Source organism: Balaenoptera borealis, assembly GCF_965194805.1.
Source record: "Balaenoptera borealis genome assembly, contig: HAP1_SCAFFOLD_1971, whole genome shotgun sequence".
Taxonomy (NCBI): domain Eukaryota; kingdom Metazoa; phylum Chordata; class Mammalia; order Artiodactyla; family Balaenopteridae; genus Balaenoptera; species Balaenoptera borealis.
The window spans coordinates 1-68,736 of NW_028122290.1; the positions used below are offsets into that span (position 1 = coordinate 1).

Sequence of the window (68,736 nt, forward strand, 5' to 3'; positions counted from 1 at the left end):
CCCCTGTCGTCAGAGTCCTCCATGATACCTTTCATTACAATTCTACATGACCACTGTCATCACAATGCCCCATGACACCTGTCATCACAATTCGCCATGGCACTTGTCATCACAATGCTCCATGAACCATGTCATCACAATGTTCATGGACACTTGTCATCACAATGCTCCATGACAACTTACATCACAATGCTCCTTGACCCCTGTCATTTCATTGCTCCATGGCCTATGCATTCACAATGCTCCATGGCTCCTGTAATCACATTGCTCCATGATCCCTTTCATCACAATGCTCCAAGACCGCTGTCATCACAATGCCCCATGACGCCTATCATCATAATGCTCTAAGGCGCCTCTCATCACAATGCTCCATGATCCCTGTCATCACAATGTTCCATGACACTAGTCATCACAGTGCTCCATGACCCCTGTCATCACAATATTCACTGCTCATGTAATCACAATGCTCCTGGTCCCCTGTAATCACAATGCTCCATACCCTTGTCATTACAATGTTCCAAAACTCTTGTCATCACAATGCTCCATTAGCCCTGTCATCACAATGTTCCATGACTCTTGTCATCAAAATGCCTCATGATCCATTTAATCACAATGCTCCATGACTCCTTTCATCACATCCTCCATGATACTTGTCATTACACTGCCCCATGACCTTTTTCAGAACAACGCTTCATGATACCAGTCATCACAATGCTCCATGACCATTGTCGTCACAATGCTCCATGCCCCTTTCAACACAATGCTCCATGACAACTGTCATCACAATGCTCCATGGCCTTTGTCATCACAATTATACATGGCCCCTGTGATCACAGTGCTCCATGACCCCTTTCATCACAATGCTCCATGACCACTGTCATCACAATGCCCCATGACCCCTGTCATCACAATGTTCCATGGCCCCTGTCATTACAATGCTCCATGACCACTGTCATCACAATGTTCCATGATCGCTGTAATCACAATGACCCATGACACCTTTCCTCAGAAGTCTCCAGTACGCCTGTCATCACAATGCTCCAATGACCGTCTCATCACAATGCTCCATGATCCCTGTCAGCACAACGTTCCATGACAATTGTCATCACAATGCTCCATGACACCTGTCATCACAATGTTGCCTGCCCATGTCATCAAAATGCTCCATGTCCCCTGTAATCACAATGTTCCATTACACCTGTCTTCACAATGTTCCCTGCCCATGTCATCACAATGCTCCATTACCAATGTAATCAAAATGTTCGCCTGCCCTTGTCATCAAAATGCTCCATGGCCCCTTTAATCACAATGCTCCATGAACCCTGTCATCCCAATGTTCCATGACAGTTGTCATCACAATGCTCCATGACCCTGTAATCACAATGCTCCATGCCCTTGTCATCACAATGCTCCAGAACTCTTGTCATCATAATGATGAATGCTCGTGTCATCACAAAGCTCCATGATACTTGTCATCACAATGTTCCATGGCCTTGTCATTACAATACTCCATGGCCCCTGTCATCACCGTGCTCCATGATACCTTTTATCACAATTCTAGATGACCACTGTCATCACAATGCCCCAAGACACATGTCATCACAATTCGCCATGGCCCTTGCCATCACAATGCTCCATGACCCGTGTCATCACAATGGTCCAAGACACTTGTCATCACAATGATCCATGACCACTTACATCACAATGCTCCTTGACTCCTGTCATCACAATGCTCCATAGCCTATGCATTCGCAATGCTACATGGTCCCTGTAATCACATTGCTCCATGATCCATTTCATCACAATGCTCTATGACCACTGTCATTACAATGCCACATTATACCTGTCATCACAATGCTCCATGGCCCCTGTCAGCCCAATATTCCATGACAGATGTCATCACTCTCCTCCATGGTCCCTGTAATCACAATGCTCCATTCCCTTGTCAACGCAATGCTCCAGAACTCTTGTCATCATAATGCTCCATGCCCGTCTCATCACAATTCTCCATGACACTTTTCATTAAAATGCTCCATGGTCTTTATCATCACAATGCTCCATGGCCCCTGTTATCACAGTGATCCATGGTACCTTTCATCACAATGCTAGATAACCTCTGTCATCACAATGCCCGATGACACCTGTCATCAGAATTGGCCATGGCCCTTGTCATCACAATGCTGCATGCCCTTGTCACCACAATGCTCCAGACCTCTTGGCATCATAATGCTCCATGCCCGTCTCATCACAATGCTCCATGACACTTGTCATCAAAATGATCCATGGCCTTTGTCATCACAATGCTCCATGGCCCCTGTTATCATAGTGCTCCATGTTACCTTTCATCACAATTCTAGATGACCACTGTCATCACAATGCCCCATGACACCTGTCATCACAATTCGCCATGGCCCTTCTGATCACAATACTCCATGATCCATGTCATCACAATGTTCCTGGACACTTATCATCACAATGAACTATGACCACATTCATCACAATGCTCCATGACCCCTGTCATCACACTGCTCCATGGCCTATGCATTCAAAATGCTCCATGGCCCCTGTAATCACATTGCTCCATGATCCCTTTCATCACAATGTTCTATGACCACTCTCATCACAATACCCCATGACGCCTATCATCATAATACTCCAAGGCCCCTCTCATCACAATGCTCCATGAACCCTGTCATCACAATATTCACTGCGCATGTAATCACATCTCTCCTGGTCCCCTGTAATCACAGTGCTCCATACCCTTTTCATCACAATGCTCCAGAACTCTTGTCATCATAATGCTCCATGCTCGTGTCATCACAATGCTTGAAGAACCTTGTCATCACAATGCTCCATGAACCGTGTCATCACAAGGTTCCAGGACCCTTGTCATCACAATGATCCATGACCCCTGTCATCTCAATGCTCCATGATCTTTGTATTCACAATGCTCCATGGCCCCTATAATTGCGGTGATCCATGACCCCTGTCATCACAATGCTCCCTGGTATATTTCATCACAATTCTAGATGACCACTGTCATCACAGTGCACCACGGCCCCTGTCGTCAGAGTCCTCCATGATACCTTTCATTACAATTCTACATGACCACTGTCATCACAATGCCCCATGACACCTGTCATCACAATTCGCCATGGCACTTGTCATCACAATGCTCCATGAACCATGTCATCACAATGTTCATGGACACTTGTCATCACAATGCTCCATGACAACTTACATCACAATGCTCCTTGACCCCTGTCATTTCATTGCTCCATGGCCTATGCATTCACAATGCTCCATGGCTCCTGTAATCACATTGCTCCATGATCCCTTTCATCACAATGCTCCAAGACCGCTGTCATCACAATGCCCCATGACGCCTATCATCATAATGCTCTAAGGCGCCTCTCATCACAATGCTCCATGATCCCTGTCATCACAATGTTCCATGACACTAGTCATCACAGTGCTCCATGACCCCTGTCATCACAATATTCACTGCTCATGTAATCACAATGCTCCTGGTCCCCTGTAATCACAATGCTCCATACCCTTGTCATTACAATGTTCCAAAACTCTTGTCATCACAATGCTCCATTAGCCCTGTCATCACAATGTTCCATGACTCTTGTCATCAAAATGCCTCATGATCCATTTAATCACAATGCTCCATGACTCCTTTCATCACATCCTCCATGATACTTGTCATTACACTGCCCCATGACCTTTTTCAGAACAACGCTTCATGATACCAGTCATCACAATGCTCCATGACCATTGTCGTCACAATGCTCCATGCCCCTTTCAACACAATGCTCCATGACAACTGTCATCACAATGCTCCATGGCCTTTGTCATCACAATTATACATGGCCCCTGTGATCACAGTGCTCCATGACCCCTTTCATCACAATGCTCCATGACCACTGTCATCACAATGCCCCATGACCCCTGTCATCACAATGTTCCATGGCCCCTGTCATTACAATGCTCCATGACCACTGTCATCACAATGCCCCATGACCCCTGTCATCACAATGTTCCATGGCCCCTGTCATTACAATGCTCCATGACCACTGTCATCACAATGTTCCATGATCGCTGTAATCACAATGACCCATGACACCTTTCCTCAGAAGGCTCCAGTACGCCTGTCATCACAATGCTCCAATGACCGTCTCATCACAATGCTCCATGATCCCTGTCAGCACAACGTTCCATGACAATTGTCATCACAATGCTCCATGACACCTGTCATCACAATGTTGCCTGCCCATGTCATCAAAATGCTCCATGTCCCCTGTAATCACAATGTTCCATTACACCTGTCTTCACAATGTTCCCTGCCCATGTCATCACAATGCTCCATTACCAATGTAATCAAAATGTTCGCCTGCCCTTGTCATCAAAATGCTCCATGGCCCCTTTAATCACAATGCTCCATGAACCCTGTCATCCCAATGTTCCATGACAGTTGTCATCACAATGCTCCATGACCCTGTAATCACAATGCTCCATGCCCTTGTCATCACAATGCTCCAGAACTCTTGTCATCATAATGATGAATGCTCGTGTCATCACAAAGCTCCATGATACTTGTCATCACAATGTTCCATGGCCTTGTCATTACAATACTCCATGGCCCCTGTCATCACCGTGCTCCATGATACCTTTTATCACAATTCTAGATGACCACTGTCATCACAATGCCCCAAGACACATGTCATCACAATTCGCCATGGCCCTTGCCATCACAATGCTCCATGACCCGTGTCATCACAATGGTCCAGGACACTTGTCATCACAATGATCCATGACCACTTACATCACAATGCTCCTTGACTCCTGTCATCACAATGCTCCATAGCCTATGCATTCGCAATGCTACATGGTCCCTGTAATCACATTGCTCCATGATCCATTTCATCACAATGCTCTATGACCACTGTCATTACAATGCCACATTATACCTGTCATCACAATGCTCCATGGCCCCTGTCAGCCCAATATTCCATGACAGATGTCATCACTCTCCTCCATGGTCCCTGTAATCACAATGCTCCATTCCCTTGTCAACGCAATGCTCCAGAACTCTTGTCATCATAATGCTCCATGCCCGTCTCATCACAATTCTCCATGACACTTTTCATTAAAATGCTCCATGGTCTTTATCATCACAATGCTCCATGGCCCCTGTTATCACATTGATCCATGGTACCTTTCATCACAATGCTAGATAACCTCTGTCATCACAATGCCCGATGACACCTGTCATCAGAATTGGCCATGGCCCTTGTCATCACAATGCTGCATGCCCTTGTCACCACAATGCTCCAGAACTCTGGGCATCATAATGCTCCATGTCCGTCTCATCACAATGCTCCATGACACTTGTCATCAAAATGCTCCATGGCCTTTGTCATCACAATGCTCCATGGCCCTTGTTATCACAGTGCTCCATGTTACCTTTCATCACAATTCTAGATGACCACTGTCATCACAATGCCCCATGACACCTGTCATCACAATTCGCCATGGCCCTTGTCATCACAATGCTCCATGATCCATGTCATCACAATGTTCCTGGACACTTATCATCACAATGAACTATGACCACATTCATCACAATGCTCCATGACCCCTGTCATCACACTGCTCCATGGCCTATGCATTCAAAATGCTCCATGGCCCCTGTAATCACATTGCTCCATGATCCCTTTCATCACAATGTTCTATGACCACTCTCATCACAATACCCCATGACGCCTATCATCATAATGCTCCAAGGCCCGTCTCATCACAATGCTCCATGAACCCTGTCATCAAAATGTTCCATGACACTTGTCAGCACAGTGCTCCATGAACCCCTGTCATCACAATATTCACTGCCCATGTAATCACAATGCTCCTGGTCCCCTGTAATCACAGTGCTCCATACCCTTTTCATCACAATGCTCCAGAACTCTTGTCATCATAATGCTCCATGCCCGTGTCATCACAATGCTTGAAGAACCTTGTCATCACAATGCTCCATGAACCGTGTCATCACAAGGTTCCAGGACCCTTGTCATCACAATGATCCATGACCCCTGTCATCTCAATGCTCCATGATCTTTGTATTCACAATGCTCCCTGGCCCCTATAATTGCGGTGATCCATGACCCCTGTCATCACAATGCTCCCTGGTATATTTCATCACAATTCTAGATGACCACTGTCATCACAGTGCCTCACGGCCCCTGTCGTCAGAGTCCTCCATGATACCTTTCATTACAATTCTACATGACCACTGTCATCACAATGCCCCATGACACCTGTCATCACAATTCGCCATGGCACTTGTCATCACAATGCTCCATGAACCATGTCATCACAATGTTCATGGACACTTGTCATCACAATGCTCCATGACAACTTACATCACAATGCTCCTTGACCCCTGTCATTTCATTGCTCCATGGCCTATGCATTCACAATGCTCCATGGCTCCTGTAAGCACATTGCTCCATGATCCCTTTCATCACAATGCTCCAAGACCGCTGTCATCACAATGCCCCATGACGCCTATCATCATAATGCTCTAAGGCCCCTCTCATCACAATGCTCCATGATTCCTGTCATCACAATGTTCCATGACACTAGTCATCACAGTGCTCCATGACCCCTGTCATCACAATATTCACTGCCCATGTAATCACAATGCTCCTGGTCCCCTGTAATCATAGTGCTCCATACCCTTGTCATCACAATGCTCCAGAACTCTTGTCATCATAATGCTCCATGCCCGTGTCATCACAATGCTTGAAGAACCTTGTCATCACAATGCTCCATGAACCGTGTCATCACAAGGTTCCAGGACCCTTGTCATCACAATGATCCGTGACCCCTGTCATCTCAATGCTCCATGATCTTTGTATTCACAATGCTCCATGGCCTCTATAATTGCGGTGATCCATGACCCCTGTCATCACAATGCTCCCTGGTATATTTCATCACAATTCTAGATGACCACTGTCATCACAGTGCTCCACGGCCCCTGTCAGCAGAGTCCTCCCTGATACCTTTCCTCACAATTCTATATGACCGCTCTCATCACAATTCCACATGACACCTGTCATCACAATGCTCCATGAACCATGTCATCACAATGTTCATGGACAATAGTCATCACAATGCTCCATGACAACTTACATCACAATGCTCCTTGACCCCTGTCATTCCATTGCTCCATGGCCTATGCATTCAGAATGCTCCATGGCTCCTGTAATCACATTGCCCCATGATCCCTTTCATCACAATGCTCCAAGACCGCTGTCATCACGAGGCCCCATGACGCCTATCATCATAATGCTCCAAGGCCCCTCTCATCACAATGCTCCATGATCCCTGTCATCACAATGTTCCATAACACTAGTCATCACAGTGCTCCATGACCCCTGTCATCACAATATTCACTGCCCATGTAATCACAATGCTCCTGGTCCCCTGTAATCACAATGCTCCATACCCTTGTCATCACAATGCTCCAGAACTCTTGTCATCATAATGCTCCATTCCCGTGTCATCACAGTGCTCCATGACCACTTTCATCACAATGCTCCTTGACCCCTGTCATCACAATGCTCTATGACCACTGTCATCACAATGCCACATGACACCTGTCATCACAAAGCTCTATAGCCCCTGTCAGCACAATGTTCCATGACAGGTATCATCACAATGATCCATGACTGCTGTCATCACAATGTTCCCTGCCCTTGTCATTCTCAATGCTCCCTGGCCCCTGTCATCACAATGATCCATGCTCATATCATCACAATGCTCCATTACCCATGTCATCGTAGTGATCCATGACCCCTTTCATCACAATGCTCCATGACCCCAGTCATCACAATGCTCCATAGCCCTTGTCATCACAATGCTCCATTAGCCCTGTCATCACAATGTTCCATGACTCTTGTCATCAAAATGCCTCATGATCCATTTAATCACAATGCTCCATGACTCCTTTCAACACATCCTCCATGATACTTGTCATTACACTGCCCCATGACCTTTTTCAGAACAATGCTCCATGATACCAGTCATCACAATGCTCCATGACCATTGTCGTCACAATGCTCCATGCCCCTTTCAACACAATGCTCCATGACAACTGTCATCACAATGCTCCATGGCCTTTGTCATCACAATTATACATGGCCCCTGTGATCACAGTACTCCATGACCCCTTTCATCACAATGCTCCATGACCACTGTCATCACAATGCCCCATGACCCCTGTCATCACAATGCTCCATGGCCCCTGTCATTACAATGCTCCATGACCACTGTCATCACAATGTTCCATGATCGCTGTAATCACAATGACCCATGACACCTTTCCTCAGAAGGCTCCAGTACGCCTGTCATCACAATGCTCCAATGACCGTCTCATCACAATGCTCCATGATCCCTGTCAGCACAACGTTCCATGACAATTGTCATCACAATGCTCCATGACACCTGTCATCACAATGTTGCCTGCCCATGTCATCAAAATGCTCCATGTCCCCTGTAATCACAATGTTCCATTACACCTGTCTTCACAATGTTCCCTGCCCATGTCATCACAATGCTCCATTACCAATGTAATCAAAATGTTCGCCTGCCCTTGTCATCAAAATGCTCCATGGCCCCTTTAATCACAATGCTCCATGAACCCTGTCATCCCAATGTTCCATGACAGTTGTCATCACAATGCTCCATGACCCTGTAATCACAATGCTCCATGCCCTTGTCATCACAATGCTCCAGAACTCTTGTCATCATAATGATGAATGCTCGTGTCATCACAAAGCTCCATGATACTTGTCATCACAATGTTCCATGGCCTTGTCATTACAATACTCCATGGCCCCTGTCATCACCGTGCTCCATGATACCTTTTATCACAATTCTAGATGACCACTGTCATCACAATGCCCCAAGACACATGTCATCACAATTCGCCATGGCCCTTGCCATCACAATGCTCCATGACCCGTGTCATCACAATGGTCCAGGACACTTGTCATCACAATGATCCATGACCACTTACATCACAATGCTCCTTGACTCCTGTCATCACAATGCTCCATAGCCTATGCATTCGCAATGCTACATGGTCCCTGTAATCACATTGCTCCATGATCCATTTCATCACAATGCTCTATGACCACTGTCATTACAATGCCACATTATACCTGTCATCACAATGCTCCATGGCCCCTGTCAGCCCAATATTCCATGACAGATGTCATCACTCTCTTCCATGGTCCCTGTAATCACAATGCTCCATTCCCTTGTCAACGCAATGCTCCAGAACTCTTGTCATCATAATGCTCCATGCCCGTCTCATCACAATTCTCCATGACACTTTTCATTAAAATGCTCCATGGTCTTTATCATCACAATGCTCCATGGCCCCTGTTATCACATTGATCCATTGTACCTTTCATCACAATGCTAGATAACCTCTGTCATCACAATGCCCGATGACACCTGTCATCAGAATTGGCCCTGGCCCTTGTCATCACAATGCTCCATGCCCTTGTCACCACAATGCTCCAGAACTCTGGGCATCATAATGCTCCATGTCCGTCTCATCACAATGCTCCATGACACTTGTCATCATAATGCTCCATGGCCTTTGTCATCACAATGCTCCATGGCCCTTGTTATCACAGTGCTCCATGTTACCTTTCATCACAATTCTAGATGACCACTGTCATCACAATGCCCCATGACACCTGTCATCACAATTCGCCATGGCCCTTGTCATCACAATGCTCCATGATCCATGTCATCACAATGTTCCTGGACACTTATCATCACAATGAACTATGACCACATTCATCACAATGCTCCATGACCCCTGTCATCACACTGCTCCATGGCCTATGCATTCAAAATGCTCCATGGCCCCTGTAATCACATTGCTCCATGATCCCTTTCATCACAATGTTCTATGACCACTCTCATCACAATACCCCATGACGCCTATCATCATAATGCTCCAAGGCCCGTCTCATCACAATGCTCCATGAACCCTGTCATCAAAATGTTCCATGACACTTGTCAGCACAGTGCTCCATGAACCCCTGTCATCACAATATTCACTGCCCATGTAATCACAATGCTCCTGGTCCCCTGTAATCACAGTGCTCCATACCCTTTTCATCACAATGCTCCAGAACTCTTGTCATCATAATGCTCCATGCCCCTGTCATCACAATGCTTGAAGAACCTTGTCATCACAATGCTCCATGAACCGTGTCATCACAAGGTTCCAGGACCCTTGTCATCACAATGATCCATGACCCCTGTCATCTCAATGCTCCATGATCTTTGTATTCACAATGCTCCCTGGCCCCTATAATTGCGGTGATCCATGACCCCTGTCATCACAATGCTCCCTGGTATATTTCATCACAATTCTAGATGACCACTGTCATCACAGTGCCTCACGGCCCCTGTCGTCAAAGTCCTCCATGATACCTTTCATTACAATTCTACATGACCACTGTCATCACAATGCCCCATGACACCTGTCATCACAATTCGCCATGGCACTTGTCATCACAATGCTCCATGAACCATGTCATCACAATGTTCATGGACACTTGTCATCACAATGCTCCATGACAACTTACATCACAATGCTCCTTGACCCCTGTCCTTTCATTGCTCCATGGCCTATGCATTCACAATGCTCCATGGCTCCTGTAAGCACATTGCTCCATGATCCCTTTCATCACAATGCTCCAAGACCGCTGTCATCACAATGCCCCATGACGCCTATCATCATAATGCTCTAAGGCCCCTCTCATCACAATGCTCCATGATTCCTGTCATCACAATGTTCCATGACACTAGTCATCACAGTGCTCCATGACCCCTGTCATCACAATATTCACTGCCCATGTAATCACAATGCTCCTGGTCCCCTGTAATCATAGTGCTCCATACCCTTGTCATCACAATGCTCCAGAACTCTTGTCATCATAATGCTCCATGCCCGTCTCATCACAATTCTCCATGACACTTTTCATTAAAATGCTCCATGGCCTTTATCATCACAATGCTCCATGGCCCCTGTTATCACAGTGATCCATGGTACCTTTCATCACAATGCTAGATAACCTCTGTCATCACAATGCCCGAGGACACCTGTCATCAGAATTGGCCATGGCCCTTGTCATCATAATGCTCCATGCCCTTGTCACCACAATGCTCCAGAACTCTGGGCATCATAATGCTCCATGCCCGTCTCATCACAATGCTCCATGACACTTGTCATCAAAATGCTCCATGGCCTTTGTCATCACAATGCTCCATGGGCCCTGTTATCACAGTGCTCCATGTTACCTTTCATCACAATTCTAGATGACCACTGTCATCACAAGGCCCCATGACACCTGTCATCACAATTCGCCATGGCCCTTGTCATCACAATGCTCCATGATCCATGTCATCACAATGTTCCTGGACACTTATCATCACAATGAACTATGACCACATTCATCACAATGCTCCATGACCCCTGTCATCACACGGCGCCATGGCCTATGCATTCAAAATGCTCCATGGCCCCTGTAATCACATTGCTCCATGATCCCTTTCATCACAATGCTCCAAGACCGCTGTCATCACAAGGCCCCATAACGCGTATCATCATAATGCTCCAAGGCCCCTCTCATCACAATGCTCCATGAACCCTGTCATCACAATGTTCTATGACACTTGTCATCACAGTGCTACATGAACCCCTGTCATCACAATATTCACTGCCCATGTAATCACATTGCTCCTGGTCTCCTGTAATCACAGTGCTACATACCCTTTTCATCACAATGCTCCAGAACTCTTGTCATCATAATGCTCCATGCCCGTGTCATCACAATGCTTGAAGAACCTTGTCATCACAATGCTCCATGAACCGTGTCATCACAAGGTTCCAGGACCCTTGTCATCACAATGATCCATGACCCCTGTCATCTCAATGCTCCATGATCTTTGTATTCACAATGCTCCATGGCCTCTATAATTGCGGTGATCCATGACCCCTGTCATCACAATGCTCCCTGGTATATTTCATCACAATTCTAGATGACCACTGTCATCACAGTGCTCCACGGCGCATGTCATCAGAGTCCTCCCTGATACCTTTCATCACAATTCTATATGACCGCTCTCATCACAATTCCACATGACACCTGTCATCACAATGCTCCATGAACCATGTCATCACAATGTTCATGGACAATAGTCATCACAATGCTCCATGACAACTTACATCACAATGCTCCTTGACCCCTGTCATTCCATTGCTCCATGGCCTATGCATTCACAATGCTCCATGGCTCCTGTAATCACATTGCTCCATGATCCCTTTCATCACAATGCTCCAAGACCGCTGTCATCACAATGCCCCATGACGCCTATCATCATAATGCTCCAAGGCCCCTCTCATCACAATGCTCCATGATCCCTGTCATCACAATGTTCCATGACACTAGTCATCACAGTGCTCCATGACCCCTGTCATCACAATATTCACTGCCCATGTAATCACAATGCTCCTGGTCCCCTGTAATCACAATGCTCCATACCCTTGTCATCACAATGCTCCAGAACTCTTGTCATCATAATGCTCCATGCCCGTGTCATCACAGTGCTCCATGACCACTTTCATCACAATGCTCCTTGACCCCTGTCATCACAATGCTCTATGACCACTGTCATCACAATGCCACATGACACCTGTCATCACAATGCTCTATGACCACTGTCATCACAATGCCACATGACACCTGTCATCACAATGCTCTATAGCCCCTGTCAGCACAATGTTCCATGACAGGTATCATCACAATGATCCATGACTGCTGTCATCACAATGTTCCCTGCCCTTGTCATTCTCAATGCTCCCTGGCCCCTGTCATCACAATGCTCCATGCTCATATCATCACAATGCTCCATTACCCATGTCATCGTAGTGATCCATGACCCCTTTCATCACAATGCTCCATGACCCAAGTCATCACAATGCTCCATAGCCCTTGTCATCACAATGCTCCATTAGCCCTGTCATCACAATGTTCCATGACTCTTGTCATCAAAATGCCTTATGATCCATTTAATCACAATGCTCCATGACTCCTTTCATCACATCCTCCATGATACTTGTCATTGCACTGCCCCATGACATTTTTCAGAACAATGCTCCATGATACCAGTCATCACAATGCTCCATGACCATTGTCGTCACAATGCTCCATGCCCCTTTCAACACAATGCTCCATGACAACTGTCATCACAATGCTCCATGGTCTTTGTCATCACAATTATACATGGCCCGTGTGATCACAGTGCTCCATGACCCCTTTCATCACAATGCTCCATGACCACTGTCATCACAATGTTCCATGATCGCTGTAATCACAATGCTCCATGGCCCCTGTCATTACAATGCTCCATGACCACTGTCATCACAATGTTCCATGATCGCTGTAATCACAATGACCCATGACACCTTTCCTCAGAAGGCTCCAGTACGCCTGTCATCACAATGCTCCAATGACCGTCTCATCACAATGCTCCATGATCCCTGTCAGCACAACGTTCCATGACAATTGTCATCACAATGCTCCATGACACCTGTCATCACAATGTTGCCTGCCCATATCATCAAAATGCTCCATGTCCCCTGTAATCACAATGTTCCATTACACCTGTCTTCACAATGTTCCCTGCCCATGTCATCACAATGCTCCATTACCAATGTAATCAAAATGGTCGCCTGCCCTTGTCATCAAAATGCTCCATTTGCCCTTTAATTACAATGCTCCATGAACCCTGTCATCACAATGTTCCATGACAGTTGTCATCACAATGCTCCATGACCCTGTAATCACAATGCTCCATGCCCTTGTCATCACAATGCTCCAGAACTCTTGTCATCATAATGATGAATGCTCGTGTCATCACAAAGCTCCATGATACTTGTCATCACAATGTTCCATGGCCTTGTCATTACAATACTCCATGGCCCCTGTCATCACAGTGCTCCATGATACTTTTTATCACAGTTCTAGATGACCACTGTCATCACAATGCCCCAAGACACATGTCATCACAATTCGCCATGGCCCTTGCCATCACAATGCTCCATGACCCGTGTCATCACAATGGTCCAGGACACTTGTCATCACAATCATCCATGACCACTTACATCACAATGCTCCTTGACTCCTGTCATCACAATGCTCCATAGCCTATGCATTCGCAATGCTACATGGTCCCTGTAATCACATTGCTCCATGATCCATTTCATCACAATGCTCTATGACCACTGTCATTACAATGCCACATTATACCTGTCATCACAATGCTCCATGGCCCCTGTCAGCACAATGTTCCATGACAGATGTCATCACTCTCCTCCATGGTCCCTGTAATCACAATGCTCCATTCCCTTGTCAACGCAATGCTCCAGAACTCTTGTCATCATAATGCTCCATGCCCATCTCATCACAATTCTCCATGACACTTTTCATTAAAATGCTCCATGGCCTTTATCATCACAATGCTCCATGGCCCCTGTTATCACAGTGATCCATGGTACCTTTCATCACAATGCTAGATAACCTCTGTCATCACAATGCCCGAGGACACCTGTCATCAGAATTGGCCATGGCCCTTGTCATCACAATGCTCCATGCCCTTGTCACCACAATGCTCCAGAACTCTGGGCATCATAATGCTCCATGCCCGTCTCATCACAATGCTCCATGACACTTGTCATCAAAATGCTCCATGGCCTTTGTCATCACAATGCTCCATGGCCCCTGTTATCATAGTGCTCCATGTTACCTTTCATCACAATTCTATATGACCACTGTCATCACAAGGCCCCATGACACCTGTCATCACAATTCGCCATGGCCCTTGTCATCACAATGCTCCATGATCCATGTCATCACAATGTTCCTGGACACTTATCATCACAATGAACTATGACCACATTCATCACAATGCTCCATGACCCCTGTCATCACACTGCTCCATGGCCTATGCATTCAAAATGCTCCATGGCCCCTGTAATCACATTGCTCCATGATCCCTTTCATCACAATGTTCTATGACCACTCTCATCACAATACCCCATGACGCCTATCATCATAATGCTCCAAGGCCCCTCTCATCACAATGTTCCATGAACCCTGTCATCACAATATTCACTGCCCATGTAATCACAATTCTCCTGGTCCCCTGTAATCACAATGCTCCATACCCTTGTCATCACAATGCTCCAGAACTCTTGTCATCATAATGCTCCATGCCCGTGTCATCACAATGCTTGAAGAAACTTGTCATCACAATGCTCCATGAACCGTGTCATCACAAGGTTCCCGGACCCTTGTCATCACAATGATCCATGACCCCTGTCATCTCAATGCTTCATGATCTTTGTATTCACAATGCTCCATGGCCCCTGTAATTGCGGTGATCCATGACCCCTGTCATCACAATGCTCCCTGGTATATTTCATCACAATTCTAGATGACCACTGTCATCACAGTGCCCCACGACCCCTGTCATCAGAGTCCTCCCTGATACCTTTCATCACAATTCTATATGACCGCTCTCATCACAATTCCACATGACACCTGTCATCACAATGCTCCATGAACCATGTCATCACAATGTTCATGGACAATAGTCATCACAATGCTCCATGACAACTTACATCACAATGCTCCTTGACCCCTGTCATTTCATTGCTCCATGGCCTATGCATTCACAATGCTCCATGGCTCCTGTAATCACATTGCTCCATGATCCCTTTCATCACAATGCTCCAAGGGCGCTGTCATCACAATGCCCCATGACGCCTGTCATCATAATGCTCCAAGGCCCCTCTCATCACAATGCTCCATGATCCCTGTCATCACAATGTTCCATGACACTAGTCATCACAGTGCTCCATGACCCCTGTCATCACAATATTCACTGCCCATGTAATCACAATGCTCCTGGTCCCCTGTAATCACAATGTTCCATACCCTTGTCATCACAATGCTCCAGAACCCTTGTCATCATAATGCTCCATGCCCGTGTCATCACAATGCTCCATGACCACTTTCATCACAATGTTCCTTGACCCCTGTCATCACCATGCTCTATGACCACTGTCATCACAATGCCACATGACACCTGTCATCACAATGCTCTATAGCCCCTGTCAGCACAATATTCCGTGACAGGTATCATCACAATGATCCATGACTGCTGTCATCACAATTTTCCCTGCCCTTGTCATCTCAATGCTCCCTGGCCCCTGTCATCACAATGCTCCATGCTCATATCATCACAATGCTCCATTACCCATGTCATCGTAGTGATCCATGACCCCTTTCATCACAATGCTCCATGACCCCAGTCATCACAATGCTCCATAGCCCTTGTCATCACAATGCTCCATTAGCCCTGTCATCACAATGTTCCATGACTCTTGTCATCAAAATGCCTCATGATCCATTTAATCACAATGCTCCATGACTCCTTTCATCACATCCTCCATGATACTTGTCATTACACTGCCCCATGACCTTTTTCAGAACAATGCTCCATGATACCAGTCATCACAATGCTCCATGACCATTGTCGTCACAATGCTCCATGCCCCTTTCAACACAATGCTCCATGACAACTGTCATCACAATGCTCCATGGCCTTTGTCATCACAATTATACATGGCCCCTGTAATCACAGTGCTCCATGACCCCTTTCATCACAATGCTCCATGACCACTGTCATCACAATGCCCCATGACCCCTATCATCACAATGCTCCATGGCCCCTGTCATTACAATGCTCCATGACCCCTGTCATCACAATATTCACTGCCCATGTAATCACAATGCTCCTGGTCCCCTGTAATCACAATGCTCCATAACCTTGTCATCACAATGCTCCAGAACTCTTGTCATCATAATGCTCCATGCCCGTGTCATCACAATGCTTGAAGAACCTTGTCATCACAATGCTCCATGAACCGTGTCATCACAAGGTTCCAGGACCCTTGTCATCACAATGATCCATGACCCCTGTCATCTCAATGCTTCATGATCTTTGTATTCACAATGCTCCATGGTCCCTGGAATTGCGGTGATCCATGACCCCTGTCATCACAATGCTCCCTGGTATATTTCATCACAATTCTAGATGACCACTGTCATCACAGTGCCCCACGACCCCTGTCATCAGAGTCCTCCCTGATACCTTTCATCACAATTCTATATGACCGCTCTCATCACAATTCCACATGACACCTGTCATCACAATGCTCCATGAACCATGTCATCACAATGTTCATGGACACTTGTCATCACAATGCTCCATGACAACTTACATCACAATGCTCCTTGACCCCTGTCATTTCATTGCTCCATGGCCTATGCATTCACAATGCTCCATGGCTCCTGTAATCACATTGCTCCATGATCCCTTTCATCACAATGCTCCAAGGGCGCTGTCATCACAATGCCCCATGACGCCTGTCATCATAATGCTCCAAGGCCCCTCTCATCACAATGCTCCATGATCCCTGTCATCACAATGTTCCATGACACTAGTCATCACAGTGCTCCATGACCCCTGTCATCACAATATTCACTGCCCATGTAATCACAATGCTCCTGGTCCCCTGTAATCACAATGTTCCATACCCTTGTCATCACAATGCTCCAGAACACTTGTCATCATAGTGCTCCATGCCCGTGTCATCACAATGCTCCATGACCACTTTCATCACAATGTTCCTTGACCCCTGTCATCACCATGCTCTATGACCACTGTCATCACAATGCCACATGACACCTGTCATCACAATGCTCTATTGCCCCTGTCAGCACAATATTCCATGACAGGTATCATCACAATGATCCATGACTACTGTCATCACAATTTTCCCTGCCCTTCTCATCTCAATGCTCCCTGGCCCCTGTCATCACAATGCTCCATGCTCATATCATCACAATGCTCCATTACCCTTGTCATCGTAGTGATCCATGACTCCTTTCATCACAATGCTCCATGACCACTGTCATCACAATGCCCCATGACCCCTGTCATCACAATGCTCCATGGCCCCTGTCATTACAATGCTCCATGACCACTGTCATCACAATGTTCCATGATCGCTGTAATCACAATGACCCATAACACCTTTCCTCAGAAGGCTCCAGTACGCCTGTCATCACAATGCTCCAATGACCGTCTCATCACAATGCTCCATGATCCCTGTCAGCACAACGTTCCATGACAATTGTCATCACAATGCTCCATGACACCTGTCATCACAATGTTGCCTGCCCATGTCATCAAAATGCTCCATGTCCCCTGTAATCACAATGTTCCATTACACCTGTCTTCACAATGTTCCCTGCCCATGTCATCACAATGCTCCATTACCAATGTAATCAAAATGTTCGCCTGCCCTTGTCATCAAAATGCTCCATGGCCCCTTTAATCACAATGCTCCATGAACCCTGTCATCACAATGTTCCATGACAGTTGTCATCACAATGCTCCATGACCCTGTAATCACAATGCTCCATGCCCTTGTCATCACAATGCTCCAGAACTCTTGTCATCATAATGATGAATGCTCGTGTCATCACAAAGCTCCATGATACTTGTCATCACAATGTTCCATGGCCTTGTCATTACAATACTCCATGGCCCCTGTCATCACAGTGCTCCATGATACCTTTTATCACAATTCTAGATGACCACTGTCATCACAATGCCCCAAGACACATGTCATCACAATTCGCCATGGCCCTTGCCATCACAATGCTCCATGACCCGTGTCATCACTGTGGTCCAGGACACTTGTCATCACAATGATCCATGACCACTTACATCACAATGCTCCTTGACTCCTGTCATCACAATGCTCCATAGCCTATGCATTCGCAATGCTACATGGTCCCTGTAATCACATTGCTCCATGATCCATTTCATCACAATGCTCTATGACCACTGTCATTACAATGCCACATTATACCTGTCATCACAATGCTCCATGGCCCCTGTCAGCCCAATATTCCATGACAGATATCATCACTATCCTCCATGGTCCCTGTAATCACAATGCTCCATTCCCTTGTCAACGCAATGCTCCAGAACTCTTGTCATCATAATGCTCCATGCCCGTCTCATCACAATTCTCCATGACACTTTTCATTAAAATGCTCCATGGTCTTTATCATCACAATGCTCCATGGCCCCTGTTATCACATTGATCCATTGTATCTTTCATCACAATGCTAGATAACCTCTGTCATCACAATGCCCGATGACACCTGTCATCAGAATTGGCCATGGCCCTTGTCATCACAATGCTCCATGCCCTTGTCACCACAATGCTCCAGAACTCTTGGCATCATAATGCTCCATATCCGTCTCATCACAATGCTCCATGACACTTGTCATCAAAATGCTCCATGGCCTTTGTCATCACAATGCTCCATGGCCCCTGTTATCACAGTGCTCCATGTTACCTTTCATCACAATTCTAGATGACCACTGTCATCACAATGCCCCATGACACCTGTCATCACAATTCGCCATGGCCCTTGTCATCACAGTGCTCCATGATCCATGTCATCACAATGTTCCTGGACACTTATCATCACAATGAACTATGACCACATTCATCACAATGCTCCATGACCACTGTCATCACTCTGCTCCATGGCCTATGCATTCAAAATGCTCCATGGCCCCTGTAATCACATTGCTCCATGATCCCTTTCATCACAATGTTCTATGACCACTCTCATCACAATACCCCATGACGCCTATCATCATAATGCTCCAAGGCCCGTCTCATCACAATGCTCCTTGAACCCTGTCATCACAATGTTCCATGACACTTGTCAGCACAGTGCTCCATGAACCCCTGTCATCACAATATTCACTGCCCATGTAATCACAATGCTCCTGGTCCCCTGTAATCACAGTGCTCCATACCCTTTTCATCACAATGCTCCAGAACTCTTGTCATCATAATGCTCCATGCCCGTGTCATCACAATGCTTGAAGAACCTTGTCATCACAATGCTCCATGAACCGTGTCATCACAAGGTTCCAGGACCCTTGTCATCACAATGATCCATGACCCCTGTCATCTCAATGCTCCATGATCTTTGTATTCACAATGCTCCATGGCCCCTATAATTGCGGTGATCCATGACCCCTGTCATCACAATGCTCCCTGGTATATTTCATCACAATTCTAGATGACCACTGTCATCACAGTGCCTCACGGCCCCTGTCGTCAGAGTCCTCCATGATACCTTTCATTACAATTCTACATGACCACTGTCATCACAATGCCCCATGACACCTGTCATCACAATTCGCCATGGCACTTGTCATCACAATGCTCCATGAACCATGTCATCACAATGTTCATGGACACTTGTCATCACAATGCTCCATGACAACTTACATCACAATGCTCCTTGACCCCTGTCATTTCATTGCTCCATGGCCTATGCATTCACAATGCTCCATGGCTCCTGTATGCACATTGCTCCATGATCCCTTTCATCATAATGTTCTATGACCACTCTCATCACAATATCCCATGACGCCTATCATCATAATGCTCCAAGGCCCCTCTCATCACAATGCTCCATGAACCCTGTCATCACAATGTTCAATGACACTTGTCATCACAGTGCTCCATGAACGCCTGTCATCACAATATTCACTGCCCATGTAATCACAATGCTCCTGGTCCCCTGTAATCACAGTGCTCCATACCCTTTTCATCACAATGCTCCAGAACTTTTGTCATCACTATGCTCCATGCCCTTGTCACCACAATGCTCCAGAACGCTTGGCATCATAATGCTCCATGCCCGTCTCATCACAATGCTGCATGACACTTGTCATCAAAATGCTCCATGGCCCCTGTTATCACAGTGCTCCATGGTACCTTTCCTCACAATTCTCGATGACCACTGTCATCACAATGCCCCATGACACCTGTCATCACAATTCGCCATGGCCCTTGTCATCACAATGATCCATGATCCATGTCATCACAATGTTCATGGACAATTGTCATCACAATGCTCCATGACAACTTACATCACAATGCTCCTTGACCCCTGTCATTTCATTGCTCCATGGCCTATGCATTCACAATGCTCCATGGCTCCTGTAATCACATTGCTCCATGATCCCTTTCATCACAATGCTCCAAGACCGCTGTCATCACAATGCCCCATGATGCCTATCATCATAATGCTCCAAGGCCACTCTTATCACAATGCTCCATGATCCGTGTCCTCCCAATGTTCCATTACACTAGTAATCACAGTGCTCCATGACCCCTGTCATCACAATATTCACTGCCCATGTAATCACAATGCTCCTGGTCCCCTGTAATCACAGTGCTCCATACCCTTTTCATCACAATGCTCCAGAACTCTTGTCATCACTATGCTCCATGCCCTTGTCACCACAATGCTCCAGAACGCTTGGCATCATAATGCTCCATGCCCGTCTCATCACAATGCTCCATGACACTTGTCATCACAATGCTCTATGGCCCCTGTTATCACAGTGCTCCATGGTACCTTTCCCCACAATTCTCGATGACCACTGTCATCACAATGCCCCATGACACCTGTCATCACAATTCGCCATGGCCCTTGTCATCACAATGATCCATGATCCATGTCATCACAATGTTCATGGACACTTGTCATCACAATGCTCCATGAAAACTTACATCACAATGCTCCTTGACCCCTGTCATTTCATTGCTCCATGGCCTATGCATTCACAATGCTCCATGGCTCCTTTAATCACATTGCTCCATGATCCCTTTCATCACAATGCTCCAAGACCGCTGTCATCACAATGCCCCATAACGCCTATCATCATAATGCTCCAAGGCCACTCTTATCACAATGCTCCAGGATCCCTGTCCTCCCAATATTCCATGACACTAGTCATCACAGTGCTCCATGACCCCTGTCATCACAATATTCACTGCCCATGTAATCACAATGCTTCTGGTCCCCTATAATCACAGTGCTCCATACCCTATTCATCACAATGCTCCAGAACACTTGTCATCATAATGCTCCATGCCTGTGTCCTCACAATGCTTGAGGAACCTTGTCTTCACAATGATCCATGAACCGTGTCATCACAAGGTTCCAGGACCATTGTCTCCAAAAAGATCCATGACCCCTGTCATCTCAATGCTCCATGATCTTTGTATTCACAATGCTCCATGGCCCCTATAATTGCGGTGATCCATGACCCCTGTCATCACAATGCTCCCTGGTATATTTCATCACAATTCTAGATGACCACTGTCATCACAGTGCTCCACGGCCCCTGTCATCAGAGTCCTCCATGATACTTTTCATTACAATTCTACATGACCACTGTCATCACAATTCCCCATGACACCTGTCATCACAATGCTCCATGAACGATGTCATCACAATATTCATGGACACTTGTGATCACAATGCTCCATGACAACTTACATCACAATGCTCCTTGACCCCTGTCATTTCATTGCTCCATGGCCTATGCATTCACAATGCTCCATGGCCCCTGTAATCCCATTGCTCCATGATCCCTTTCTTCACAATGCTCCAAGACCGCTGTCATCACAATGCCCCATGACGCCTATCATCATAATGCTCCAAGGCCCCTCTCATCACAATGCTCCATGATCCCTGTCATCACAATGTTCCATGACACTAGTCATCACAGTGCTCCATGACCCCTGTCATCACAATATTCACTGCCCATGTAATCACAATGCTCCTGGTCCCCTGTAATCACAATGCTCCATACCCTTGTCATCACAATGCTCCAGAACTCTTGTCATCATAATGCTCCATGCCCGTGTCATCACAGTGCTCCATGACCACTTTCATCACAATGCTCCTTGACCCCTGTCATCACAATGCTCTATGACCACTGTCATCACAATGCCACATGACACCTGTCATCACAATGCTCTATAGCCCCTGTCAGCACAATGTTCCATGACAGGTATCATCACAATGATCCATGACTGCTGTCATCACAATGTTCCCTGCCCTTGTCATTCTCAATGCTCCCTGGCCCCTGTCATCACAATGCTCCATGCTCATATCATCACAATGCTCCATTACCCATGTCATCGTAGTGATCCATGACCCCTTTCATCACAATGCTCCATGACCCAAGTCATCACAATGCTCCATAGCCCTTGTCATCACAATGCTCCATTAGCCCTGTCATCACAATGTTCCATGACTCTTGTCATCAAAATGCCTTATGATCCATTTAATCACAATGCTCCATGACTCCTTTCATCACATCCTCCATGATACTTGTCATTGCACTGCCCCATGACATTTTTCAGAACAATGCTCCATGATACCAGTCATCACAATGCTCCATGACCATTGTCGTCACAATGCTCCATGCCCCTTTCAACACAATGCTCCATGACAACTGTCATCACAATGCTCCATGGTCTTTGTCATCACAATTATACATGGCCCGTGTGATCACAGTGCTCCATGACCCCTTTCATCACAATGCTCCATAACCACTGTCATCACAATGTTCCATGATCGCTGTAATCACAATGCTCCATGGCCCCTGTCATTACAATGCTCCATGACCACTGTCATCACAATGTTCCATGATCGCTGTAATCACAATGACCCATGACACCTTTCCTCAGAAGGCTCCAGTACGCCTGTCATCACAATGCTCCAATGACCGTCTCATCACAATGCTCCATGATCCCTGTCAGCACAACGTTCCATGACAATTGTCATCACAATGCTCCATGACACCTGTCATCACAATGTTGCCTGCCCATATCATCAAAATGCTCCATGTCCCCTGTAATCACAATGTTCCATTACACCTGTCTTCACAATGTTCCCTGCCCATGTCATCACAATGCTCCATTACCAATGTAATCAAAATGTTTGCCTGCCCTTGTCATCAAAATGCTACATTTGCCCTTTAATCACAATGCTCCATGAACCCTGTCATCACAATGTTCCATGACAGTTGTCATCACAATGCTCCATGACCCTGTAATCACAATGCTCCATGCCCTTGTCATCACAATGCTCCAGAACTCTTGTCATCATAATGATGAATGCTCGTGTCATCACAAAGCTCCATGATACTTGTCATCACAATGTTCCATGGCCTTGTCATTACAATACTCCATGGCCCCTGTCATCACAGTGCTCCATGATACCTTTTATCACAGTTCTAGATGACCACTGTCATCACAATGCCCCAAGACACATGTCATCACAATTCGCCATGGCCCTTGCCATCACAATGCTCCATGACCCGTGTCATCACAATGGTCCAGGACACTTGTCATCACAATCATCCATGACCACTTACATCACAATGCTCCTTGACTCCTGTCATCACAATGCTCCATAGCCTATGCATTCGCAATGCTACATGGTCCCTGTAATCACATTGCTCCATGATCCATTTCATCACAATGCTCTATGACCACTGTCATTACAATGCCACATTATACCTGTCATCACAATGCTCCATGGCCCCTGTCAGCACAATGTTCCATGACAGATGTCATCACTCTCCTCCATGGTCCCTGTAATCACAATGCTCCATTCCCTTGTCAACGCAATGCTCCAGAACTCTTGTCATCATAATGCTCCATGCCCATCTCATCACAATTCTCCATGACACTTTTCATTAAAATGCTCCATGGCCTTTATCATCACAATGCTCCATGGCCCCTGTTATCACAGTGATCCATGGTACCTTTCATCACAATGCTAGATAACCTCTGTCATCACAATGCCCGAGGACACCTGTCATCAGAATTGGCCATGGCCCTTGTCATCACAATGCTCCATGCCCTTGTCACCACAATGCTCCAGAACTCTGGGCATCATAATGCTCCATGCCCGTCTCATCACAATGCTCCATGACACTTGTCATCAAAATGCTCCATGGCCTTTGTCATCACAATGCTCCATGGCCCCTGTTATCATAGTGCTCCATGTTACCTTTCATCACAATTCTAGATGACCACTGTCATCACAAGGCCCCATGACACCTGTCATCACAATTCGCCATGGCCCTTGTCATCACAATGCTCCATGATCCATGTCATCACAATGTTCCTGGACACTTATCATCACAATGAACTATGACCACATTCATCACAATGCTCCATGACCCCTGTCATCACACTGCTCCATGGCCTATGCATTCAAAATGCTCCATGGCCCCTGTAATCACATTGCTCCATGATCCCTTTCATCACAATGTTCTATGACCACTCTCATCACAATACCCCATGACGCCTATCATCATAATGCTCCAAGGCCCCTCTCATCACAATGTTCCATGAACCCTGTCATCACAATATTCACTGCCCATGTAATCACAATTCTCCTGGTCCCCTGTAATCACAATGCTCCATACACTTGTCATCACAATGCTCCAGAACTCTTGTCATCATAATGCTCCATGCCCGTGTCATCACAATGCTTGAAGAAACTTGTCATCACAATGCTCCATGAACCGTGTCATCACAAGGTTCCCGGACCCTTGTCATCACAATGATCCATGACCCCTGTCATCTCAATGCTTCATGATCTTTGTATTCACAATGCTCCATGGCCCCTGTAATTGCGGTGATCCATGACCCCTGTCATCACAATGCTCCCTGGTATATTTCATCACAATTCTAGATGACCACTGTCATCACAGTGCCCCACGACCCCTGTCATCAGAGTCCTCCCTGATACCTTTCATCACAATTCTATATGACCGCTCTCATCACAATTCCACATGACACCTGTCATCACAATGCTCCATGAACCATGTCATCACAATGTTCATGGACAATAGTCATCACAATGCTCCATGACAACTTACATCACAATGCTCCTTGACCCCTGTCATTTCATTGCTCCATGGCCCATGCATTCACAATGCTCCATGGCTCCTGTAATCACATTGCTCCATGATCCCTTTCATCACAATGCTCCAAGGGCGCTGTCATCACAATGCCCCATGACGCCTGTCATCATAATGCTCCAAGGCCCCTCTCATCACAATGCTCCATGATCCCTGTCATCACAATGTTCCATGACACTAGTCATCACAGTGCTCCATGACCCCTGTCATCACAATATTCACTGCCCATGTAATCACAATGCTCCTGGTCCCCTGTAATCACAATGTTCCATACCCTTGTCATCACAATGCTCCAGAACACTTGTCATCATAATGCTCCATGCCCGTGTCATCACAATGCTCCATGACCACTTTCATCACAATGTTCCTTGACCCCTGTCATCACCATGCTCTATGACCACTGTCATCACAATGCCACATGACACCTGTCATCACAATGCTCTATAGCCCCTGTCAACACAATATTCCGTGACAGGTATCATCACAATGATCCATGACTGCTGTCATCACAATTTTCCCTGCCCTTGTCATCTCAATGCTCCCTGGCCCCTGTCATCACAATGCTCCATGCTCATATCATCACAATGCTCCATTACCCATGTCATCGTAGTGATCCATGACCACTTTCAGCACAATGCTCCATGACCCCAGTCATCACAATTCTCCATAGCCCTTGTCATCACAATGCTCCATTAGCCCTGTCATCACAATATTCCATGACTCTTGTCATCAAAATGCCTCATGATCCATTTAATCACAATGCTCCATGACTCCTTTCATCACATCCTCCATGATACTTGTCATTACACTGCCCCATGACCTTTTTCAGAACAATGCTCCATGATACCAGTCATCACAATGCTCCATGACCATTGTCGTCACAATGCTCCATGCCCCTTTCAACACAATGCTCCATGACAACTGTCATCACAATGCTCCATGGCCTTTGTCATCACAATTATACATGGCCCCTGTAATCACAGTGCTCCATGACCCCTTTCATCACAATGCTCCATGACCACTGTCATCACAATGCCCCATGACCCCTATCATCACAATGCTCCATGGCCCCTGTCATTACAATGCTCCATGACCCCTGTCATCACAATATTCACTGCCCATGTAATCACAATGCTCCTGGTCCCCTGTAATCACAATGCTCCATAACCTTGTCATCACAATGCTCCAGAACTCTTGTCATCATAATGCTCCATGCCCGTGTCATCACAATGCTTGAAGAACCTTGTCATCACAATGCTCCATGAACCGTGTCATCACAAGGTTCCAGGACCCTTGTCATCACAATGATCCATGACCCCTGTCATCTCAATGCTTCATGATCTTTGTATTCACAATGCTCCATGGTCCCTGTAATTGCGGTGATCCATGACCCCTGTCATCACAATGCTCCCTGGTATATTTCATCACAATTCTAGATGACCACTGTCATCACAGTGCCCCACGACCCCTGTCATCAGAGTCCTCCCTGATACCTTTCATCACAATTCTATATGACCGCTCTCATCACAATTCCACATGACACCTGTCATCACAATGCTCCATGAACCATGTCATCACAATGTTCATGGACACTTGTCATCACAATGCTCCATGACAACTTACATCACAATGCTCCTTGACCCCTGTCATTTCATTGCTCCATGGCCTATGCATTCACAATGCTCCATGGCTCCTGTAATCACATTGCTCCATGATCCCTTTCATCACAATGCTCCAAGACCGCTGTCATCACAATGCCCCATGACGCCTGTCATCATAATGCTCCAAGGCCCCTCTCATCACAATGCTCCATGATCCCTGTCATCACAATGTTCCATGACACTAGTCATCACAGTGCTCCATGACCCCTGTCATCACAATATTCACTGCCCATGTAATCACAATGCTCCTGGTCCCCTGTAATCACAATGTTCCATACCCTTGTCATCACAATGCTCCAGAACACTTGTCATCATAGTGCTCCATGCCCGTGTCATCACAATGCTCCATGACCACTTTCATCACAATGTTCCTTGACCCCTGTCATCACCATGCTCTATGACCACTGTCATCACAATGCCACATGACACCTGTCATCACAATGCTCTATTGCCCCTGTCAGCACAATATTCCATGACAGGTATCATCACAATGATCCATGACTACTGTCATCACAATTTTCCCTGCCCTTCTCATCTCAATGCTCCCTGGCCCCTGTCATCACAATGCTCCATGCTCATATCATCACAATGCTCCATTACCCTTGTCATCGTAGTGATCCATGACTCCTTTCATCACAATGCTCCATGACCACTGTCATCACAATGCCCCATGACCCCTGTCATCACAATGCTCCATGGCCCCTGTCATTACAATGCTCCATGACCACTGTCATCACAATGTTCCATGATCGCTGTAATCACAATGACCCATAACACCTTTCCTCAGAAGGCTCCAGTACGCCTGTCATCACAATGCTCCAATGACCGTCTCATCACAATGCTCCATGATCCCTGTCAGCACAACGTTCCATGACAATTGTCATCACAATGCTCCATGACACCTGTCATCACAATGTTGCCTGCCCATGTCATCAAAATGCTCCATGTCCCCTGTAATCACAATGTTCCATTACACCTGTCTTCACAATGTTCCCTGCCCATGTCATCACAATGCTCCATTACCAATGTAATCAAAATGTTCGCCTGCCCTTGTCATCAAAATGCTCCATGGCCCCTTTAATCACAATGCTCCATGAACCCTGTCATCACAATGTTCCATGACAGTTGTCATCACAATGCTCCATGACCCTGTAATCACAATGCTCCATGCCCTTGTCATCACAATGCTCCAGAACTCTTGTCATCATAATGATGAATGCTCGTGTCATCACAAAGCTCCATGATACTTGTCATCACAATGTTCCATGGCCTTGTCATTACAATACTCCATGGCCCCTGTCATCACAGTGCTCCATGATACCTTTTATCACAATTCTAGATGACCACTGTCATCACAATGCCCCAAGACACATGTCATCACAATTCGCCATGGCCCTTGCCATCACAATGCTCCATGACCCGTGTCATCACTGTGGTCCAGGACACTTGTCATCACAATGATCCATGACCACTTACATCACAATGCTCCTTGACTCCTGTCATCACAATGCTCCATAGCCTATGCATTCGCAATGCTACATGGTCCCTGTAATCACATTGCTCCATGATCCATTTCATCACAATGCTCTATGACCACTGTCATTACAATGCCACATTATACCTGTCATCACAATGCTCCATGGCCCCTGTCAGCCCAATATTCCATGACAGATATCATCACTATCCTCCATGGTCCCTGTAATCACAATGCTCCATTCCCTTGTCAACGCAATGCTCCAGAACTCTTGTCATCATAATGCTCCATGCCCGTCTCATCACAATTCTCCATGACACTTTTCATTAAAATGCTCCATGGTCTTTATCATCACAATGCTCCATGGCCCCTGTTATCACATTGATCCATTGTATCTTTCATCACAATGCTAGATAACCTCTGTCATCACAATGCCCGATGACACCTGTCATCAGAATTGGCCATGGCCCTTGTCATCACAATGCTCCATGCCCTTGTCACCACAATGCTCCAGAACTCTTGGCATCATAATGCTCCATATCCGTCTCATCACAATGCTCCATGACACTTGTCATCAAAATGCTCCATGGCCTTTGTCATCACAATGCTCCATGGCCCCTGTTATCACAGTGCTCCATGTTACCTTTCATCACAATTCTAGATGACCACTGTCATCACAATGCCCCATGACACCTGTCATCACAATTCGCCATGGCCCTTGTCATCACAGTGCTCCATGATCCATGTCATCACAATGTTCCTGGACACTTATCATCACAATGAACTATGACCACATTCATCACAATGCTCCATGACCACTGTCATCACTCTGCTCCATGGCCTATGCATTCAAAATGCTCCATGGCCCCTGTAATCACATTGCTCCATGATCCCTTTCATCACAATGTTCTATGACCACTCTCATCACAATACCCCATGACGCCTATCATCATAATGCTCCAAGGCCCGTCTCATCACAATGCTCCTTGAACCCTGTCATCACAATGTTCCATGACACTTGTCAGCACAGTGCTCCATGAACCCCTGTCATCACAATATTCACTGCCCATGTAATCACAATGCTCCTGGTCCCCTGTAATCACAGTGCTCCATACCCTTTTCATCACAATGCTCCAGAACTCTTGTCATCATAATGCTCCATGCCCGTGTCATCACAATGCTTGAAGAACCTTGTCATCACAATGCTCCATGAACCGTGTCATCACAAGGTTCCAGGACCCTTGTCATCACAATGATCCATGACCCCTGTCATCTCAATGCTCCATGATCTTTGTATTCACAATGCTCCATGGCCCCTATAATTGCGGTGATCCATGACCCCTGTCATCACAATGCTCCCTGGTATATTTCATCACAATTCTAGATGACCACTGTCATCACAGTGCCTCACGGCCCCTGTCGTCAGAGTCCTCCATGATACCTTTCATTACAATTCTACATGACCACTGTCATCACAATGCCCCATGACACCTGTCATCACAATTCGCCATGGCACTTGTCATCACAATGCTCCATGAACCATGTCATCACAATGTTCATGGACACTTGTCATCACAATGCTCCATGACAACTTACATCACAATGCTCCTTGACCCCTGTCATTTCATTGCTCCATGGCCTATGCATTCACAATGCTCCATGGCTCCTGTATGCACATTGCTCCATGATCCCTTTCATCATAATGTTCTATGACCACTCTCATCACAATATCCCATGACGCCTATCATCATAATGCTCCAAGGCCCCTCTCATCACAATGCTCCATGAACCCTGTCATCACAATGTTCAATGACACTTGTCATCACAGTGCTCCATGAACGCCTGTCATCACAATATTCACTGCCCATGTAATCACAATGCTCCTGGTCCCCTGTAATCACAGTGCTCCATACCCTTTTCATCACAATGCTCCAGAACTTTTGTCATCACTATGCTCCATGCCCTTGTCACCACAATGCTCCAGAACGCTTGGCATCATAATGCTCCATGCCCGTCTCATCACAATGCTGCATGACACTTGTCATCAAAATGCTCCATGGCCCCTGTTATCACAGTGCTCCATGGTACCTTTCCTCACAATTCTCGATGACCACTGTCATCACAATGCCCCATGACACCTGTCATCACAATTCGCCATGGCCCTTGTCATCACAATGATCCATGATCCATGTCATCACAATGTTCATGGACAATTGTCATCACAATGCTCCATGACAACTTACATCACAATGCTCCTTGACCCCTGTCATTTCATTGCTCCATGGCCTATGCATTCACAATGCTCCATGGCTCCTGTAATCACATTGCTCCATGATCCCTTTCATCACAATGCTCCAAGACCGCTGTCATCACAATGCCCCATGATGCCTATCATCATAATGCTCCAAGGCCACTCTTATCACAATGCTCCATGATCCGTGTCCTCCCAATGTTCCATTACACTAGTCATCACAGTGCTCCATGACCCCTGTCATCACAATATTCACTGCCCATGTAATCACAATGCTCCTGGTCCCCTGTAATCACAGTGCTCCATACCCTTTTCATCACAATGCTCCAGAACTCTTGTCATCACTATGCTCCATGCCCTTGTCACCACAATGCTCCAGAACGCTTGGCATCATAATGCTCCATGCCCGTCTCATCACAATGCTCCATGACACTTGTCATCACAATGCTCTATGGCCCCTGTTATCACAGTGCTCCATGGTACCTTTCCCCACAATTCTCGATGACCACTGTCATCACAATGCCCCATGACACCTGTCATCACAATTCGCCATGGCCCTTGTCATCACAATGATCCATGATCCATGTCATCACAATGTTCATGGACACTTGTCATCACAATGCTCCATGACAACTTACATCACAATGCTCCTTGACCCCTGTCATTTCATTGCTCCATGGCCTATGCATTCACAATGCTCCATGGCTCCTGTAATCACATTGCTCCATGATCCCTTTCATCACAATGCTCCAAGACCGCTGTCATCACAATGCCCCTTAACGCCTATCATCATAATGCTCCAAGGCCACTCTTATCACAATGCTCCAGGATCCCTGTCCTCCCAATGTTCCATGACACTAGTCATCACAGTGCTCCATGACCCCTGTCATCACAATACTCACTGCCCATGTAATCACAATGCTCCTGGTCCCCTGTAATCACAATGCTCCATACCCTTGTCATCACAATGCTCCAGAATTCTTGTCATCATAATTCTCCATGCCCGTGTCATCACAGTGCTCCATGACCACTTTCATCACAATGCTCCTTGACCCCTGTCATCACAATGCTCTATGACCACTGTCATCACAATGCCACATGACACCTGTCATCACAATGCTCTATAGCCCCTGTCAGCACAATGTTCCATGACAGGTATCATCACAATGATCCATGACTGCTGTCATCACAATGTTCCCTGCCCTTATCATCTCAATGCTCCCTGGCCCCTGTCCTCACAATGCTCCATGCTCATATCATCACAATGCTCCATTACCCATGTCATCGTAGTGATCCATGACCCCTTTCATCACAATGCTCCATGACCCCAGTCATCACAATGCTCCATAGCCCTTATCATCACAATGCTCCATTAGCCCTGTCATCACAATGTTCCATGACTCTTGTCATCAAAATGCCTCATGATCCATTTAATCACAATTCTCCATGACTCCTTTCATCACATCCTCCGTGATACTTGTCATTACACTGCCCCATGACCTTTTTCAGAACAACGCTTCATGATACCAGTCATCACAATGCTCCATGACCATTGTCGTCACAATGCTCCATGCCCCTTTCAACACAATGCTCCATGACAACTGTCATCACAATGCTCCATGGCCTTTGTCATCACAATTATACATGGCCCCTGTGATCACAATGCCCCATGACCCCTGTCATCACAATGCTCCATGGCCCCTGTCATTACAATGTTCCATGATCGCTGTAATCACAATGACCCATGACACCTTTCCTCAGAAGGCTCCAGTACGCCTGTCATCACAATGCTCCAATGACCGTCTCATCACAATGCTCCATGATCCCTGTCAGCACAACGTTCCATGACAATTGTCATCACAATGCTCCATGACACCTGTCATCACAATGTTGCCTGCCCATGTCATCAAAATGCTCCATGTCCCCTGTAATCACAATGTTCCATTACACCTGTCTTCACAATGTTCCCTGCCCATGTCATCACAATGCTCCATTACCAATGTAATCAAAATGTTCGCCTGCCCTTGTCATCAAAATGCTCCATGGCCCCTTTAATCACAATGCTCCATGAACCCTGTCATCACAATGTTCCATGACAGTTGTCATCACAATGCTCCATGACCCTGTAATCACAATGCTCCATGCCCTTGTCATCACAATGCTCCAGAACTCTTGTCATCATAATGATGAATGCTCGTGTCATCACAAAGCTCCATGATACTTGTCATCACAATGTTCCATGGCCTTGTCATTACAATACTCCATGGCCCCTGTCATCACCGTGCTCCATGATACCTTTTATCACAGTTCTAGATGACCACTGTCATCACAATGCCCCAAGACACATGTCATCACAATTCGCCATGGCCCTTGCCATCACAATGCTCCATGACCCGTGTCATCACAATGGTCCAGGACACTTGTCATCACAATGATCCATGACCACTTACATCACAATGCTCCTTGACTCCTGTCATCACAATTCTCCATAGCCTATGCATTTGCAATGCTACATGGTCCCTGTAATCACATTGCTCCATGATCCATTTCATCACAATGCTCTATGACCACTGTCATTACAATGCCACATTATACCTGTCATCACAATGCTCCATGGCCCCTGTCAGCACAATGTTCCATGACAGATGTCATCACTCTCCTCCATGGTCCCTGTAATCACAATGCTCCATTCCCTTGTCAATGCAATGCTCCAGAACTCTTGTCATCATAATGCTCCATGCCCGTCTCATCACAATTCTCCATGACACTTTTCATTAAAATGCTCCATGGCCTTTATCATCACAATGCTCCATGGCCCCTGTTATCACAGTGATCCATGGTACTTTTCATCACAATGCTAGATAACCTCTGTCATCACAATGCCCGATGACACCTGTCATCAGAATTGGCCATGGCCCTTGTCATCACAATGCTCCATGCCCTTGTCACCACAATGCTCCAGACCTCTTGGCATCATAATGCTCCATGCCCGTCTCATCACAATGGTCCAGGACACTTGTCATCACAATGCTCCATGACCCCTGTCATCACACTGCTCCATGGCCTATGCATTCAAAATGCTCCATGGCCCCTGTAATCACATTGCTCCATGATCCCTTTCATCACAATGTTCTATGACCACTCTCATCACAATACCCCATGACGCCTATCATCATAATACTCCAAGGCCCCTCTCATCACAATGCTCCATGAACCCTGTCATCACAATATTCACTGCCCATGTAATCACATCGCTCCTGGTTCCCTGTAATCACAGTGCTCCATACCCTTTTCATCACAATGCTCCAGAACTCTTGTCATCATAATGCTCCATGCTCGTGTCATCACAATGCTTGAAGAACCTTGTCATCACAATGCTCCATGAACCGTGTCATCACAAGGTTCCAGGACCCTTGTCATCACAATGATCCATGACCCCTGTCATCTCAATGCTCCATGATCTTTGTATTCACAATGCTCCATGGCCCCTATAATTGCGGTGATCCATGACCCCTGTCATCACAATGCTCCCTGGTATATTTCATCACAATTCTAGATGACCACTGTCATCACAGTGCACCACGGCCCCTGTCGTCAGAGTCCTCCATGATACCTTTCATTACAATTCTACATGACCACTGTCATCACAATGCCCCATGACACCTGTCATCACAATTCGCCATGGCACTTGTCATCACAATGCTCCATGAACCATGTCATCACAATGTTCATGGACACTTGTCATCACAATGCTCCATGACAACTTACATCACAATGCTCCTTGACCCCTGTCATTTCATTTCATTGCTCCATGGCCTATGCATTCACAATGCTCCATGGCTCCTGTAATCACATTGCTCCATGATCCCTTTCATCACAATGCTCCAAGACCGCTGTCATCACAATGCCCCATGACGCCTATCACCATAATGCTCTAAGGCGCCTCTCATCACAATGCTCCATGATCCCTGTCATCACAATGTTCCATGACACTAGTCATCACAGTGCTCCATGACCCCTGTCATCACAATATTCACTGCTCATGTAATCACAATGCTCCTGGTCCCCTGTAATCACAATGCTCCATACCCTTGTCATTACAATGTTCCAAAACTCTTGTCATCACAATGCTCCATTAGCCCTGTCATCACAATGTTCCATGACTCTTGTCATCAAAATGCCTCATGATCCATTTAATCACAATGCTCCATGACTCCTTTCATCACATCCTCCATGATACTTGTCATTACACTGCCCCATGACCTTTTTCAGAACAACGCTTCATGATACCAGTCATCACAATGCTCCATGACCATTGTCGTCACAATGCTCCATGCCCCTTTCAACACAATGCTCCATGACAACTGTCATCACAATGCTCCATGGCCTTTGTCATCACAATTATACATGGCCCCTGTGATCACAGTGCTCCATGACCCCTTTCATCACAATGCTCCATTCCCGTGTCATCACAGTGCTCCATGACCACTTTCATCACAATGCTCTTTGACCCCTGTCATCACAATGCTCCATGACCACTGTCATCACAATGTTCCATGATCGCTGTAATCACAATGACCCATGACACCTTTCCTCAGAAGGCTCCAGTACGCCTGTCATCACAATGCTCCAATGACCGTCTCATCACAATGCTCCATGATCCCTGTCAGCACAACGTTCCATGACAATTGTCATCACAATGCTCCATGACACCTGTCATCACAATGTTGCCTGCCCATGTCATCAAAATGCTCCATGTCCCCTGTAATCACAATGTTCCATTACACCTGTCTTCACAATGTTCCCTGCCCATGTCATCACAATGCTCCATTACCAATGTAATCAAAATGTTCGCCTGCCCTTGTCATCAAAATGCTCCATGGCCCCTTTAATCACAATGCTCCATGAACCCTGTCATCACAATGTTCCATGACAGTTGTCATCACAATGCTCCATGACCCTGTATTCACAATGCTCCATGCCCTTGTCATTACAATGCTCCAGAACTCTTGTCATCATAATGATGAATGCTCGTGTCATCACAAAGCTCCATGATACTTGTCATCACAATGTTCCATGGCCTTGTCATTACAATACTCCATGGCCCCTGTCATCACAGTGCTCCATGATACCTTTTATCACAATTCTAGATGACCACTGTCATCACAATGCCCCAAGACACATGTCATCACAATTCGCCATGGCCCTTGCCATCACAATGCTCCATGACCCGTGTCATCACTGTGGTCCAGGACACTTGTCATCACAATGATCCATGACCACTTACATCACAATGCTCCTTGACTCCTGTCATCACAATGCTCCATAGCCTATGCATTCGCAATGCTACATGGTCCCTGTAATCACATTGCTCCATGATCCATTTCATCACAATGCTCTATGACCACTGTCATTACAATGCCACATTATACCTGTCATCACAATGCTCCATGGCCCCTGTCAGCCCAATATTCCATGACAGATATCATCACTATCCTCCATGGTCCCTGTAATCACAATGCTCCATTCCCTTGTCAACGCAATGCTCCAGAACTCTTGTCATCATAATGCTCCATGCCCGTCTCATCACAATGCTCCATGACACTTGTCATCACAATGCTCTATGGCCCTTGTTATCACAGTGCTCCATGGTACCTTTCCCCACAATTCTCGATGACCACTGTCATCACAATGCCCCATGACACCTGTCATCACAATTCGCCATGGCCCTTGTCATCACAATGATCCATGATCCATGTCATCACAATGTTCATGGACACTTGTCATCACAATGCTCCATGACAACTTACATCACAATGCTCCTTGACCCCTGTCATTTCATTGCTCCATGGCCTATGCATTCACAATGCTCCATGGCTCCTGTAATCACATTGCTCCATGATCCCTTTCATCACAATGCTCCAAGACCGCTGTCATCACAATGCCCCATAACGCCTATCATCATAATGCTCCAAGGCCACACTTATCACAATGCTCCAGGATCCCTGTCCTCCCAATGTTCCATGACACTAGTCATCACAGTGCTCCATGACCCCTGTCATCACAATATTCACTGCCCATGTAATCACAATGCTCCTGGTCCCCTGTAATCACAATGCTCCATACCCTTGTCATCACAATGCTCCAGAATTCTTGTCATCATAATTCTCCATGCCCGTGTCATCACAGTGCTCCATGACCACTTTCATCACAATGCTCCTTGACCCCTGTCATCACAATGCTCTATGACCACTGTCATCACAATGCCACATGACACCTGTCATCACAATGCTCTATAGCCCCTGTCAGCACAATGTTCCATGACAGGTATCATCACAATGATCCATGACTGCTGTCATCACAATGTTCCCTGCCCTTATCATCTCAATGCTCCCTGGCCCCTGTCCTCACAATGCTCCATGCTCATATCATCACAATGCTCCATTACCCATGTCATCGTAGTGATCCATGACCCCTTTCATCACAATGCTCCATGACCCCAGTCATCACAATGCTCCATAGCCCTTGTCATCACAATGCTCCATTAGCCCTGTCATCACAATGTTCCATGACTCTTGTCATCAAAATGCCTCATGATCCATTTAATCACAATTCTCCATGACTCCTTTCATCACATCCTCCATGATACTTGTCATTACACTGCCCCATGACCTTTTTCAGAACAACGCTTCATGATACCAGTCATCACAATGCTCCATGACCATTGTCGTCACAATGCTCCATGCCCCTTTCAACACAATGCTCCATGACAACTGTCATCACAATGCTCCATGGCCTTTGTCATCACAATTATACATGGCCCCTGTGATCACAGTGCCCCATGACCCCTGTCATCACAATGCTCCATGGCCCCTGTCATTACAATGTTCCATGATCGCTGTAATCAAAATGACCCATGACACCTTTCCTCAGAAGGCTCCAGTACGCCTGTCATCACAATGCTCCAATGACCGTCTCATCACAATGCTCCATGATCCCTGTCAGCACAACGTTCCATGACAATTGTCATCACAATGCTCCATGACACCTGTCATCACAATGTTGCCTGCCCATGTCATCAAAATGCTCCATGTCCCCTGTAATCACAATGTTCCATTACACCTGTCTTCACAATGTTCCCTGCCCATGTCATCACAATGCTCCATTACCAATGTAATCAAAATGTTCGCCTGCCCTTGTCATCAAAATGCTCCATGGCCCCTTTAATCACAATGCTCCATGAACCCTGTCATCACAATGTTCCATGACAGTTGTCATCACAATGCTCCATGACCCTGTAATCACAATGCTCCATGCCCTTGTCATCACAATGCTCCAGAACTCTTGTCATCATAATGATGAATGCTCGTGTCATCACAAAGCTCCATGATACTTGTCATCACAATGTTCCATGGCCTTGTCATTACAATACTCCATGGCCCCTGTCATCACCGTGCTCCATGATACCTTTTATCACAGTTGTAGATGACCACTGTCATCACAATGCCCCAAGACACATGTCATCACAATTCGCCATGGCCCTTGCCATAACAATGCTCCATGACCCGTGTCATCACAATGGTCCAGGACACTTGTCATCACAATGATCCATGACCACTTACATCACAATGCTCCTTGACTCCTGTCATCACAATTCTCCATAGCCTATGCATTTGCAATGCTACATGGTCCCTGTAATCACATTGCTCCATGATCCATTTCATCACAATGCTCTATGACCACTGTCATTACAATGCCACATTATACCTGTCATCACAATGCTCCATGGCCCCTGTCAGCACAATGTTCCATGACATATGTCATCACTCTCCTCCATGGTCCCTGTAATCACAATGCTCCATTCCCTTGTCAATGCAATGCTCCAGAACTCTTGTCATCATAATGCTCCATGCCCGTCTCATCACAATTCTCCATGACACTTTTCATTAAAATGCTCCATGGCCTTTATCATCACAATGCTCCATGGCCCCTGTTATCACAGTGATCCATGGTACCTTTCATCACAATGCTAGATAACCTCTGTCATCACAATGCCCGATGACACCTGTCATCAGAATTGGCCATGGCCCTTGTCATCACAATGCTCCATGCCCTTGTCACCACAATGCTCCAGACCTCTTGGCATCATAATGCTCCATGCCCGTCTCATCACAATGGTCCAGGACACTTGTCATCACAATGCTCCATGACCCCTGTCATCACACTGCTCCATGGCCTATGCATTCAAAATGCTCCATGGCCCCTGTAATCACATTGCTCCATGATCCCTTTCATCACAATGTTCTATGACCACTCTCATCACAATACCCCATGACGCCTATCATCATAATACTCCAAGGCCCCTCTCATCACAATGCTCCATGAACCCTGTCATCACAATATTCACTGCCCATGTAATCACATCGCTCCTGGTCCCCTGTAATCACAGTGCTCCATACCCTTTTCATCACAATGCTCCAGAACTCTTGTCATCATAATGCTCCATGCTCGTGTCATCACAATGCTTGAAGAACCTTGTCATCACAATGCTCCATGAACCGTGTCATCACAAGGTTCCAGGACCCTTGTCATCACAATGATCCATGACCCCTGTCATTTCAATGCTCCATGATCTTTGTATTCGCAATGCTCCATGGCCCCTATAATTGCGGTGATCCATGACCCCTGTCATCACAATGCTCCCTGGTATATTTCATCACAATTCTAGATGACCACTGTCATGACAGTGCACCACGGCCCCTGTCGTCAGAGTCCTCCATGATACCTTTCATTACAATTCTACATGACCACTGTCATCACAATGCCCCATGACACCTGTCATCACAATTCGCCATGGCACTTGTCATCACAATGCTCCATGAACCATGTCATCACAATGTTCATGGACACTTGTCATCACAATGCTCCATGACAACTTACATCACAATGCTCCTTGACCCCTGTCATTTCATTGCTCCATGGCCTATGCATTCACAATGCTCCATGGCTCCTGTAATCACATTGCTCCATGATCCCTTTCATCACAATGCTCCAAGACCGCTGTCATCACAATGCCCCATGACGCCTATCATCATAATGCTCTAAGGCGCCTCTCATCACAATGCTCCATGATCCCTGTCATCACAATGTTCCATGACACTAGTCATCACAGTGCTCCATGACCCCTGTCATCACAATATTCACTGCTCATGTAATCACAATGCTCCTGGTCCCCTGTAATCACAATGCTCCATACCCTTGTCATTACAATGTTCCAAAACTCTTGTCATCACAATGCTCCATTAGCCCTGTCATCACAATGTTCCATGACTCTTGTCATCAAAATGCCTCATGATCCATTTAATCACAATGCTCCATGACTCCTTTCATCACATCCTCCATGATACTTGTCATTACACTGCCCCATGACCTTTTTCAGAACAACGCTTCATGATACCAGTCATCACAATGCTCCATGACCATTGTCGTCACAATGCTCCATGCCCCTTTCAACACAATGCTCCATGACAACTGTCATCACAATGCTCCATGGCCTTTGTCATCACAATTATACATGGCCCCTGTGATCACAGTGCTCCATGACCCCTTTCATCACAATGCTCCATTCCCGTGTCATCACAGTGCTCCATGACCACTTTCATCACAATGCTCCTTGACCCCTGTCATCACAATGCTCCATGACCACTGTCATCACAATGTTCCATGATCGCTGTAATCACAATGACCCATGACACCTTTCCTCAGAAGGCTCCAGTACGCCTGTCATCACAATGCTCCAATGACCGTCTCATCACAATGCTCCAGGATCCCTGTCAGCACAACGTTCCATGACAATTGTCATCACAATGCTCCATGACACCTGTCATCACAATGTTGCCTGCCCATGTCATCAAAATGCTCCATGTCCCCTGTAATCACAATGTTCCATTACACCTGTCTTCACAATGTTCCCTGCCCATGTCATCACAATGCTCCATTACCAATGTAATCAAAATGTTCGCCTGCCCTTGTCATCAAAATGCTCCATGGCCCCTTTAATCACAATGCTCCATGAACCCTGTCATCACAATGTTCCATGACAGTTGTCATCACAATGCTCCATGACCCTGTATTCACAATGCTCCATGCCCTTGTCATTACAATGCTCCAGAACTCTTGTCATCATAATGATGAATGCTCGTGTCATCACAAAGCTCCATGATACTTGTCATCACAATGTTCCATGGCCTTGTCATTACAATACTCCATGGCCCCTGTCATCACAGTGCTCCATGATACCTTTTATCACAATTCTAGATGACCACTGTCATCACAATGCCCCAAGACACATGTCATCACAATTCGCCATGGCCCTTGCCATCACAATGCTCCATGACCCGTGTCATCACTGTGGTCCAGGACACTTGTCATCACAATGATCCATGACCACTTACATCACAATGCTCCTTGACTCCTGTCATCACAATGCTCCATAGCCTATGCATTCGCAATGCTACATGGTCCCTGTAATCACATTGCTCCATGATCCATTTCATCACAATGCTCTATGACCACTGTCATTACAATGCCACATTATACCTGTCATCACAATGCTCCATGGCCCCTGTCAGCCCAATATTCCATGACAGATGTCATCACTATCCTCCATGGTCCCTGTAATCACAATGCTCCATTCCCTTGTCAACGCAATGCTCCAGAACTCTTGTCATCATAATGCTCCATGCCCGTCTCATCACAATTCTCCATGACACTTTTCATTAAAATGCTCCATGGTCTTTATCATCACAATGCTCCATGGCCCCTGTTATCACATTGATCCATTGTACCTTTCATCACAATGCTAGATAACCTCTGTCATCACAATGCCCGATGACACCTGTCATCAGAATTGGCCATGGCCCTTGTCATCACAATGCTCCATGCCCTTGTCACCACAATGCTCCAGAACTCTTGGCATCATAATGCTCCATGTCCGTCTCATCACAATGCTCCATGACACTTGTCATCAAAATGCTCCATGGCCTTTGTCATCACAATGCTCCATGGCCCTTGTTATCACAGTGCTCCATGTTACCTTTCATCACAATTCTAGATGACCACTGTCATCACAATGCCCCATGACACCTGTCATCACAATTCGCCATGGCCCTTGTCATCACAATGCTCCATGATCCATGTCATCACAATGTTCCTGGACACTTATCATCACAATGAACTATGACCATATTCATCACAATGCTCCATGACCCCTGTCATCACACTGCTCCATGGCCTATGCATTCAAAATGCTCCATGGCCCCTGTAATCACATTGCTCCATGATCCCTTTCATCACAATGTTCTATGACCACTCTCATCACAATACCCCATGACGCCTATCATCATAATGCTCCAAGGCCCGTCTCATCACAATGCTCCATGAACCCTGTCATCACAATGTTCCATGACACTTGTCAGCACAGTGCTCCATGAACCCCTGTCATCACAATATTCACTGCCCATGTAATCACAATGCTCCTGGTCCCCTGTAATCACAGTGCTCCATACCCTTTTCATCACAATGCTCCAGAACTCTTGTCATCATAATGCTCCATGCCCGTGTCATCACAATGCTTGAAGAACCTTGTCATCACAATGCTCCATGAACCGTGTCATCACAAGGTTCCAGGACCCTTGTCATCACAATGATCCATGACCCCTGTCATCTCAATGCTCCATGATCTTTGTATTCACAATGCTCCCTGGCCCCTATAATTGCGGTGATCCATGACCCCTGTCATCACAATGCTCCCTGGTATATTTCATCACAATTCTAGATGACCACTGTCATCACAGTGCCTCACGGCCCCTGTCGTCAGAGTCCTCCATGATACCTTTCATTACAATTCTACATGACCACTGTCATCACAATGCCCCATGACACCTGTCATCACAATTCGCCATGGCACTTGTCATCACAATGCTCCATGAACCATGTCATCACAATGTTCATGGACACTTGTCATCACAATGCTCCATGACAACTTACATCACAATGCTCCTTGACCCCTATCATTTCATTGCTCCATGGCCTATGCATTCACAATGCTCCATGGCTCCTGTAAGCACATTGCTCCATGATCCCTTTCATCACAATGCTCCAAGACCGCTGTCATCACAATGCCCCATGACGCCTATCATCATAATGCTCTAAGGCCCCTCTCATCACAATGCTCCATGATTCCTGTCATCACAATGTTCCATGACACTAGTCATCACAGTGCTCCATGACCCCTGTCATCACAATATTCACTGCCCATGTAATCACAATGCTCCTGGTCCCCTGTAATCATAGTGCTCCATACCCTTGTCATCACAATGCTCCAGAACTCTTGTCATCATAATGCTCCATGCCCGTGTCATCACAATGCTTGAAGAACCTTGTCATCACAATGCTCCATGAACCGTGTCATCACAAGGTTCCAGGACCCTTGTCATCACAATGATCCGTGACCCCTGTCATCTCAATGCTCCATGATCTTTGTATTCACAATGCTCCATGGCCTCTATAATTGCGGTGATCCATGACCCCTGTCATCACAATGTTCCCTGGTATATTTCATCACAATTCTAGATGACCACTGTCATCACAGTGCTCCACGGCCCCTGTCATCAGAGTCCTCCCTGATACCTTTCATCACAATTCTATATGACCGCTCTCATCACAATTCCACATGACACCTGTCATCACAATGCTCCATGAACCATGTCATCACAATGTTCATGGACAATAGTCATCACAATGCTCCATGACAATTTACATCACAATGCTCCTTGACCCCTGTCATTCCATTGCTCCATGGCCTATGCATTCACACTGCTCCATGGCTCCTGTAATCACATTGCTCCATGATCCCTTTCATCACAATGCTCCAAGACCGCTGTCATCACAATGCCCCATAACGCCTATCATCATAATGCTCCAAGGCCCCTCTCATCACAATGCTCCATGATCCCTGTCATCACAATATTCCATGACACTAGTCATCACAGTGCTCCATGACCCCTGTCATCACAATATTCACTGCCCATGTAATCACAATGCTCCTGATCCCCTGTAATCACAATGCTCCATACCCTTGTCATCACAATGCTCCAGAACACTTGTCATCATAATGCTCCATTCCCGTGTCATCACAGTGCTCCATGACCACTTTCATCACAATGCTCCTTGACCCCTGTCATCACAATGCTCTATGACCACTGTCATCACAATGCCACATGACACCTGTCATCACAATGCTCTATAGCCCCTGTCAGCACAATGTTCCATGACAGGTATCATCACAATGATCCATGATTGCTCTCATCACAATGTTCCCTGCCCTTGTCATTCTCAATGCTCCCTGGCCCCTGTCATCACAATGATCCATGCTCATATCATCACAATGCTCCATTACCCATGTCATCGTAGTGATCCATGACCCCTTTCATCACAATGCTCCATGACCCCAGTCATCACAATGCTCCATAGCCCTTGTCATCACAATGCTCCATTAGCCCTGTCATCACAATGTTCCATGACTCTTGTCATCAAAATGCCTCATGATCCATTTAATCACAATGCTCCATGACTCCTTTCAACACATCCTCCATGATACTTGTCATTACACTGCCCCATGACCTTTTTCAGAACAATGCTCCATGATACCAGTCATCACAATGCTCCATGACCATTGTCGTCACAATGCTCCATGCCCCTTTCTACACAATGCTCCATGACAACTGTCATCACAATGCTCCATGGCCTTTGTCATCACAATTATACATGGCCCCTGTGATCACAGTGCTCCATGACCCCTTTCATCACAATGCTCCATGACCACTGTCATCACAATGCCCCATGACCCCTGTCATCACAATGCTCCATGGCCCCTGTCATTACAATGCTCCATGACCACTGTCATCACAATGTTCCATGATCGCTGTAATCACAATGACCCATGACACCTTTCCTCAGAAGGCTCCAGTACGCCTGTCATCACAATGCTCCAATGACCGTCTCATCACAATGCTCCATGATCCCTGTCAGCACAACGTTCCATGACAATTGTCATCACAATGCTCCATGACACCTGTCATCACAATGTTGCCTACCCATGTCATCAAAATGCTCCATGTCCCCTGTAATCACAATGTTCCATTACACCTGTCTTCACAATGTTCCCTGCCCATGTCATCACAATGCTCCATTACCAATGTAATCAAAATGTTCGCCTGCCCTTGTCATCAAAATGCTCCATGGCCCCTTTAATCACAATGCTCCATGAACCCTGTCATCCCAATGTTCCATGACAGTTGTCATCACAATGCTCCATGACCCTGTAATCACAATGCTCCATGCCCTTGTCATCACAATGCTCCAGAACTCTTGTCATCATAATGATGAATGCTCGTGTCATCACAAAGCTCCATGATACTTGTCATCACAATGTTCCATGGCCTTGTCATTACAATACTCCATGGCCCCTGTCATCACCGTGCTCCATGATACCTTTTATCACAATTCTAGATGACCACTGTCATCACAATGCCCCAAGACACATGTCATCACAATTCGCCATGGCCCTTGCCATCACAATGCTCCATGACCCGTGTCATCACTGTGGTCCAGGACACTTGTCATCACAATGATCCATGACCACTTACATCACAATGCTCCTTGACTCCTGTCATCACAATGCTCCATAGCCTATGCATTCGCAATGCTACATGGTCCCTGTAATCACATTGCTCCATGATCCATTTCATCACAATGCTCTATGACCACTGTCATTACAATGCCACATTATACCTGTCATCACAATGCTCCATGGCCCCTGTCAGCCCAATATTCCATGACAGATGTCATCACTCTCCTCCATGGTCCCTGTAATCACAATGCTCCATTCCCTTGTCAACACAATGCTCCAGAACTCTTGTCATCATAATGCTCCATGCCCGTCTCATCACAATTCTCCATGACACTTTTCATTAAAATGCTCCATGGTCTTTATCATCACAATGCTCCATGGCCCCTGTTATCACATTGATCCATTGTACGTTTCATCACAATGCTAGATAACCTCTGTCATCACAATGCCCGATGACACCTGTCATCAGAATTGGCCATGGCCCTTGTCATCACAATGCTCCATGCCCTTGTCACCACAATGCTCCAGAACTCTTGGCATCATAATGCTCCATGTCCGTCTCATCACAATGCTCCATGACACTTGTCATCAAAATGCTCCATGGCCTTTGTCATCACAATGCTCCATGGCCCTTGTTATCACAGTGCTCCATGTTACCTTTCATCACAATTCTAGATGACCACTGTCATCACAATGCCCCATGACACCTGTCATCACAATTCGCCATGGCCCTTGTCATCACAATGCTCCATGATCCATGTCATCACAATGTTCCTGGACACTTATCATCACAATGAACTATGACCACATTCATCACAATGCTCCATGACCCCTGTCATCACACTGCTCCATGGCCTATGCATTCAAAATGCTCCATGGCCCCTGTAATCACATTGCTCCATGATCCCTTTCATCACAATGTTCTATGACCACTCTCATAACAGTACCCCATGACGCCTATCATCATAATGCTCCAAGGCCCGTCTCATCACAATGCTCCATGAACCCTGTCATCACAATGTTCCATGACACTTGTCAGCACAGTGCTCCATGAACCCCTGTCATCACAATATTCACTGCCCATGTAATCACAATGCTCCTGGTCCCCTGTAATCACAGTGCTCCATACCCTTTTCATCACAATGCTCCAGAACTCTTGTCATCATAATGCTCCATGCCCGTGTCATCACAATGCTTGAAGAACCTTGTCATCACAATGCTCCATGAACCGTGTCATCACAAGGTTCCAGGACCCTTGTCATCACAATGATCCATGACCCCTGTCATCTCAATGCTCCATGATCTTTGTATTCACAAAGCTCCCTGGCCCCTATAATTGCGGTGATCCATGACCCCTGTCATCACAATGCTCCCTGGTATATTTCATCACAATTCTAGATGACCACTGTCATCACAGTGCCTCACGGCCCCTGTCGTCAGAGTCCTCCATGATACCTTTCATTACAATTCTACATGACCACTGTCATCACAATGCCCCATGACACCTGTCATCACAATTCGCCATGGCACTTGTCATCACAATGCTCCATGAACCATGTCATCACAATGTTCATGGACACTTGTCATCACAATGCTCCATGACAACTTACATCACAATGCTCCTTGACCCCTGTCATTTCATTGCTCCATGGCCTATGCATTCACAATGCTCCATGGCTCCTGTAAGCACATTGCTCCATGATCCCTTTCATCACAATGCTCCAAGACCGCTGTCATCACAATGCCCCATGACGCCTATCATCATAATGCTCTAAGGCCCCTCTCATCACAATGCTCCATGAACCATGTCATCACAATGTTCATGGACACTTGTCATCACAATGCTCCATGACAACTTACATCACAATGCTCCTTGACCCCTGTCATTTCATTGCTCCATGGCCTATGCATTCACAATGCTCCATGGCTCCTGTAAGCACATTGCTCCATGATCCCTTTCATCACAATGCTCCAAGACCGCTGTCATCACAGTGCCCCATGACGCCTATCATCATAATGCTCTAAGGCCCCTCTCATCACAATGCTCCATGATTCCTGTCATCACAATGTTCCATGACACTAGTCATCACAGTGCTCCATGACCCCTGTCATCACAATATTCACTGCCCATGTAATCACAATGCTCCTGGTCCCCTGTAATCATAGTGCTCCATACCCTTGTCATCACAATGCTCCAGAACTCTTGTCATCATAATGCTCCATGCCCGTGTCATCACAATGCTTGAAGAACCTTGTCATCACAATGCTCCATGAACCGTGTCATCACAAGGTTCCAGGACCCTTGTCATCACAATGATCCGTGACCCCTGTCATCTCAATGCTCCATGATCTTTGTATTCACAATGCTCCATGGCCTCTATAATTGCGGTGATCCATGACCCCTGTCATCACAATGTTCCCTGGTATATTTCATCACAATTCTAGATGACCACTGTCATCACAGTGCTCCACGGCCCCTGTCATCAGAGTCCTCCCTGATACCTTTCATCACAATTCTATATGACCGCTCTCATCACAATTCCACATGACACCTGTCATCACAATGCTCCATGAACCATGTCATCACAATGTTCATGGACAATAGTCATCACAATGCTCCATGACAATTTACATCACAATGCTCCTTGACCCCTGTCATTCCATTGCTCCATGGCCTATGCATTCACAATGCTCCATGGCTCCTGTAATCACATTGCTCCATGATCCCTTTCATCACAATGCTCCAAGACCGCTGTCATCACAATGCCCCATAACGCCTATCATCATAATGCTCCAAGGCCCCTCTCATCACAATGCTCCATGATCCCTGTCATCACAATATTACATGACACTAGTCATCACAGTGCTCCATGACCCCTGTCATCACAATATTCACTGCCCATGTAATCACAATGCTCCTGATCCCCTGTAATCACAATGCTCCATACCCTTGTCATCACAATGCTCCAGAACACTTGTCATCATAATGCTCCATTCCCGTGTCATCACAGTGCTCCATGACCACTTTCATCACAATGCTCCTTGACCCCTGTCATCACAATGCTCTATGACCACTGTCATCACAATGCCACATGACACCTGTCATCACAATGCTCTATAGCCCCTGTCAGCACAATGTTCCATGACAGGTATCATCACAATGATCCATGATTGCTCTCATCACAATGTTCCCTGCCCTTGTCATTCTCAATGCTCCCTGGCCCCTGTCATCACAATGATCCATGCTCATATCATCACAATGCTCCATTACCCATGTCATCGTAGTGATCCATGACCCCTTTCATCACAATGCTCCATGACCCCAGTCATCACAATGCTCCATAGCCCTTGTCATCACAATGCTCCATTAGCCCTGTCATCACAATGTTCCATGACTCTTGTCATCAAAATGCCTCATGATCCATTTAATCACAATGCTCCATGACTCCTTTCAACACATCCTCCATGATACTTGTCATTACACTGCCCCATGACCTTTTTCAGAACAATGCTCCATGATACCAGTCATCACAATGCTCCATGACCATTGTCGTCACAATGCTCCATGCCCCTTTCTACACAATGCTCCATGACAACTGTCATCACAATGCTCCATGGCCTTTGTCATCACAATTATACATGGCCCCTGTGATCACAGTGCTCCATGACCCCTTTCATCACAATGCTCCATGACCACTGTCATCACAATGCCCCATGACCCCTGTCATCACAATGCTCCATGGCCCCTGTCATTACAATGCTCCATGACCACTGTCATCACAATGTTCCATGATCGCTGTAATCACAATGACCCATGACACCTTTCCTCAGAAGGCTCCAGTACGCCTGTCATCACAATGCTCCAATGACCGTCTCATCACAATGCTCCATGATCCCTGTCAGCACAACGTTCCATGACAATTGTCATCACAATGCTCCATGACACCTGTCATCACAATGTTGCCTACCCATGTCATCAAAATGCTCCATGTCCCCTGTAATCACAATGTTCCATTACACCTGTCTTCACAATGTTCCCTGCCCATGTCATCACAATGCTCCATTACCAATGTAATCAAAATGTTCGCCTGCCCTTGTCATCAAAATGCTCCATGGCCCCTTTAATCACAATGCTCCATGAACCCTGTCATCCCAATGTTCCATGACAGTTGTCATCACAATGCTCCATGACCCTGTAATCACAATGCTCCATGCCCTTGTCATCACAATGCTCCAGAACTCTTGTCATCATAATGATGAATGCTCGTGTCATCACAAAGCTCCATGATACTTGTCATCACAATGTTCCATGGCCTTGTCATTACAATACTCCATGGCCCCTGTCATCACCGTGCTCCATGATACCTTTTATCACAATTCTAGATGACCACTGTCATCACAATGCCCCAAGACACATGTCATCACAATTCGCCATGGCCCTTGCCATCACAATGCTCCATGACCCGTGTCATCACAATGGTCCAGGACACTTGTCATCACAATGATCCATGACCACTTACATCACAATGCTCCTTGACTCCTGTCATCACAATGCTCCATAGCCTATGCATTCGCAATGCTACATGGTCCCTGTAATCACATTGCTCCATGATCCATTTCATCACAATGCTCTATGACCACTGTCATTACAATGCCACATTATACCTGTCATCACAATGCTCCATGGCCCCTGTCAGCCCAATATTCCATGACAGATGTCATCACTCTCCTCCATGGTCCCTGTAATCACAATGCTCCATTCCCTTGTCAACACAATGCTCCAGAACTCTTGTCATCATAATGCTCCATGCCCGTCTCATCACAATTCTCCATGACACTTTTCATTAAAATGCTCCATGGTCTTTATCATCACAATGCTCCATGGCCCCTGTTATCACATTGATCCATTGTACCTTTCATCACAATGCTAGATAACCTCTGTCATCACAATGCCCGATGACACCTGTCATCAGAATTGGCCATGGCCCTTGTCATCACAATGCTCCATGCCCTTGTCACCACAATGCTCCAGAACTCTTGGCATCATAATGCTCCATGTCCGTCTCATCACAATGCTCCATGACACTTGTCATCAAAATGCTCCATGGCCTTTGTCATCACAATGCTCCATGGCCCTTGTTATCACAGTGCTCCATGTTACCTTTCATCACAATTCTAGATGACCACTGTCATCACAATGCCCCATGACACCTCTCATCACAATTCGCCATGGCCCTTGTCATCACAATGCTCCATGATCCATGTCATCACAATGTTCCTGGACACTTATCATCACAATGAACTATGACCACATTCATCACAATGCTCCATGACCCCTGTCATCACACTGCTCCATGGCCTATGCATTCAAAATGCTCCATGGCCCCTGTAATCACATTGCTCCATGATCCCTTTCATCACAATGTTCTATGACCACTCTCATCACAGTACCCCATGACGCCTATCATCATAATGCTCCAAGGCCCGTCTCATCACAATGCTCCATGAACCCTGTCATCACAATGTTCCATGACACTTGTCAGCACAGTGCTCCATGAACCCCTGTCATCACAATATTCACTGCCCATGTAATCACAATGCTCCTGGTCCCCTGTAATCACAGTGCTCCATACCCTTTTCATCACAATGCTCCAGAACTCTTGTCATCATAATGCTCCATGCCCGTGTCATCACAATGCTTGAAGAACCTTGTCATCACAATGCTCCATGAACCGTGTCATCACAAGGTTCCAGGACCCTTGTCATCACAATGATCCATGACCCCTGTCATCTCAATGCTCCATGATCTTTGTATTCACAAAGCTCCCTGGCCCCTATAATTGCGGTGATCCATGACCCCTGTCATCACAATGCTCCCTGGTATATTTCATCACAATTCTAGATGACCACTGTCATCACAGTGCCTCACGGCCCCTGTCGTCAGAGTCCTCCATGATACCTTTCATTACAATTCTACATGACCACTGTCATCACAATGCCCCATGACACCTGTCATCACAATTCGCCATGGCACTTGTCATCACAATGCTCCATGAACCATGTCATCACAATGTTCATGGACACTTGTCATCACAATGCTCCATGACAACTTACATCACAATGCTCCTTGACCCCTGTCATTTCATTGCTCCATGGCCTATGCATTCACAATGCTCCATGGCTCCTGTAAGCACATTGCTCCATGATCCCTTTCATCACAATGCTCCAAGACCGCTGTCATCACAATGCCCCATGACGCCTATCATCATAATGCTCTAAGGCCCCTCTCATCACAATGCTCCATGAACCATGTCATCACAATGTTCATGGACACTTGTCATCACAATGCTCCATGACAACTTACATCACAATGCTCCTTGACCCCTGTCATTTCATTGCTCCATGGCCTATGCATTCACAATGCTCCATGGCTCCTGTAAGCACATTGCTCCATGATCCCTTTCATCACAATGCTCCAAGACCGCTGTCATCACAATGCCCCATGACGCCTATCATCATAATGCTCTAAGGCCCCTCTCATCACAATGCTCCATGATTCCTGTCATCACAATGTTCCATGACACTAGTCATCACAGTGCTCCATGACCCCTGTCATCACAATATTCACTGCCCATGTAATCACAATGCTCCTGGTCCCCTGTAATCATAGTGCTCCATACCCTTGTCATCACAATGCTCCAGAACTCTTGTCATCATAATGCTCCATGCCCGTGTCATCACAATGCTTGAAGAACCTTGTCATGACAATGCTCCATGAACCGTGTCATCACAAGGTTCCAGGACCCTTGTCATCACAATGATCCGTGACCCCTGTCATCTCAATGCTCCATGATCTTTGTATTCACAATGCTCCATGGCCTCTATAATTGCGGTGATCCATGACCCCTGTCATCACAATGTTCCCTGGTATATTTCATCACAATTCTAGATGACCACTGTCATCACAGTGCTCCACGGCCCCTGTCATCAGAGTCCTCCCTGATACCTTTCATCACAATTCTATATGACCGCTCTCATCACAATTCCACATGACACCTGTCATCACAATGCTCCATGAACCATGTCATCACAATGTTCATGGACAATAGTCATCACAATGCTCCATGACAATTTACATCACAATGCTCCTTGACCCCTGTCATTCCATTGCTCCATGGCCTATGCATTCACAATGCTCCATGGCTCCTGTAATCACATTGCTCCATGATCCCTTTCATCACAATGCTCCAAGACCGCTGTCATCACAATGCCCCATAACGCCTATCATCATAATGCTCCAAGGCCCCTCTCATCACAATGCTCCATGATCCCTGTCATCACAATATTCCATGACACTAGTCATCACAGTGCTCCATGACCCCTGTCATCACAATATTCACTGCCCATGTAATCACAATGCTCCTGATCCCCTGTAATCACAATGCTCCATACCCTTGTCATCACAATGCTCCAGAACACTTGTCATCATAATGCTCCATTCCCGTGTCATCACAGTTCTCCATGACCACTTTCATCACAATGCTCCTTGACCCCTGTCATCACAATGCTCTATGACCACTGTCATCACAATGCCACATGACACCTGTCATCACAATGCTCTATAGCCCCTGTCAGCACAATGTTCCATGACAGGTATCATCACAATGATCCATGATTGCTCTCATCACAATGTTCCCTGCCCTTGTCATTCTCAATGCTCCCTGGCCCCTGTCATCACAATGATCCATGCTCATATCATCACAATGCTCCATTACCCATGTCATCGTAGTGATCCATGACCCCTTTCATCACAATGCTCCATGACCCCAGTCATCACAATGCTCCATAGCCCTTGTCATCACAATGCTCCATTAGCCCTGTCATCACAATGTTCCATGACTCTTGTCATCAAAATGCCTCATGATCCATTTAATCACAATGCTCCATGACTCCTTTCAACACATCCTCCATGATACTTGTCATTACACTGCCCCATGACCTTTTTCAGAACAATGCTCCATGATACCAGTCATCACAATGCTCCATGACCATTGTCGTCACAATGCTCCATGCCCCTTTCTACACAATGCTCCATGACAACTGTCATCACAATGCTCCATGGCCTTTGTCATCACAATTATACATGGCCCCTGTGATCACAGTGCTCCATGACCCCTTTCATCACAATGCTCCATGACCACTGTCATCACAATGCCCCATGACCCCTGTCATCACAATGCTCCATGGCCCCTGTCATTACAATGCTCCATGACCACTGTCATCACAATGTTCCATGATCGCTGTAATCACAATGACCCATGACACCTTTCCTCAGAAGGCTCCAGTACGCCTGTCATCACAATGCTCCAATGACCGTCTCATCACAATGCTCCATGATCCCTGTCAGCACAACGTTCCATGACAATTGTCATCACAATGCTCCATGACACCTGTCATCACAATGTTGCCTACCCATGTCATCAAAATGCTCCATGTCCCCTGTAATCACAATGTTCCATTACACCTGTCTTCACAATGTTCCCTGCCCATGTCATCACAATGCTCCATTACCAATGTAATCAAAATGTTCGCCTGCCCTTGTCATCAAAATGCTCCATGGCCCCTTTAATCACAATGCTCCATGAACCCTGTCATCCCAATGTTCCATGACAGTTGTCATCACAATGCTCCATGACCCTGTAATCACAATGCTCCATGCCCTTGTCATCACAATGCTCCAGAACTCTTGTCATCATAATGATCAATGCACGTGTCATCACAAAGCTCCATGATACTTGTCATCACAATGTTCCATGGCCTTGTCATTACAATACTCCATGGCCCCTGTCATCACCGTGCTCCATGATACCTTTTATCACAATTCTAGATGACCACTGTCATCACAATGCCCCAAGACACATGTCATCACAATTCGCCATGGCCCTTGCCATCACAATGCTCCATGACCCGTGTCATCACAATGGTCCAGGACGCTTGTCATCACAATGATCCATGACCACATACATCACAATGCTCCTTGACTCCTGTCATCACAATGCTCCATAGCCTATGCATTCGCAATGCTACATGGTCCCTGTAATCACATTGCTCCATGATCCATTTCATCACAATGCTCTATGACCACTGTCATTACAATGCCACATTATACCTGTCATCACAATGCTCCATGGCCCCTGTCAGCCCAATATTCCATGACAGATGTCATCACTCTCCTCCATGGTCCCTGTAATCACAATGCTCCATTCCCTTGTCAACACAATGCTCCAGAACTCTTGTCATCATAATGCTCCATGCCCGTCTCATCACAATTCTCCATGACACTTTTCATTAAAATGCTCCATGGTCTTTATCATCACAATGCTCCATGGCCCCTGTTATCACATTGATCCATTGTACCTTTCATCACAATGCTAGATAACCTCTGTCATCACAATGCCCGATGACACCTGTCATCAGAATTGGCCATGGCCCTTGTCATCACAATGCTCCATGCCCTTGTCACCACAATGCTCCAGAACTCTTGGCATCATAATGCTCCATGTCCGTCTCATCACAATGCTCCATGACACTTGTCATCAAAATGCTCCATGGCCTTTGTCATCACAATGCTCCATGGCCCTTGTTATCACAGTGCTCCATGTTACCTTTCATCACAATTCTAGATGACCACTGTCATCACAATGCCCCATGACACCTGTCATCACAATTCGCCATGGCCCTTGTCATCACAATGCTCCATGATCCATGTCATCACAATGTTCCTGGACACTTATCATCACAATGAATTATGACCACATTCATCACAATGCTCCATGACCCCTGTCATCACACTGCTCCATGGCCTATGCATTCAAAATGCTCCATGGCCCCTGTAATCACATTGCTCCATGATCCCTTTCATCACAATGTTCTATGACCACTCTCATCACAATACCCCATGACGCCTATCATCATAATGCTCCAAGGCCCGTCTCATCACAATGCTCCATGAACCCTGTCATCACAATGTTCCATGACACTTCTCAGCACAGTGCTCCATGAACCCCTGTCATCACAATATTCACTGCCCATGTAATCACAATGCTCCTGGTCCCCTGTAATCACAGTGCTCCATACCCTTTTCATCACAATGCTCCAGAACTCTTGTCATCATAATGCTCCATGCCCGTGTCATCACAATGCTTGAAGAACCTTGTCATCACAATGCTCCATGAACCGTGTCATCACAAGGTTCCAGGACCCTTGTCATCACAATGATCCATGACCCCTGTCATCTCAATGCTCCATGATCTTTGTATTCACAATGCTCCATGGCCCCTATAATTGCGGTGATCCATGACCCCTGTCATCACAATGCTCCCTGGTATATTTCATCACAATTCTAGATGACCACTGTCATCACAGTGCCTCACGGCCCCTGTCGTCAGAGTCCTCCATGATACCTTTCATTACAATTCTACATGACCACTGTCATCACAATGCCCCATGACACCTGTCATCACAATTCGCCATGGCACTTGTCATCACAATGCTCCATGAACCATGTCATCACAATGTTCATGGACACTTGTCATCACAATGCTCCATGACAACTTACATCACAATGCTCCTTGACCCCTGTCATTTCATTGCTCCATGGCCTATGCATTCACAATGCTCCATGGCTCCTGTAAGCACATTGCTCCATGATCCCTTTCATCACAATGCTCCAAGACCGCTGTCATCACAATGCCCCATGACGCCTATCATCATAATGCTCTAAGGCCCCTCTCATCACAATGCTCCATGATTCCTGTCATCACAATGTTCCATGACACTAGTCATCACAGTGCTCCATGACCCCTGTCATCACAATATTCACTGCTCATGTAATCACAATGCTCCTGGTCCCCTGTAATCATAGTGCTCCATACCCTTGTCATCACAATGCTCCAGAACTCTTGTCATCATAATGCTCCATGCCCGTGTCATCACAATGCTTGAAGAACCTTGTCATCACAATGCTCCATGAACCGTGTCATCACAAGGTTCCAGGACCCTTGTCATCACAATGATCCGTGACCCCTGTCATCTCAATGCTCCATGATCTTTGTATTCACAATGCTCCATGGCCTCTATAATTGCGGTGATCCATGACCCCTGTCATCACAATGCTCCCTGGTATATTTCATCACAATTCTAGATGACCACTGTCATCACAGTGCTCCACGGCCCCTGTCATCAGAGTCCTCCCTGATACCTTTCATCACAATTCTATATGACCGCTCTCATCACAATTCCACATGACACCTGTCATCACAATGCTCCATGAACCATGTCATCACAATGTTCATGGACAATAGTCATCACAATGCTCCATGACAACTTACATCACAATGCTCCTTGACCCCTGTCATTCCATTGCTCCATGGCCTATGCATTCACAATGCTCCATGGCTCCTGTAATCACATTGCTCCATGATCCCTTTCATCACAATGCTCCAAGACCGCTGTCATCACAATGCCCCATGACGCCTATCATCATAATGCTCCAAGGCCCCTCTCATCACAATGCTCCATGATCCCTGTCATCACAATATTCCATGACACTAGTCATCACAGTGCTCCATGATCCCTGTCATCACAATATTCACTGCCCATGTAATCACAATGTTCCTGGTCCCCTGTAATCACAATGCTCCATACCCTTGTCATCACAATGCTCCAGAACTCTTGTCATCATAATGCTCCATTCCCGTGTCATCACAGTGCTCCATGACCACTTTCATCACAATGCTCCTTGACCCCTGTCATCACAATGCTCCATGACCACTGTCATCACAATGTTCCATGATCGCTGTAATCACAATGACCCATGACACCTTTCCTCAGAAGGCTCCAGTACGCCTGTCATCACAATGCTCCAATGACCGTCTCATCACAATGCTCCATGATCCCTGTCAGCACAACGTTCCATGACAATTGTCATCACAATGCCCCAAGACACATGTCATCACAATTCGCCATGGCCCTTGCCATCACAATGCTCCATGACCCGTGTCATCACAATGGTCCAGGACACTTGTCATCACAATGATCCATGACCACTTACATCACAATGCTCCTTGACTCCTGTCATCACAATGCTCCATAGCCTATGCATTCGCAATGCTACATGGTCCCTGTAATCACATTGCTCCATGATCCATTTCATCACAATGCTCTATGACCACTGTCATTACAATGCCACATTATACCTGTCATCACAATGCTCCATGGCCCCTGTCAGCCCAATATTCCATGACAGATGTCATCACTCTCCTCCATGGTCCCTGTAATCACAATGCTCCATTCCCTTGTCAACGCAATGCTCCAGAACTCTTGTCATCATAATGCTCCATGCCCGTCTCATCACAATTCTCCATGACACTTTTCATTAAAATGCTCCATGGTCTTTATCATCACAATGCTCCATGGCCCCTGTTATCACATTGATCCATTGTACCTTTCATCACAATGCTAGATAACCTCTGTCATCACAATGCCCGATGACACCTGTCATCAGAATTGGCCATGGCCCTTGTCATCACAATGCTCCATGCCCTTGTCACCACAATGCTCCAGAACTCTTGGCATCATAATGCTCCATGTCCGTCTCATCACAATGCTCCATGACACTTGTCATCAAAATGCTCCATGGCCTTTGTCATCACAATGCTCCATGGCCCTTGTTATCACAGTGCCCCATGTTACCTTTCATCACAATTCTAGATGACCACTGTCATCACAATGCCCCATGACACCTGTCATCACAATTCGCCATGGCCCTTGTCATCACAATGCTCCATGATCCATATCATCACAATGTTCCAGGACACTTATCATCACAATGAACTATGACCACATTCATCACAATGCTCCATGACCCCTGTCATTACACTGCTCCATGGCCTATGCATTCAAAATGCTCCATGGCCCCTGTAATCACATTGCTCCTTGATCCCTTTCATCACAATGTTCTATGACCACTCTCATCACAATACCCCATGACGCCTATCATCATAATGCTCCAAGGCCCGTCTCATCACAATGCTCCATGAAACCTGTCATCACAATGTTCCAAGACACTTGTCATCACAGTGCTCCATGAACCCCTGTCATCACAATATTCACTGCCCATGTAATCACAATGCTCCTGGTCCCCTGTAATCACAGTGCTCCATACCCTTTTCATCACAATGCTCCAGAACTCTTGTCATCATAATGCTCCATGCCCGTGTCATCACAATGCTTGAAGAACCTTGTCATCACAATGCTCCATGAACCGTGTCATCACAAGGTTCCAGGACCCTTGTCATCACAATGATCCATGACCACTGTCATCTCAATGCCCCATGAACTTTGTATTCACAATGCTCCATGGCCCCTATAATTGCGGTGATCCATGACCCCTGTCATCACAATGCTCCCTGGTATATTTCATCACAATTCTAGATGGCCACTGTCATCACAGTGCTCCACGGACCCTGTCATCAGAGTCCTCCATGATACCTTTCATTACAATTCTACATGACCACTGTCATCACAATGCCCCATGACACCTGTCATCACAATTCGCCATAGCACTTCTCATCACAATGCTCCATGAACCATGTCATCACAATGCTCCATGCTCATATCATCACAATGCTCCATTACCCATGTCATCGTAGTGATCCACGACCCCATTCATCACAATGCTCCATGACCCCAGTCATCACAATGCTCCATAGCCCTTGTCATCACAATGCTCCATTAGCCCTGTCATCACAATGTTCCATGTCTCTTGTCATCAAAATGCCTCATGATCCATTTAATCACAATGCTCCATGACTCCTTTCATCACATCCTCCATGATACTTGTCATTACACTGCCCCATGACCTTTTTCAGAACAATGCTCCATGATACCAGTCATCACAATGCTCCATGACCATTGTCGTCACAATGCTCCATGCCCCTTTCAACACAATGCTCCATGACAACTGTCATCACAATGCTCCATAGTCTTTGTCATCACAATTATACATGGCCCCTGTGATCACAGTGCTCCATGACCACTGTCATCACAATGCCCCATGACCCCTGTCATCACAATGCTCCATGGCCCCTGTCATTACAAGGCTCCATGACCACTGTCATCACAATGTTCCATGATCGCTGTAATCACAATGACTCATGACACCTTTCCTCAGAAGGCTCCAGTACGCCTGTCATCACAATGCTCCAATGACCGTCTCATCACAATGCTCCATGATCCCTGTCAGCACAACGTTCCATGACAATTGTCATCCCAATGCTCCATGACACCTGTCATCACAATGTTGCCTGCCCATGTCATCAAAATGCTCCATGTCCCCTGTAATCACAATGTTCCATTACACCTGTCTTCACAATGTTCCCTGCCCATGTCATCACAATGCTCCATTACCAATGTAATCAAAATGTCCGCCTGCCCTTGTCATCAAAACGCTCCATGGCCCCTTTAATCACAATGCTCCATGAAACCTGTCATCACAATGTTCCATGACAGTTGTCATCACAATGCTCCATGACCCTGTAATCACAATGCTCCATGCCCTTGTCATCACAATGCTCCAGACCTCTTGTCATCATAATGATGAATGCTCGTGTCATCACAAAGCTCCATGATACTTGTCATCACAATGTTCCATGGCCTTGTCATTACAATACTCCATGGCCCCTGTCATCACAGTGCTCCATGATACCTTTTATCACAATCACTGATGACCACTGTCATCACAATGCCCCAAGACACATGTCATCACAATTCGCCATGGCCCTTGCCATCACAATGCTCCATGACCCGTGTCATCACAATGGTCCACGAAACTTGTCATCACAATGCTCCATGACCCCTGTCATCACACTGCTCCATGGCCTATGCATTCAAAATGCTCCATGGCCCCTGTAATCACATTGCTCCATGATCCCTTTCATCACAATGTTCTATGACCACTCTCTTCTCAATTCCCCATGACGACTATCATCATAATGCTTCAAGGCCCCTCTCATCACAATGCTCCATGAACCCTGTCATCACAATGTTTCATGACACTTGTCATCATAGTGCTCCATGAACCCCTGTCATCACAATATTCACTGCCCATGTAATCACAATGCTCCTGGTCCCCTGTAATCAGAGTGCTCCATACCCTTTTCATCACAATGCTCCAGAACTCTTGTCATCATAATGCTCCATGCCAGTGTCATCACAATGCTTGAAGAACCTTGTCATCACAATGCTCCATGAACCGTGTCATCACAAGGTTCCAGGACCCTTGTCATCACAATGATCCATGACCCCTGTCATCTCAATGCTCCATGATCTTTGTATTCACAATGCTCCATGGCCTCTATAATTGCGGTGATCCATGACCCCTGTCATCACAATGCTCCCTGGTATATTTCATCACAATTCTAGATGACCACTGTCATCACAGTGCTCCACGGCCCCTGTCGTCAGAGTCCTCCATGATACCTTTCATTAAAATTCTATATGACCACTGTCATCACAATGCCCCATGACACCTGTCATCACAATTCACCATGGCACTTTTCATCACAATGCTCCATGAACCATGTCATCACAATGTTCATGGACACTTGTCATCACAATGCTCCTTGACCCCTGTCATTTCATTGCTCCATGGCCTATGCATTCACAATGCTCCATGGCTCCTGTAATCACATTGCTCCATGATCCCTTTCATCACAATGCTCCAAGACCGCTGTCATCACAATGCCCCATGACGCCTATCATCATAATGCTCCAAGGCCCCTCTCATCACAATACTCCATGATCCCTGTCATCACAATGTTCCATGACACTAGTCATCACAGTGCTCCATGACCCCTGTCATCACAATATTCACTGCCCATGTAATCACAATGCTCCTGTTCCCCTGTAATCACAATGCTCCATACCCTTGTCATCACAATGCTCCAGAACTCTTGTCATCATAATGCTCCATGCCCGTGTCATCACAGTGCTCCATGACCACTTTCATCACAATGCTCCTTGACCCCTGTCATCACAATGCTCTATGACCACTGTCATCACAATGCCACATGACACCTGTAATCACATTGCTCCATGATCCTTTTCATCACAATGCTCTATGACCACTGTCATCACAATGCCACATGACACCTGTCATCACAATGCTCTATAGCCCCTGTCAGCACAATGTTCCATGACAGGTATCATCACAATGATACATGACTGCTGTCATCAGAATGTTCCCTGCTCTTGTCATCTCAATGCTCCCTGGCCCCTGTTATCACAATGCTCCATGCCCATATCATCACAATGCTCCATTAGCCTTGTCATCACAATGTTCCATGACTGTTGTCATCAAAATGCCTCATGATCCACTTAATCACAATGCTCCATGACTCCTTTCATCACATCCTCCATGATACTTGTCATTACACTGCCCCATGACCTTCTTCAGAACAATGCTCCATGACCATTGTCGTCACAATGCTCCATGCCCCTTTCAACACAATGCCCCATGACACCTGTCATCACAATTCGCCATGGCACTTGTCATCACAAAGCTCCATGAACCATGTCATCACAATGTTCATGGACACTTGTCATCACAATGCTCCATGACATCTTACATCACAATGCTCCTTGACCCCTGTCATTTCATTGCTCCATGGCCTATGCATTAACAATTCTCTATGGCTCCTGTAAGCACATTGCTCCATGATCCCTTTCATCACAATGCTCCAAGACCGCTGTCATCACAATGCCCCATGACGCCTATCATCATAATGCTCCAAGGCCCCTCTCATCACAATGCTCCATGATCCCTGTCATCACAATGTTCCATGACACTAGTCATCACAGTGCTCCATGACTCCTGTCATCACAATATTCACTGCCCATGTAATCACAATGCTCCTGGTCCCCTGTAATCATAGTGCTCCATACCCTTGTCATCACAATGCTCCAGAACTCTTGTCATCATAATGCTCCATGCCGGTGTCATCACAATGCTTAAAGAACCTTGTCATCACAATGCTCCAAGAACCGTGTCATCACAAGGTTCCAGGACCCTTTTCATCACAATGATCCATGACCACTGTCATCTCAATGCTCCATGAACTTTGTATTCACAATGCTCCATGGCCCCTATAATTGCGGTGATCCATGACCCCTGTCATCACAATGCTCCCTGGTATATTTCATCACAATTCTAGATGATCACTGTCATCACAGTGCTCCACGGACCCTGTCATCAGAGTCCTCCATGATACCTTTCATTACAATTCTACATGACCACTGTCATCACAATGCCCCATGACACCTGTAATCACAATTCGCCATGGCCCTTGTCATCACAATGCTCCATGAACCATGTCATCACAATGCTCCATGCTCATATCATCACAATGCTCCATTACCCATGTCATCGTAGTGATCCATGACCCCTTTCATCACAATGCTCCATGACCCCAGTCATCACAATGCTCCATAGCCCTTGTCATCACAATGCTCCATTAGCCCTGTCATCACAATGTTCCATGTCTCTTGTCATCAAAATGCCTCATGATCCTTTTAATCACAATGCTCCATGACTCCTTTCATCACATCCTCCATGATAGTGGTCATTACACTGCCCCATGACCTTTTTCAGAACAATGCTCCATGATACCAGTCATCACAATGCTCCATGACCATTGTCGTCACAATGCTCCATGCCCCTTTCAACACAATGCTCCATGAGAACTGTCATCACAATGCTCCATGGTCTTTGTCATCACAATTATACATGTCCCCTGTGATCACAGTGCTCCATGACCCCTTTCATCACAATGCTCCATGACCACTGTCATCACAATGCCCCATGACCCCTGTCATCACAATGCTCCATGGCCCCTGTCATTACAATGCTCTATGACCACTGTCATCACAATATTCCATGATCGCTGTAATCACAATGACTCATGACACCTTTCCTCAGAAGGCTCCATTACGCCTGTCATCACAATGCTCCAATGACCGTCTCATCACAATGCTCCATGATCCCTGTCAGCACAACGTTCCATGACAATTGTCATCACAATGCTCCATGACACCTGTCATCACAATGTTGCCTGCCCATGTCATCAAAATGCTCCATGTCCCCTGTAATCACAATGTTCCATTACACCTGTCTTCACAATGTTCCCTGCCCATGTCATCACAATGCTCCATTACCAATGTAATCAAAATGTTCACCTGCCCTTGTCATCAAAATGCTCCATGGCCCCTTTAATCACAATGCTCCATGAACCCTGTCATCACAATGTTCCATGACAGTTGTCATCACAATGCTCCATGACCCTGTAATCACAATGCTCCATGCCCTTGTCATCACAATGCTCCAGAACTCTTGTCATCATAATGATGAATGCTCGTGTCATCACAAAGCTCCATGATACTTGTCATCACAATGTTCCATGTCCTTGTCATTACAATACTCCATGGCCCCTGTCATCACAGTGCTCCATGATACCTTTTATCACAATTCTAGATGACCACTGTCATCACAATGCCCCAAGACACATGTCATCACAATTCGCCATGGCCCTTGCCATCACAATGCTCCATGACCCGTGTCATCACAATGGTCCAGGACACTTGTCATCACAATGCTCCATGACCCCTGTCATCACACTGCTCCATGGCCTATGTATTCAAAATGCTCCATGGCCCCTGTAATCACATTGCTCCATGATCCCTTTCATCACAATGTTCTATGACCACTCTCATCTCAATACCCCATGACGCCTATCATCATAATGCTCCAAGGCCCCTCTCATCACAATGCTCCATGAACCCTGTCATCACAATGTTCCATGACACTTGTCATCATAGTGCTCCATGAACCCCTGTCATCACAATATTCACTGCCCATGTAATCACAATGCTCCTGGTCCCCTGTAATCACAGTGCTCCATACCCTTTTCATCACAATGCTCCAGAACTCTTGTCATCATAATGCTCCATGCCCGTGTCATCACAATGCTTGAAGAACCTTGTCATCACAATGCTCCATGAACCGTGTCATCACAAGGTTCCCGGACCCTTGTCATCACAATGATCCATGACACCTGTCATCTCAATGCTCCATGATCTTTGTATTCACAAAGCTCCATGGCCCCTATAATTGCGGTGATCCATGACCCCTGTCATCACAATGCTCCCTGGTATATTTCATCACAATTCTAGAGGACCACTGTCATCACAGTGCTCCACGGCCCCTGTCGTCAGAGTCCTCCATGATACCTTTCATTACAATTCTACATGACCACTGTCATCACAATGCCCCATGACACCTGTCATCACAATTCGCCATGGCACCTGTCATCACAATGCTCCATGAACCATGTCATCACAATGTTCATGGACACTTGTCATCACAATGCTCCATGACAACTTACATCACAATGCTCCTTGACCCCTGTCATTTCATTGCTCCATGGCCTATGCATTCACAATGCTCCATGGCTCCTGTAATCACATTGCTCCATGATCCCTTTCATCACAATGCTCCAAGACCGCTGTCATCACAATGCCCCATGACGCCTATCATCATAATGCTCTAAGGCCCCTCTCATCACAATACTCCATGATCCCTGTCTTCACAATGTTCCATGACACTAGTCATCACAGTGCTCCATGACCCCTGTCATCACAATATTCACTGCCCATGTAATCACAATGCTCCTGTTCCCCTGTAATCACAATGCTCCATACCCTTGTCATCACAATGCTCCAGAACTCTTGTCATCATAATGCTCCATGCCCGTTTCATCACAGTGCTCCATGACCACTTTCATCACAATGCTCCTTGACCCCTGTCATCACAATGCTCTATGACCACTGTCATCACAATGCCACATGACACCTGTAATCACATTGCTCCATGATCCTTTTCATCACAATGCTCTATGACCACTGTCATCACAATGCCACATGACACCTGTCATCACAATGCTCTATAGCCCCTGTCAGCACAATGTTCCATGACAGGTATCATCACAATGATACATGACTGCTGTCATCAGAATGTTCCCTGCTCTTGTCATCTCAATGCTCCCTGGCCCCTGTTATCACAATGCTCCATGCCCATATCATCACAATGCTCCATTACCCATGTCATCGTAGTGATCCATGACCCCTTTCATCACAATGCTGCATGACACCTGTCATCACAATGCTCCATAGCCCTTGTCATCACAATGCTCCATTAGCCCTGTCATCACAATGTTCCATGACTCTTGTCATCAAAATGCCTCATGATCCACTTAATCACAATGCTCCATGACTCCTTTCATCACATCCTCCATGATACTTGTCATTACACTGCCCCATGACCTTCTTCAGAACAATGCTCCATGACCATTGTCGTCACAATGCTCCATGCCCCTTTCAACACAATGCCCCATGACACCTGTCATCACAATTCACCATGGCACTTGTCATCACAAAGCTCCATGAACCATGTCATCACAATGTTCATGGACACTTGTCATCACAATGCTCCATGACATCTTACATCACAATGCTCCTTGACCCCTGTCATTTCATTGCTCCATGGTCTATGCATTCACAATGCTCTATGGCTCCTGTAAGCACATTGCTCCATGATCCCTTTCATCACAATGCTCCAAGACCGCTGTCATCACAATGCCCCATGACGCCTATCATCATAATGCTCCAAGGCCCCTCTCATCACAATGCTCCATGATCCCTGTCATCACAATGTTCCATGACACTAGTAATCACAGTGCTCCATGACTCCTGTCATCACAATATTCACTGCCCATGTAATCACAATGCTCCTGGTCCCCTGTAATCATAGTGCTCCATACCCTTGTCATCACAATGCTCCAGAACTCTTGTCATCATAATGCTCCATGCCGGTGTCATCACAATGCTTGAAGAACCTTGTCATCACAATGCTCCAAGAACCGTGTCATCACAAGGTTCCAGGACCCTTGTCATCACAATGATCCGTGACCCCTGTCATCTCAATGCTCCATGATCTTTGTATTCACAATGCTCCATGGCCCCTATAATTGCGGTGATCCATGACCCCTGTCATCACAATGTTCCCTGGTATATTTCATCACAATTCTAGATGACCACTGTCATCACAGTGCTCCACGGCCCCTGTCATCAGAGTCCTCCCTGATACCTTTCATCACAATTCTATATGACCGCTCTCATCACAATTCCACATGACACCTGTCATCACAATGCTCCATGAACCATGTCATCACAATGTTCATGGACAATAGTCATCACAATGCTCCATGACAACTTACATCACAATGCTCCTTGACCCCTGTCATTCCATTGCTCCATGGCCTATGCATTCACAATGCTCCATGGCTCCTGTAATCACATTGCTCCATGATCCCTTTCATCACAATGCTCCAAGACCGCTGTCATCACAATGCCCCATGACGCCTATCATCATAATGCTCCAAGGCCCCTCTCATCACAATGCTCCATGATCCCTGTCATCACAATGTTCCATGACAATAGTCATCACAGTGCTCCATGACCCCTGTCATCACAATATTCACTGCCCATGTAATCACAATGCTCCTGGTCCCCTGTAATCACAATGCTCCATACCCTTGTCATCACAATGCTCCAGAACTCTTGTCATCATAATGCTCCATTCCCGTGTCATCACAATGCTCCATGACCACTTTCATCACAATGCTCCTTGACCCCTCTCATCACAATGCTCTATGACCACTGTCATCACAATGCCACATGACACCTGTCATCACAATGCTCTATAGCCCCTGTCAGCACAATGTTCCATGACAGGTATCATCACAATGATCCATGACTGCTGTCATCACAATGTTCCCTGCCCTTGTCATTCTCAATGCTCCCTGGCCCCTGTCATCACAATGATCCATGCTCATATCATCACAATGCTCCATTACCCATGTCATCGTAGTGATCCATGACCCCTTTCATCACAATGCTCCATGACCCCAGTCATCACAATGCTCCATAGCTCTTGTCATCACAATGCTCCATTAGCCCTGTCATCACAATGTTCCATGACTCTTGTCATCAAAATGCCTCCTGATCCATTTAATCACAATGCTCCATGACTCCTTTCATCACATCCTCCATGATACTTGTCATTACACTGCCCCATGACCTTTTTCAGAACAATGCTCCATGATACCAGTCATCACAATGCTCCATGACCATTGTCGTCACAATGCTCCATGCCCCTTTCAACACAATGCTCCATGACAACTGTCATCACAATGCCACATGACACCTGTAATCACATTGCTCCATGATCCTTTTCATCACAATGCTCTATGACCACTGTCATCACAATGCCACATGACACCTGTCATCACAATGCTCTATAGCCCCTGTCAGCACAATGTTCCATGACAGGTATCATCACAATGATACATGACTGCTGTCATCAGAATGTTCCCTGCTCTTGTCATCTCAATGCTCCCTGGCCCCTGTTATCACAATGCTC

The 68,736-nt window shown here is 46.1% G+C and overlaps 1 long non-coding RNA gene across 2 annotated transcripts; it reads right to left on the reverse strand.

Moving 5' to 3' along the window:
• Window positions 1-9,636: 9,636 nt before the first annotated feature.
• LOC309622269 lies at window positions 9,637-33,687 on the reverse strand. Of its 2 annotated transcripts, none has more exons than XR_014240655.1 (3): window positions 33,672-33,687; window positions 32,405-32,505; window positions 9,637-9,674 (listed from the first exon to the last, which is right to left on the reverse strand). It is a non-coding gene; the product is annotated as an uncharacterized lncRNA (long non-coding RNA). The 2 variants fall into 2 exon arrangements; XR_014240656.1 differs by lacking the exon at window positions 9,637-9,674 and adding an exon at window positions 29,720-29,790.
• Window positions 33,688-68,736: the final 35,049 nt, after the last annotated feature.